The sequence below is a fragment of the Larus michahellis genome, chromosome 4 (genome assembly GCF_964199755.1).
Source record: "Larus michahellis chromosome 4, bLarMic1.1, whole genome shotgun sequence".
NCBI classification, from domain to species: Eukaryota; Metazoa; Chordata; class Aves; order Charadriiformes; family Laridae; genus Larus; species Larus michahellis.
The window spans coordinates 28215922-28288010 of record NC_133899.1 but is presented as its reverse complement, the minus strand read 5'-3'; positions in this window follow the sequence as shown (position 1 = coordinate 28288010).

Sequence of the window (72089 nt, the reverse complement as noted above, 5' to 3'; positions counted from 1 at the left end):
AGGATGAATAATCTGGAAAGTCTGATCCATTTTCAGACTTGTTATATTTTTATTTCTAAATGTTTGATGAGGACACAATTTACATATTCTCCCCACTCCCATTAGCAGCAGATTATGGCAGGGAAGCAGCAGGTTTCATCACATGTAGAGTTAACACTTGGCTTTGGCATCTGTAATGTTGGAGAGCAGTTATTTCCTCCTCGACGCTTTCAGTCTGGCTTCCAGGTCCTTTTGAAGTCAGACGGACTGACTATGTCTGGCTGCATTCTGGGATGGAGCTTCAAACAAAGCTAACACTCACTCCCCCACTGCCCCCCCGCCCCCAAATCATAAGGGTTATGCAAGAAAACAAGCACGGCTGCTCCAAAGAAAGCAGCCCTGATCTAACCCCCAGATGCACCCATACGTGCTATCTGGGGCTCTCATTGGGTCAGGGAAAGATGCAGTGACTTCGGTTGTCATTTGAGATTTCATACAAAATCACAGTGTAACGGTACTGCCACGACACGCACTGCCTGCACCCCACAGTCACCTAGTGGTCTCTGCCTTGCTGAGGTCAGTGGGACGTAGTCATCTGCAAGCCATCCAGTTATCTGGGTGCTTACAGGAGACAGACATGCTTTGGGAAGCTGGACTTGGGTTCCCAACTGAATCCGTGCTTAGACCACCCTCTCCCCTTCACGTGAGCCAATTCCCCCTGCCTTCTGCATCTGAACACCTTCCTGCACATGGGAAATTATTTCTCTTGCAAAAGCCAAAATCAAAGCAGCAGCACTTCTGAAGCCATACAGAAAGTGTTTAAGCGGGGACCTATAATCCTAACTTTGGTCAGCCTCACTGGAAATGACACTGCACAGCACGGAAGGCATCAGAGGAAAAGGCAAAGCTACATCTCTGGCTTCTGAAGTCACCTATGTGCTGTGAAAAAGCGGATTAATTTCACACCGAAACCACAAAAGCCTTGCTTTATGCAGGAAAAAAACTCCTAGCAGAGCCTCCCACCCGGCATCTTCAGACCACCCCACTTCCCTGCCAGCTGAAGCATCCCGGATCCACAGCCAGAAGAGTTTTTATCAGCCTCTTTCCCTGTTTCCCCATCGTTCCTAAAGACTTGCAAATGCTGCGGAAATTCCCAGCATTTCAGTCTCACCACAAACCTTCACTAAAGACACTCTCTCACAGTTTATTATGAATCCATTTTATGAAATGAATGTGATGGTAGTCTACTAATTAATATCTGGCAGGAATTCCATGAGAGAGACTTCTAATGCTGCTGCCTCCCTGGCTGGTCAGTTCTTTCATTCCTCTACGCATCAGTCAAAGCTGAGTTACAGAAATTGCAGCTAGTATTTGACAAAAAGATGCACCAAGCCGAGACCTCGATTTGGATGGCAGGGGAAATGCTGCTTCTCCAGGAAGGAGACATTGAGAAGCCAAATGAGTGACCCTCCGAAAATCTTTACCGCAAGTTTTACTCAGCTGAACATCTGGCGAATGGGGCAAATTACTGTCACACAATACAGCTTTTAAGCTAGCAGAAGAAAAAGTAGATGAGAGAAAGGATAGTTAAATAGCAGCTATTAAAAGAAAAATACTCTTGTATTTTCCATTTTTTCCTACCTCTTTTTTTTCCCCCCCTTCACTGTTTTGGCAGGTGAATTTGATGTGCTAAATCCATCCCTAGTGGTACTATACCAAATCAGCATTTATATGTCAGGAGAAGAGCAAGTTTCAACAGTCAAACCCCAGTTACAGGCCACAATAACATTACATATTTTTCTGTGTTGCTGCAATGTATTAGGTGAAGGCTTGCTCAGAAAAGTGGCTATAGTCTGTGAAATCAGAGAGTCTAAATAAGTATTTACCCAATAGAAATAAGAATGACTTCTCTAAATAACACGCATGTAGTGAAAAAAGCATGTTTTGTCGTTACGATAAAGCAGTGTCAAAACACTCTCTTCAGAACCAATTTTACGCAAAACACCCACTGCGTCTGATTAGATGGGTACACTATTGTGATTTCACCTCCGATCAAATTTTACTTTAATGTCCTGACCTTTTTAATACATGACAATATTCAGTTAAACATAGTTCTGCTTCTAATGGGTACCTGCGAGACTGATTAACCAAAAATAAGAGTGCGCATTAGGACTGAACTAAGTTCGTTTCACATGGAATAGCTTGCAGCGTTAGAGGCCCTGGCCAGGGAACACAGACAACATCATGCGGATGAGGAAGAAGTCAAAGCACTAAGAATGAATTACAGACATGCCACTAGCTGCACAGTTGTGACGGCTATTGCACAGAAGTTGCTCCTTGCATAATTTCAAAGAAAAAATACATCCATAAACCATCTGATGGAGTTAGAGTTGGTTAACAGAATACTGCGCTTACTGGAAAGTCTAAGGTGAAACCTACACAAGCAGAAAAATACTGTACTGGGATACACTGGAAGTTACACTAAAATATCAAACAGTATTTCAGGTACAACACTTCTCCTTCATTACCATATGTTAAAGTGTCAGTGAATATGTTTTTGTAGTGCAATGATTATTTCACCAATAGAGGATCCATTTCCAAATCTCACCACGCACTGAAATTCTGATAGTTTCAACTGACAAAGTCAGAAAAATCCAAATGAAAGGCTGGATCCTGCGTGGTGGTTTCTTTCCTCCAAGGGCGCCGTTGGGTGGATTGTTTTCTTTACACTCCCTCTGTGCTCCCTCTCTTTGGGCCTCCACCATCATATCACATCTCTTGGCTTGCGGGATGCTATTTCTGGAAACACCATCTTGCAGAAAGCCATGGCATGGAAGTTATGATTCATACATTTCATAGGAGCAGAAGTGTTAGTGAATTTGGGCAGGTGGCGGGGTGGCACCGTAAGTGCGAGGTGGCATGACAGATGTCAGCAGCCAGGAAAGTATGCTTCAGAGGTGCAAGACATGAAGAGTTAGAAGCCCCTGGGGAGTTATATCCACTTACATCAGACCTGGGAAACCGGGCATCATAAGCACGCTGACATTTAATGTTTTGCCTGCCAATTTTGCAGCTTATGTCACAAGAAATTACTATGTCCCCGCTGTCTTCTGTGTCTGAAACTTCTCCTTTCTTGGCTTCTGTTTGCCTCCGAACTCTGCCTTTACCACCTCTCCCACTTCTTACTACACCACCACTCAGGCAGGACCAAGACATTACACCATTTCCTCTGCAGCCTTTCTCCTCTCCAACCTTTGCCATCCACTGTGCTTCCCCTCACGCCTGGCACTTTCTCCTCTCTCTCCTGCCAACACAATCACCTTCTGCATCACCTCCTTCCACAGCTCTGTTGCTTTCTCTCCCTGCAGCTCCAGTCATTTTTAACCGATTTGATGTAAAGGTGCTTAACTAGGCAGTCACAGCACAACAGCAGCAAGAAGTGCTTTGCAACACTGCATGGTCCAAAGCATTTAAAATCTGAAATATTTTCTTAAGTGATAAACTCCTCAGCAGCCCTTGCCCAGCCCACATATTGCAAGTTGTTGAGGTTCGTAATAAATCACAGCTTCCACTAAAGCGAGAACATGGCCCAGCCTCAGAAAGGTGTTGGACCAATTCCACAGCTACTTTCCAAAGCATCCATCTTCAACTCACACTTTTCACTGCAAAGAGGGTTTTCAAACCTCTTTCTCAAACTGCTCTAAAAGAACTCCCTTATTCTGAGGAACAGTCTTAATAGCAAACTTTTCTTATGTAGTGGGAAGAACAGATGATCCTCTGTGGGCCAGGGGAGAGAAAATAGCTCCTCTGACAGCAATAACCCCCCGTCCAAGGCTCATGACTGCACAAGGAAAGGGAGCCCAGAGGAATAGGAAGGGGAGCCTAACAGAAATTCAGTGGCGCAAAGAGGGTTAATAAACCTACAAAAAAAAAAAACCTAGCACAGGAGGGAGAGCAGCAACAGCCAGAAAAATTTTTGAACACCTCTCTTAAAAAAAGGGGGCTGCTCTTATGGACCATGGCATCCCATACAAAATGAGGCAGCAGCGAAGGTTGCTAAGCGCTTCTTGGTCCCTCCCTGCTGTGCTAGCAGCTTCACAGCCTGTCCCAGGCACAGTGCGATCAAGAGCCCCAGGGTTTCAAGGGCCAGGACAGCACAAGCCAGCTGGACCCCCTTTTCTGGTGACAATCCACAAATCCTTCCCCTTCACACGTAAAAGCCTATTCATCTCTCCATTCTTCGCAGCGCTGGCCATCTCTCATATAAACACTGCGTAGTGTGTGTGGTTCACTGTAATACTTTAAGGACATTGGAATGCACTTTATCAGCACTTTTAAACACTGCAGCTTTATGAGGGGAGTCTGAAAATCTATTTACAATTCCAGACTGTGCACAGATGTGCTTTTAATATAACATCCTGATGTTTTTCTTCTCATGACCCCTTGCTGTCCAGGCAAGGGCGCTCGCCCTTTCTCGTGCACCAGATGCTCCAGGAATTCCCCCTGGAGCATCAGCCACCAGAGATTTCCCTGACTTGAAGCAGCTCCTTCTCATCTTCTGCTGATGGACTTCTATGGGCACTGTGAGGTTTGCTTTATGGGGAACTTTCCTGACCACCCATGCTTGCCGCACGGCTGTTTCCTAACCGATGTCACCAGCATTTACACCTCTCCAAGGACCTTCCTCCTGGGCACCAACCATGTGTGCAGAGCTGTCGATTGCTCAGTGTGTGGCACAGTAGGTCATGCAGATTGCCACGGAGAGTCAGACAACCTGGGGCTCTTCTGGGCTCCCCCCAGGAGGCTGGAAACTAGAGATATTTGGGACTAAGGGGAAATGCCTTCCAGCTGAAGGAGCATAGAAACCACTCCTGTTGTTTTGAAGTCACCATGTGCTTCAAGGCTCTCAGGAGCATGCTTGGCCCCAGCCTCAGACCTGCAGTAGTGAAAGATAAACAATGAAAAATTCATCTTGGCTATTCTGGTTGTAGTGAATCAAGAAACTCTTCCTAACTGAAGGAAAAAAGGAAAAGACTCTAAAGGGCAAGAAAACACAGGGACACAGAAAGGAAGAAGAACCTGCAGAAAGGACTTCCGTTGGGAAAAGCAAGAAGCACTTAATCCCATTTCCTAATCCAAGCTGCTGCTTTTATAGGTCCATTCGACAGAAGCCATTTCCCAGCTATATTCTCCTATGTTTGTGACATCTCTCTTGAATATTTACTATTTATGTAGAACCTCCCAGGTGTCACACCAAGAGACCTGCCAGGCCTAACAAAGGCAGAAAAGCAAAGGCAAAATCCCCAATCCCTTTCTGGTGCCAGCTCTCAGTGGATCACAGCATGCTGTTCAGAAAAAAACAGTTGTTGCCAACCAGGATCTTCTGCAACACATGGAAAGGCATCACCTCATCCAGAGGTTGGCATCTTACACTAGTGTTAACTATGAGACTACCCTCCCCATTTCTGGAGCAGAGCGCACACACACATCCCCGTGGGTGTTGCAGCTAGTGCCTTGAGAGCTCAGCACCAAGCTGGGGGTGCAGCCACAGCTCAGTTGCTAATGGCTGGATGAGGTCCACGGTGACCACTGTAGCTGATCACAAGCAACACAGAAGCAAGATTTGTTCCTATGTGAAGATCAACCTGAGACTCTGTACGCTATTTAATCCCCGGAGCCGGGGCCAGCTCCCATTTGTGTCAAGTGAAGATTTTCCATTTACTTTAATGGACCTGGAACAGGCCCAAACACAGCTGGATAATAAGCAATGGTTTTACTCAACAGGAGAAATAGCCTTCTCCCTGATTCTCTCGTACTCCTCTGCACCATCTGTGGGTCAGAATCTCCCACTCCTGCTTTTCAAGCTGAGTCTTCTCCTGAGGAGTTGTGTGTTTGAAACAAACCAACAAACCAAAGAGGCATTTTCAGTGGGGAAAGAGATTTTTCTGATTGCCAAGGGCAACAGCTTCAGACAATGAGCTGGACTATGCCTGACTCAAACATCCACTCATTTTCTGAGGAATGCTGTGTTGATTTTTATGCCTATTAGTTTCTAAACTAGGAGCTTCATACCTCTTGGTTACATTTTCCTTTAAAAACATTTCTTATCTTGGAGCAGTAGCAGGAGCCCAGACAAATACACAAGTTGAAAAGACAACAGAAACATTTTCTGCCAAGGAAGGATGGATGTAAGTGAACCTGGCTCTAATAACCATGGAAACAAAACACGCGTCGTATGAAAATGATTCAAACTGTTTTGAGGACTGTTCTGGAAGGCGGTAACTTACTGCTTTGGAGGCAGCACAGCAAAACACTGCAAGCAGAAAGCCAGGAGAGATGGGTCACAGAAGGAGTACAACTTGCCTTTATTCTTCCTAGGACTCATCTCAGACTCCAGCTGCCAGGAGCCTGCGGTAGTGAAACCTCAGGGCATACCACATCATTTTTGCAGCTAACCTGTATGCATGCAGGGGTGCTGCAAGCAGTGGGGCTAAGCTCCTTCCCGTAAAGCTGTATTCGGTCTCCACCAATTGCTAGAAACTGAAGGCTGCAGGTTAAAACCTTGCATGAAGGTCTGCATCACCCTCTGCTTGCTGGGGAAGGGAGGAGGACGGTGGAGCCAGCCACCAGCCAGCACCTCTCCGGGTCTTGACTGCAAGCTTCCCCCAGCTCACCATTCCAGTGAGCTTTATCCCATAGGCAATCCTTTGCCTGACACAGTGCGAAGAACCTCAAGCCTGCAAGCTTTGGCCAAAAGATTATACTTAAAGTAGATATTACAACATGCCCATGTCACTTTCTGCAAGGTTTTCACACAGTGTCTTTCAGCCCGTTGCCCCCTGAGTCTGCTCCCCCTCACACTGTGCACGCGTGGGACCTCCCCCACTCCCCACTTCTCACACTAACTCCTCACCAAATAAAAACCACACCTACCCACCACAGCACACTGTAAAACACCTGAAACACAGTGATAGCACTTAGTGCTCCTGGCAGCACCTTACAGCAGCTTTCAAACTCCAAACAAGCTCTCTACATCACCACTGCATTACTTGTGAAATTATTTATCATGGGCTGGTTTATAGAGTCTTTTATAAGCTTCATATTGGCTAATAATGGCCTGGAGGTTTTACATCCTCTGGCTTGATGGATTCCATGTTTACGAGGCTGGGAGCTTGACCCCTGGAAGAGATTGGCAGTCTAGAGCCATGCTGTCTGCCTGACCATATGCAATGAGCACCATTTATGCAAAAAGAACTGCACCGGGTGAGCGCTGTGCCTCGAACGCAGGGCTAGGCTGGGCGCCCCGCGCCCATGTCCCACGAGAAGAGGGGTCACACAGGGTTCGTCCCCTCGCATCCCATTGGCAGACAAGTATTTCTCACCACGCATAAATCAGAAGTGTGCTTGCATCCAACAGTGCCCCCACATTAAGTGGATGCTGGCAAGGCTTTCGGAGCAGTGTTGTCTTAACTGTGGTATGTCAGCTACAGGGCTACAACCACCCCGTTGAAAATTAGTGGAGACTTTAGGAATTTTCCAGTTGCTATCCACCTTAGGGATCCCATCCCAGGGAGCACCTCTTCTCTCCATCACCCATGAGTGCCTACAGTATACAATCCTTCCTTCAAATCCCCTGGGAGGTGCAGATAAAGCCAGGCCTAAGAAAACGCACAGTTTCTTTATTATAGCAGTCAGTTCACAACAGATATTAATATATGGGAAGCAGCAGAGAATAAAAGTGCTTTTGTTGGGTAACATACTGGTAGCTTTTCACTCAATGACCTAAAATGTAGGTATGTTTATGACATGAGAGTCAATACACTTGGATCTGGGGCTTATAAAGTAATACTCAGCTACAAATTACACAGTAGCTGTAAGATTAAAAGTCCAGAGATTCAGGTAATAGCTTCATCGGGGTGTTTCTGAGTGCATATGTTTGTATAAGCTTACATATAAATGTAAAACAAACACAGTGTGGAACATGAGAAAGTTTTTCTACAATTTCATTTTTTTTGACCATACCAGGGAAGCACCATAAGGGACAAGGTAAAAGCTTTTGTTTTGGAAAATGACTGCCAGCTTCAGAGAGATGTAACTAGTAGGCGCCAGTAAGTGCCAAGTGTATTAAAAATACTCCCTGTTTCCAACTAAGCCTTAAAAATATAAAAAAATAATAAAAGAAGGAAAGAGATACCCACCTTTTTTGGTCTCTTTTTTCTTTCTCTTTTATTATGTTCAGTTTCTCTGGGCAGTAATGAGAAGAGACTAAATTCTTCCTCCCAATTCAGCATCACAACAGCATCCTCCTCAGCCACCAAAACAAACAAGCCATTGAAGAAGGAACTGACCCTTTGATCCCTCAGCTTTCATACTGAGCATGGCAGATAGGATGGAATACCCTATTGGTCAGTTTGGGTTACCCGACCTGTCCACACCTCCCCACAGGTGTGACCCCTCCACAGGGTAAACAACCAACTCAGCTGACCCTGGCCACCACAGCAACAAGTGGGAGCAAGAGCCTCTGTCGCCGAACAGAAAGTTGGCTCTGCTCCACCCCAGACCAGGACAAACCAGTAGGTGAGATGATGACATTTTCTAGGAGACTGGAAAATGCTTGGGGCCATCATCATGCAGCACACAGGGAAGATTCGTTCACGGAGATTTAGGTAGTTTTAAAATACTAGTTGACTTAAATATCTTCTTTCTTGTTTGATAGTGAGAGGCCATTTAAGACTGAACTTTTATAAAGCTGGGAGACCTGGGGGATGCAAAAGATATTCAACTAGGTGAAAGAGCTCTTCATTTTATACGCTTTCTGAGTGCACAGAAGCTTCTCCAGCTGCAGAGCTCTGCCATTAGTTTCCTTCAAACTCAGTATCTAATACTGTCTTTCTTCTGATACCAAGTAGTGTTCAACCCACTTTCCATTACGACAGACAGCCTTTCTCCAAGTTAAAAGTTCTACAAATGTCAGTCCTATGCTCTCATTTTGGAACTGCTGGCCGAGTGCTTAAGGGCAGTGTCCTGGCACTCCCCATAATGGTCGTGGGCAGAGGAAGTAACTAGGACTCAAGTGTCATTGTCATGCATATTTACAGGAAAGTCAGTCCTGAAATAAAATCTCTGTAATATACTAATCCTCCCTTCTGCTTTGTGGGCAGCTCTCTCAACTCTCTCCTTCAACTGCAGGTCGCAAGAGAAATGCTCTTGGCTGCCTTCCCTTTGCCCACCTCTTCAGTGTGGAAGTTAAGCGATGAAGTTTTCTTCCAAAGCTCACAATTTCATGGAGTAACACAGGAGGTCTGAAAAACTGAAATAGGTTATTCGCTACTTATCAGCAAAAATGAGAAAGCAAACTGCGTTTGATGCTCCCAGACTTCCCGGAGCTGGAATTTGCTGGAGGCATTGACAACTCTGAGGTCTGTACATCAGCGGTACTCTGGCAACACAGCACAAACAGCTATTTGCACATAGGCTGTATAATAAGGAGTTTCATGAAGAATTTGATCAGAATCCTTAAACTAATGGCTGGAAAAAGCTAAGTGTGAGATCATCAAGATAAAGTGTGAGATGATCAAGATAAAGTGATGAGGTATTTGTATTTCTGCAGGACCTGCAGAGACTGCTCTGTTCCTTCTCTTGGTAGACAGCCTTTGTTGGCTGCAATTAGTGCAGATGTGCGAGGTATAAAACAGTCATTAGCTTGGGCAGGAAAGGGAGAAGAACAGAAGGAAATCACCAGCGACCATGCATGGAGCAAGCTCACCAAAGCAGGATATCACCGTTGCTCCCAAGCAGCCTGAATTTGCAAAGGGGAATCCAAGAGCTGAAGTTCAGGCCAATGTAGACACAAGACTCATGTTCAAATATTTAGGCATAACAACAGATCGTTGGGGTTTCTGTCTCATATTGGCTGTCCAGAGCTTGGAAACTTACCTGGAAGCCAGCAAGAACTAAACCTTAGAGTCCGTCTTTTTTGCCAGCTTTCCAGGAAACGTTTACTTTTGATTTCACAGTTCCAAGCTCAAGCTGTCGTCAGCATACAGCTCACTATAAAACAAGGATAAGAGTTTCTTACACTATTACCAAGATCTTTTGTGGAATAAGGGGAATGGAAGTCAGGTCTTCTAGTAGATACAGATACTTCAATAGATGAATAATCTTCTTAAAGAGCCTGACAGCGTCTCAGTCTTCTATTTTCCCATCTGTGATGGGAGAAGAATTTGCTCTCTGAGCTCTCTGTCTGCCCTGACACCAGAAGATGCACATCTGCATTTCCCTGGCATGGATGCTGTCAGGAGCACTGATTAGCACCAGGGTAAGGGACACTGGGACAACAGTGAAATAACAACTATGGTTTTGCACCCTAGCAACCTAGGCTTCCATTGCAGACCACATAGACCAGAAGGCATGGAAAGAGGAGCAAAAATCTGCCTTGGTCACTGTTTCATCCTGTCAATTGTGGGCAAGACAACTGGTAAGATAAATGTGTGTTTCTCCAGCTGCAAAATGGAGACAGGGATGTCCATCTGTGCATTTTAGTCAGAACAGAGGTACTAGCCATTTCCTACAGTCTTGCCTTATAAATGTTACACATAGCGGCTTGCAACCCTACAGTCAGGCTGTTCTTTGACTGTACTTATGGGAAACTCATTTGTGGGACAGAAAGACAGCTCATTTCTTGCTGCTCTCCCTGCTATAAGCTGGGATTTATTGAGAGTGCATTTACATTGCCACCACAGCCCAGGGCATGTCAAGTCTTGACCCTGAAGTGAGATGAGCAGTGGGGCTGCAGTGGGCCCTGCGATGGCTAAAATGCTGGTCCCTGAGACAGCTAGGGAAGAGCTGGGTAACACAATGAGAACTTGGCCCTGAGACACACCACAACGAAGGATACCACAAGGGTGGTTTTGCTCCCAGGAGCAATAATCCCCTTGGAGCATCTCTTCCTTTTCCATCTCAGCCCTTCACATGCTGGTGCCTGAAGCATGGGCACAGGCAGAAGCCCCAGCACCATGGTCTTGGGCTGCTTCAGCACAGAAGAAGCAAACACCAGCTAAACGCACAAACAGATTTCAGACACAGTTTCACTGTGGAGATTAAGAGCTAAGAGCAAATCAAGGGGCCGCTGGGCGAGACATTACCATGCAACAGCAGTTCACATGATCCTCATTCCCCACTGATAAGAGAGAAGTGAGGCGGATTACTCTTCTGTCACGAGCTAAAGATATCACACTGAGACTTACTGGAGTTCACCTTCCTGAGAAGGAGAAGAGGGGTTTTTAGTAGTATAATAAATTGTCAGGTAAAACAACAAACTGGAAACGGCAGCAGCTAGAATTTAGATGCAATTCTGATAAAAGAAAAAAAAAAAGAGATGTTTCAAAGAGTAAAGGCAATTAACCATTTGACTGAGCCGCCAAGGAAAGCCATTAATGTCTTGGGAGTCTTCAAGGGAAGAGAGGATTTTTTTCTGGAGGTGGGCAATGGCCAAACACTGGTTTCCAACATGAGCCCACTGACCAGTGGGTAAATTCCACAGTCCCCACCAGGCCAAAATTACACAAGAGGATCCCTCTGTCTGTTACACAAAGAGGTGACACTTGGCCAGACCTTTCCTGGAAGTGTCTGTGGCCATTTTATGCCCCAGCCAGCTGGTGGAAGCACAGAAATGAGAGAATAATTAAGGTTGGAGGTGTCTGTTCCAAGTCCCTGCTCAGGGCAAAGCCAGCTTCGAGCAGGTTGCTCAGGGTGTTTTTCTAGTTGGGTTTTTAATATCTCCAAAGACTGAAATACATGCCTGTTTTGATGCTTGATCACTCTCATGGTGAAAAAATGTTCCTTAATACCCAATCAGCATTATCACTAGCTACTGAAACTAGTGTCCGGAGGAAGCAACTTGAAAGTCTGAGTTAAACCTCGCTATAGCTAGAGATCACTGCAGTGGTGAGGAGTATCGGCACAGCCCCAGCTGGATTTGCACTGCAGTGCGGGGTGACAGAAGGGTCTTGCAGGACGATGCCAGCATCCCTCCCGCTGCTCCCCCAGGGCTTCTCGGCCCTTTCTGCTGACCGTAGCAAGCTGTTGTGTGGTCTGTGCAGGGAGGTTGCAGTCTGCCAACACTTTGCTCTTTTCAGCTGGTTTAATTATTCTCTCATAATAACTCTTCCCCTTTTTCTATGAAGAACAGATGATCAACACGGATTGCATGGTGTTTCAAAAGCTGCTGTGTATATTGAGGGAAGCACTTTCCAGCCACCTTCCCCCTCCTCCCCCTAGATCCATGTGGGCTGAGCTCGCTCGACTGACTCCAGAGTCCTAACTTCAACAATGACAGTGTTGCCAATACTGATATTAAACTAAATGCTTTCCATGTTGGGGCACAAGTAACAATAGTCAATATTTTGGTGAGGCAGAATTACAGGCAGCAGTTGCAACAGCTGCCTTCAGTTTTGGCTCTAACACCCTGATCCCCAGTGAGGTACAACACACCATTTGATGAATTCCACACTCTGTTCTTCAGTTACAGTTTATTAAAAGATGGATTAAAACATTGGCACAACAGCGGCCACAGGAATGCTTTTCCAGCAACATCATCCCAGAAGGCTTTGGAGACACGGAATTGTGTCTATATTGGGACACCATTCATACACGGTTTGAACTGGTGTTCAGAAAGCCAACGCTCACTGTTAAAAGAGTATTTTGTTACAAAAAAAAGATTAAATCTATGTCCTCTGTAAGCTCAATATTGACATACGTCATTACAGATATGGTAAAGTCTGGCAAGCACTTTTGAGCTTTGAAATCAAAGTATAGAGACCAGCAAGACTTGGAAAAACGTTGACTGCAAACAACTGGTAGACATCACATGTGAGCAGCAAGATCTGCTCTGAGTTCAACAAGTTACTCTTCCCACTGCGCTATCTGGATGCAGAATTTAATGCAAGTTGTGCAGGAGCTGAGTGGCCCTTACAGGAGACACACTTCATCTGTCCCACAATGTATGAATCCTGTATCCCATTTTATGAACCCCCAGGTCATGGCTTTTAAAGAAAAAGTGAGACTCTGTGACTGTGATCCAGGCTTTAACATCATGGAAAAATCATTATGAGTAATTGAGTTAGTTCCACAAGTTATAATTCAGGAGGAGACAGGGAAATGGTGGGAGCTGAAGTCAACACAAGCCAAGAGGCAGCAACAAACTCCTGTTTGAGCTGAACCTCTCCTTGTTCACTCTCTCACTTTTCCTGCTGAGCATGCAAAATTGTTCAGATCTTAGCCAAACCATTTGGTGTGAATAAAGACACAGGGCAGAGACTGAGGCTTCGGAGCTGTGGATTTGATCTTTGCTGCACTGGGGAAGCCCAAGTTCAGCTGTCTACTTGCATGAAAGAGGTGAGGACACTCACCAGTTCCGCTCAGCCCAATACTTCCCTGCAGCTGAGATGCTCCATCCTTTGGAGCACTCCAACAGAGGGATGGGAGATGCATTCCTCCATACAGCATTAGCTATCATGGGCTCCTTATCACTCTTTCCTTTTATATGGGAGCTGCACATCTCCGGTGCTGTAAACTGTTCAGCTAGGGTCAAAGACTCAAGGGTTAAACACTAATCCAAGCATATGCCAGATTTCAAATTAACTAGCCAGTGTGAAAAGGAACTTGAACTCCTACATGCGTTTAAAATATTCCCTGTGCAGCTTAACCACCAACGCTGCTGGAGGACTGCACGGAGACGCTGCAATGTGCCGGTCGTTGTGCTGTGGCCAGATCTCCTGGAGAACATTTGCTGTTTCTTTTTTCCTTGGTACAGCTCCCAGTTTCACCCTGAGAAAAAGTGCCTAAAAAGAACATTTCATGGAATTACACTGAGATGTGTTGAAGCTGTGGGGCTGCTGCTTGCTGACAGGCAGAAGGCATGCACTGTGGTCAGTGGCAGGAGCTGTGGGCACTAACGAGGTGCAAGTGGCAATGAGAGCATTCACAAAACACTTTGCGTGCTGCGGGGATGGGAAGGGAAAGGGCACCCCTGGCAGATTTATTTCAGATGTTCCATCTCAGGACTCACTACTTCATCCATGAACTCCCCCAGGGAAGCCTTCACCAAGCCACCCCCTCCACTATGAAGCAAGGAGTTAAGGCATCACCCTGGCACCTCTTGCACTCCCCACTCATACTTTCCATTTTCATCACTAACATATACAGATATCTGCTAACACCCTGTCGTTTGGGGAGCTGGCCTGGATTTTCCAAAGTCTGTCCTCACACCAGAGCGCATCAGAAACCGCTGGCAGATGTGCAGATGAGTGGGAGGGAAGTGGAAACTATTTTGCATTTCATCTGCCTTTGTCCTTTTGCATTTGCTGTAAGGATATGCAAGGTGGGTTCAGTCCCACTGAGATACTTCTTCTTAAAGTGAGATTAAAAAACATTCACACGTAGTTCCACATAGGCTCCCAACCACGTAGGGATTCCAACCTAACAAAACAGCCCTGCTCCTGCATTTCTTTGCAAATGAGCTTGCACGCAAGGGATCTTTATTCTGAAGCCGTGCATGTTGTGTCCCAAAGCTGGATTGACAAAAGGATGCTATCTTCAGAAGTGTGTAAATATTTTCTCCAAATGGGTATCACGGGAGTCCTTTCTGCATTCTCTTCCCCAACTAGACAGATGTGCATACAGCTGCTTTAATAGCTCAGTACCAACCTTCACAAAAGGCAGATTGCTAAGCGCTGCTGTCGAATGCTGAAGACAAGCCAGCTTGAATACAACCAAGAGATAAATGAAGGTAACAGCACTAACAACTTCCAGAAGATTGATCCGATCCTAAACCTCGCGTGGTATCTATCTCTGCTCTGATAACCCTGCTCCTGCCAACGGGCCAGTCCACTGGCAGGCTCAGTTCGCTGAAATCAAAGTCTGCTGAAGCCCAAGCCCCTTCCCTGGGAGCAGCGTGAGGGTACAGATATCCCTCCCACCTGAAAGAACTCCTCTTTCCTACAGATGCACCCAGCCTAGGCTCCCAGATGTGTCTATCATATGGGCTTCCTGTGATGAGAACAAGGGCTTTTCATTACTGTATGAGGAGAGAAATAATTTGCTTTGCTTGCAGCTTCAGCCAAACTGGGCCACACATGCAGAAGTTTGGGGTTTATATTAGCATAACTCCACTTTTGCCAGACCATAACAGATGTCCCCCATGTCTATGGTAGGTTGAGTTCAAGTCGAGCCCCAAAATAGCACAGATCTCTAGCATTCAGAAGACAAAAGTTAAATCTTCCAGTCCGTTTACCATATGTTCTATTTTGGTGTGTAGCATCCTGCAGCAGAAGGAAAAAAAATCTTATATGCTGACATAGGTATTCATTATAAACATTTCAAGTCTGCCAGTCAACCCCCTTTCATCTGACCACTTAAGGGAGCCTTCATCCACACAGAGGACCTCACCTAGAGCTTGACATGAGTGTGTGACCTTTTGTGACAGAACACCTGCAAGTGTCCACACCTTAATGCAACCTCTTAGAAACCAGAGTATTTACTGTTTAAAGGTGGAACCACTGAGAACTACTGCAGGCTTTCCAAAGAGGGGGAAGCTCAAGGAAAGAGCAGTTCCAACCCACAATACAGAAGGGAGTATTTTGTCCTGAAGGCAGGCTACATTTTCTATTGCACTGTCTACATGTCCCTCACGTAGAATCATAGAATCATAGAATGTGTTGGGTTGGAAGGGACCTTTAAAGGTCATCTAGTCCAACTCCCCTGCAGTCAGCAGGGACATCTTTAGCTAGATTAGATTGCTCAGAGCCTCATCAAGACTGGCCTTGAATGTCTCCAGGGATGGGGCTTCCACCACCTCTCTGGGCAACCTGTTCCAGTGTCTCACCACCCTCATTGTAAAGAACTTCTTCCTAATGTCTCATCTAAACCTGCCTTGCTCTAGTTTAAAGCCATTGCCCCTCATCCTATTGCTACATGCTCTTGCAAACAGCCCCTCCCCAGCTTTCTTGTAGGCCCCCTTCAGGTACTGGAAGGCCACTATAAGGTCTCCCTGGAGCCTTCTCTTCTCCAGGCTGAACAGCCCCAGCTCTCTCAGCCTGTCTTCGTAGGAGAGGTGCTCCAGCCCTTTGATCATCTTCGTGGCCCTCCTCTGGACCCACTCCAACAGGTCCATGTCCTTCTTGTGCTGAGGGTTCCAGAGCTGGATGCAGTACTCCAGGTGGGATCTCACGAGAGCAGAGTAGAGGGGCAGAATCACCCCTCTGGAGCTGCTGGCCACGCTTCTTTTGATGCAGCCCAGGATGCCATTGGCCTTCTGGGCTGCAAGTGCACATTGTTGTCTCATGTCCAGCTTTTCATCCACGAGTACCCCCAAGTCTTTTTCCGCAGGGCTGCTCTCTATCACATCATCCCCCAGCCTGTATTGATAACGAGGATTGTCCCAACCCAAGTGTAGGACCTTGCACTTGGCCTTGTTGAACTTTATGAGGTTTGCTTGGGCCCGCCTCTCTAGCTTGTCCAGGTCCCTCTGGATGACATCCCATCCCTCTGGCTTGTCGAATACACCACTCAGCTTAGTGTTGTTGTCAAACTTGCTGAGGGTGCACTTGATCCCACTGCCTAAATCATCGATGAAGATATTGAACAGCACTGGTCCCAGTACAGACCCGTGAGGGACACCACTTGTCACCCCTCCCTATCTGGACATCGAGCCATTGACCACTACCCTCTGGACGTGACCAGTACTGGAGACCAGAGTATTGTTTTCCAGAGGCAGATGTCCTGCCACAGTGTTCTACTGCCCCTATCCAGTCACGGTGACATTTCTCTAGTTTGAAAGTTTCAGAGGTTTTTTCCTTTTAGTCACCCCTAATTTAATCACATAGGAGGCCTGACCTCTGCAGGAATTTGCTTTCATATCAGAAAGCGCATTGGGGCATCCCAGCCCTTAAAAAGCCAGCTCTTTCCTTGTATCTGCAACTTACGGTGCTGACTGCACTACAAAGCAACATTGCTGGAAAATGAAACGGTGAAACTCACATCAGGGAAAGGTGAAGTCCCCAGAAACAGAGGCATCCAAAATCAATAGCAGCACACCCGTTTTATGTGCAGTAGATTTCCTATGGGCAGGCAACAAGTGAACGACAGACGTTTTCATTTCTCAGATCTATCCAGCCTATCCAGTCTTAAGCCTCAGCTTCACAAATCACTACACAGCAGTAGAGCAGAGCCCAGAAGCATCCCTTTATCTGGCAGTGATACTGGGAAAGACACATCCCTTTACGTTGGCATAAATCTCAGATCATCACAGCTTGTGCTTGCCACACACCAGGGGAGCATGCATAGGCAGCTGCCACAGCTCACCTACGGCTTAGCAAACTACGTTTTTTTCTCCATAGGCCTTTCACAGGCACACAGTTTTCAAATGCAGTCAAAATTCAGAAAGGTTGTGCAAACCCAGAGGAAGCAGCCTTGATCCAGCAGAAGCTGTCACGAGTGTCCTGCCTCCGACTCAAACAGCTGCTGCAGACAAAAAGCTTAGAAATTAAAGATTAGCTGGGAAATAAATAATTAAAAAATACTTCACTTAATAAAGAAGCTCCTTCCTCACTTAATAGCTGTTATCTTACCTCCAAAAAGCTTGGTGATTTATGGCTTGTGTATCACAAAGTCAAATAAGTCCTTTCTCTCACTTTTTACCATTTCTATTTTAACCACTCTTAGCATTGGCCTCCGTGACAGCGCCTGGCACAATGGACAGATATTGCCTTACGTCTGCAGTGATGCCAAGCTCCCTGAGGCAATGACGGGATCATCGTGCGAGGCCAGGAGAGGTGCACACCACGCAGCAGACACACATCACCTTCAGCAACCTATGGTCCTTCTCCACCAGCCCCTCTCTCCCACCATTCTCCTTACTCCACCGCAGCTCTCCCACTTGCTAGCAGCGAGACAACCTCAGTCACCAGCCAGGCTCCCCCACAGCAGCCATTTCCCTTACACTACCAAATTTGACTCTCTCCATCAGCATTTCTGGCCACTCACAGTCACAGATCTCCAATGCTTCCACTAACAAACCCCTCTTTTCAGGAGCAAGGGACACTCATGTGCTTTGCTGCAGACTGCATCCTTCAACTGCAGTCCCCGTGCAGGCAGCCCTGTGCGCTGCCAAGGACTGGGACCAGCACAAAGTCTGCTGACCATATGCTGAACACATCACACGAGACCCAAAACCCACTCGCTCCTCTGAGCCATCTGCCTGTTACGGGAACAGCAACCATCATCCCAGAAGAGCTTCTCCTCATTTAGGGGTGTTGTACCTTGCCCAAAAAGGGTCATTCTCACCAAATAGGAGGTGACAAACAAAATTGGGAAAAAGTGAAGCGTTTTCTCTGGCAAGAGGCGAGCTGTGTAAGTGAGCAGGAGTCCTCCACTGTGCCTGCCCCAGCACACATGGCTGCACTGATTGCAGTCACAACAAAGAGGGAGACAGGCTGTAATGAGTATCCTCCAGTGAGATAAGGTAAACTTATGCCACGGTCTTCCAACTGAATAGCTGCAAATACAATCAGGGCTGGATTTCAGCCAAGGCCGTGTTCAGATGATAATAATTTGCGATTAGAAATGAAGCACAGTTTTGTTTTAAACGGTAGGACTGCATCCCCAGGGCTGTAGGGGATTTTCCATCAGTGGCATTATTTAAACTGGGATTGGATGTCATACCAGATGATAGAAATTATGTTGGATTAGTCGATTACTTTTTGCCTATATAAACCACTACCTCAGATATTAAAGGCTCATGGAAAGGACTCTCTGTGATAAGAGCAGAATCTTATTTAAGAGCACCTTTCTAGTCCACATAACTAACACCAGAAGAGCCTAGATAGCAAGTTGTGTAAGTGACTCATCAACCCTCTGGCTTGCCAAGAGATTTCAGTTGTGGCACACATCCCAGTGCAGTGCTAATGCTGCCATCGTGGCTTTGGGCTCACCTGCGATTTTGACCCAGACCAGTGGGACTCTGGGTAGTGGCGAAACCCATAGTGGAGAAAGCAGAGAGCTTTACACACCCGCATCAATAGGCCCTGGCTGCTCCCATGTCTTCTTCATGAGGGATCTTGTGCTACTTGCAGGAGAAAGGAGCACCCACCACTATGGGTAAGGGATGGGTCAGGACTACTAAGAGATCATGGGGATGGACCAGATACTATGTCCCAAAGGTCCAGATTGGGGTTTATAGCAAGGGGAGAAGAGGGAGAGAGGAGCAGGGTAATCCACATAGCCCCCCTAGGTCCAAAGTGCTTGTGTTTGTCTCCACCAAGCTATTAATTTTGGCTTGCAATCACAAGTGAGTCTAATAAAAAAAAAGCAAACAAATAATTACTCATTTGCATCTATAAATCCTACAGTCTCCTCTGGAAACATGCACACAATTAGTTACACGCTAGTCATCGACGTCTTCTGCTGTAGCCACCAATTGCCCCAACCTTGCAAAGCTCGCACAGATATCAGCACCCCTTCACACCGGGGCCAAGTCCTAGCCAGCAGCCCACTGGTTCCCAGGGTGCGCAGAGCCTCCTGCATCGCTGGCATTTCAGGCTGGGACCTGGCCATGCCGGGGACAGTGTTGAGGGTGTTGGAGGTAGAGCACGTCCTCATCTCTCCTTCCTTGGGGCTCAGCAAGGACCAAAGCCAGTGATGCTGGAGGAGGCAGGGGCCCCAGCTTGGCCCTGGTCCCAGCTGAAGACATGATGTAGCAACCACATATCTATCAAGAAGAGGTCAGTCAAGTGCCTCCCACTTAATATTTAAAAGCTGTTTCTCTTTTCAGCCCTGGGTCTCTGGAGTCCTCATGGCTCACAGCATAACAGACCACATTCACATTGTTAAGATGTGCATAAATGTTAAAAATAACCCGCTGGGTTTCTCTTCAAACAGGGATGAGATCAAGCCTCTGAACAGCCCACTGCGACTCCATGTCAATTTGCAGTTCTCCTTGGGGGAAAAGGGAATGGCAGGGGGAAGAGGGAAAGCTATTTCGTAATGGAAAAAGTGAGGAAACCACCTGTCCCCCTTGCCGCTTGGTGCATCGCTGCAAGATCTCCTCGCCATCTGAAGAGCTGTGTTGCAGGAACAGGTCCGTAAAAGACTCAAGGAAATTACCATCATTGCTGAGCAAGGGTGGCTGGTCACAAGAGGCAGAGGAAGGACTGCTTGTGCCAAAAATATCTGCATGCTGACATGGGGACACACACAGATACACAGATGCAGGATCTGTGCTGCATTAGGCCAAGTGCTTTTGGGCCGGTGTCCTGTTTCCGGTGGGGATAGGGTTAATTCTCCCCAGGCTCCGGCAGGGACACAGGTATCCCATCCCATGTGAGCCATACCCAGTCTGGAGCCGGGAGCTGCTGGGGAGGGGGTGGGAAGTCAGCGTTTGGAAGCTGGTGGGGTGTCCCGGCTGGGGTCCCGGGTGGGATCGGTGAGCGGTGGTACCTGCTACCGTCATCATCATCGTGTTTGTACATTCCTCTGTTATTGTTGTTGTTGTTTTCCTGTTCCCTTTGCTGTTCTGTTAAACTGCCTTTGTCTCAACCCATGAGTTTTGCCTTTTTCTTTGGATTCTTCCCGGGGCAGAGCCGGGGGGAGATGGGGGCGAAGTTTGAGAGAGTGGCCACGTGGTTCTTTGTTGCCATCTGTCACTAAGCCATGACAGCAGGGGACTCCTTGCGATAGGTCGGTAGGTCCCACTGATGGGGCCAAGCAGTTGCTGCTCTGCAGTCCCTTGTGTGATGGAGGGACTGGCTGGGACACTTTTCTGCCACCTCTCATGCTTGCACAGATAGCAGCTGTAGAAGTGGGAGCAGGGCTTTGGCTGATTTCTGTGTGGCAAGTTTACAGGGACAGCTAGAGACGGTCACAACATCACCTCTCTCCTGGCATCTGAAAAGACATGCCATCCTCTTTCCCACCCAAACTATCAGCAGCAAAAGGACCAGATGGGACCTTCCAGCTCAGCACATTTCTATGGGCTAGCAATGAGCTACGGGAGCCCCAACGTACACATGCAGCACCTAGTTTTCCAAGCATCCTCCTGTTTAAGCGCTAGGGACTGTGTGGCTTCAAGGTCATAGAGGGTCAGATGCATCAAACCCTTTGCGACTGGTTAAAATTTCGTCCTATCTTGCTGTCTCCTAGTCCTGGATCCTAGAGCTCTGACACTGCCTCTGCACCCATTTCCTCTGCCTCAGACCTCACTGAGGTGTGGGTGCCAGGTTCTTCATCTCCTTCCCTTTGTGCTCCATCCTGCATCTCTTCTTGCCTGTTCAGCTGTCACCTCTTTTTTATCTCTCACCTGATCTCCCACTACAATCACTGCCAGAGACCCTGTCCTCAAATTTCTACCCTAGATTCACTCCAGTCCAGCTCCCGCTCTGCAGTCTCCATCTCCAGGGCCGATTCCCTGTCATGACAATTTTCAGGACCAGTTTTCCAGCTGCGTCCTCCCAGTCACTTTGAAATAGCCAGCTATGCTCTTCATTTTCAAGTCTTTCCTCCCTTTGCCTCAGGACTCGGTTCTCTCCTTTTTTTTTTTTTTTTTTCCCCCAACTTCTTAGTGATTCCTTATGCTCCAGAGAATTACACTGTAAGCATTGTCAGTTCGCTTCTGAGACTGTCCCTTTCCAAGATGCCTACAGAAAGGCGTGAATAAGGCTAGTCATGTGCTAAGACCTCTGGCCGTTCAATACTTTCTCATTATTTCATTGCAGTCCTCACTCTGTCATCATCTGAGGGCTCTTGTCTTCAGCTGTGATGGGGCTGCTTTATGTCACACAAATATCCTTTCATTTGGAGCAGCCCGTGACGGGGTCTCTTCAGCATGAGAAAAATTGAACATAAATAGCGCACAATCCACCTCACCCTTGTGAACACTCCAGGGACACAATTAATGAATAAGCCCATGCCACATAAAGGTGCATTCAGATCGTGGATATCACAAGCATTTAAAAAAATATTCTGTGTTACGTTAGCACCATAGGCATGACTGGTGGAATTTACTTTCTCGTACTCTTTCCAACAGCGCTGTCCCTGGCCCTCCAAACATCCATCAGCCTGTTATGAAGCTCTTGGTTGCTATTAAAAAGGAAAATTTGGATTCATCAGTGGATTCAGCGGTGCTTTTTATGGATGTGGAACAATGAAAGTTGCTGATAAGAATCAGATACAGAAAAAAAGGTCAAGATACATCAACTCTTCCTCACCCCAGTGACAGCGCATTGGCATTTGTTTCCCCTTCCCTGTGGCCATGTATAGAGGAGGCAGAATAGACCCTCTTTCCTAAAGCCAGCTGAAGCACCATGTGCAAGACTTATCAGAGTCAGACTCAGAGCAAGCGCAAATTATTGCACATTGAAAAATATTTAACATTTTATTGTAGGGAGACGGGTGAGCCTCCCATTGCTTGACGGACTATCAAGTACATCCTGCCAGCAGCTGGAGAGCTAATTACAGCCCCACGCCTACCCCACAGGACCTCAATCCTTTTTCCCAGAAATGGGGAGGGGTCCCTGTTCATACCATTCTCCCCATGTAGGAACTGGGCTTGGTTTGTTTTTGTGTTCTACATATACAGAAACAGAGAGCTAAGACCTGTGAGTCCATCTGCAAAAAAAAAATTTGAAATGGTCAATGTGCATAAACTCCACTAAACTTTCGGTAGAAGTTTGTTCTACCTCTTTGTTAGCCTCTTTCCAATTTTGTTTTTAATGGATTTTCTCCCTATTTTAAAAATCGTGTTCTCTAGTACAAAGTGAAGGAGAGAGGAACCCCAGTCACACAGGGTTAATGTGCTCAGGAGCACATTACTTATCAGGTGCTGGAGACACAGGCAAGAGGAAGAAGTAGGTTTTAGAGAAAAAAGGTTTGAGATTTGAGGGTGGAGGGGAATTTGTGAACCCTTTTTGAGGGATCTGAAAAAGGTAGCTTAGGAAGCCAGCAAATGATGCGCGTAGGGTTCCTTCAGAGGTCCTCACCTTGACAAAAATGTAGGAGGTTTCTACGGAGTAACTGCTGTCCGTTTTCAGCCCTCACGACCTCTCAGGACCCCTCAAGTGCTGCCTCCTGGCAATATGCCATGTCATAAGCTCACACATCCCAGATCATAAACTCTCCACTGTGAAGTTTCACCACTCTGCCATACAAACACCTTGGCAGCAGGCTACAGTGTGCAGGGACCCACATATATCAGCATTGCAGATGAAAGAAAATGTGCTGCCCAGATATGCAAGTATCCTAATTCCTGCAGTATGGCTCACTGACTCTGATCCCAGTGACTCAGCGCAAGGGATTTGACTGTCAAACAGGGCAGATCCTATCACCCTGAAGGGCAACCAGAGGCAGAGGTAGAGGTAGTAACGGGGTTTGCAGTATGGCAGAAAAAATACAGCCGCCTTCTCCCTGAGAATGAGCCAAGGGCTCTGCTCCCCTTCTTAGATACCATTTGTGGATGGTAATCGGAGACCACGTTTCTTCCCACTGAGTCCTGCTCCAGGGAGGTGGAGGCGGTGGCTCCAGGGAGAGGCCATAACACTGCTGCAGACCAGTGAGTCCAACACAGTCATTGCCTCTTCATCACCACCACCACCAAAGAGCTCACCATGCAACCTGCAGAGCAGAATGGGTCTTTCGAGGGGAGAGGGGATCTTCTCTGAGCCCTAGTGTGCACGGAACAAGTGATCCCACCTCCCAGTAAGGTCCCGACATTGCTGTTTTCTTTGTTGCGCTCAGTGCAAAGACTAGAGCTCCTGGGATTTCAGGTGGGGATCAGCAAAGTGCTGTTTAGTATAACCACTCTTCAATACCATCTCCCTGAAATACTGGTGGACTGCATCAGCAAAGTTTTGTTTGTATCGGATGACTGACCCTGAGCCCACCACACAGTAGGGTTTTTAGTGTTCTGCCTCAACAACGTCACATTGAATTTCTGCATCCCTGTTTCTCTAAATGTTGCCCATTGTCAGATGCAGAGAGGCCTCTTCCCTTGTGCGTTATGCACACTTGCAGCCTACAATGGGTGCGATCATAACAGGTTAAAAGCAACCCCAGCCTTGCTTCACCAAGCCTGTGCTTTAGGAATTGGAAATCATTTACTGTTGGCGATAATGACTATTTCACACCAACACCAGAAGCTCAGATAGAAGTTATTGATAAAATATTCTGTTAGCACTATGGGGAGCTTGCTTTGATGGACCAGCTGTGAGAACATTTTGCAAATGTTATACATTGCATGCCTATTAGAAATAGATGCGTTTGCTGAATTTTCAAAAAGCTGGCTTAACAATATGGGTATTACATGGAGAGATGCCAGTGTGACACAATTAGTGCATCGTTATTTAAGATTTTGAACCCATCAGGTTAAAAGCATAAGCACTGTTCATCCAAGCGTATGAAGGTGATGAAATCCTATTCACATCACCCATTCCAAGAGCCTAATCCAGGATATTGTGGGATCACCTGGAGGCATTTGACTCTTGCATTTCCTCCTGTTCTCACACTGAGCCCAATCCTTTGTGTTTGCCAGGAAAACAGGCTTCAAGAGAACAAGAATCCACCATTTCCTTGGCTGTTCATTCCAGTTGCTAATCACTCTGCTGTGATAAATATGCAGCTTAATTCTGACTTGTGCCTGTCTGCTGTCAGACACAGATCTTTGCTCTGTCCTTCCTGTGAGGTACACAGAGATTTCTCTTCAGGCAGATGCTGCTAGAAGATAACCAGGTCACCACACCATCTCCTTTCTGTGAAGAAAACGGTTAGAGCTCTCTAAGCCTCATGGTGCAAATCATCTTCTCCAGTCCTCAAGTCACTTCTGGGTCTCCTTTCTCCAAGGACCAATGGCCTAAGCTGGCTTCACAGGGGAATGGAAAAAGAGATGTGGTTTCTGCTCTAGAGCCTGGTCCAGCCCTTCTGTGCTGCAAAGCAATCTCACCATCCCCAAATCCTGGAGCATGACCACAGTGTCTTCAGAAGGTGACAGCCCATCCAGCACGAGTGACCTCTGCTTCTCTCTGAATCTGGAACAAGGTGTTCAAATGCACGCTGCATGAACAGGCCTGGTATATCAAGGAACCCAGGTCACTGTTATTATCTTAGCTACCTCTTGTCTAATCCCACACTTGTTTCTCAAACCAAAAAGATGCTTTGAATGTCACAGACCAGATGGATTAAGGCATCGGGGTTACAGCTTTTAAAATACGTCCAGAAGAGTTTCCCATGCCATACACTTCTTCCTTCTGTCTCCCCTTGCCACTGCCATTCATCATCTCTCTTTCTCTCACAGCCTCAGATCTTTCCTGCAGGAAAAGAATAAGAAGTGGTGAAGGGTGAGAAATGCTTGGGAAGCACATCATCCACCCGCGTGGTAGATCTGCTGAGATCCAGGTATGTCCCTGCTGCTAGCTATAGGGTCTAAAATTTTAAAGGCAATACATACCTCACAGCCCCTAACTCCAGTAGAAATTGAGTCTGTGTAGCAAGGCAGGAGGTAGCTGATGGCTGGCCAATGGATCCTTTGAATCAGCTCCTGTGGGTATCCATGCCTCCATGATGGATGACCGTCCTTCCATGTTTGATGGATATCCTCCTCTCCATCCATCCATGGTGGATGTCCACAACGGATGCAGATGACGTACACACAGTAGCACAGAAAGACCTGGGACAACACGTAGTCACACTCAACCTGGGTGCTGGGAGACAGTGGGCCAGTGCGACCACGGCCAAGCAGCTGCCTGTGGCCACGCTGCTACATCTCTCCTGCCTTGTTCCTCCATGCACACAGGCACGCTCTGTTGGAGGTGCGAGAGAGAGTGCCCTTTCAGCCCTTCTGCTTCAAAGTGGAGGGATGTTTTTCTGCAAGACTGCCATGGCGATTTTTAAACAGGCTTCCCATTCATACGGAGGTCAATTAACATAGGCACCTTCGGTGGTATTTTCAGAAGACCCCAGATACCAGATGTCTTTGAAACGCTGCCTGTAATCACAGAGCTGTGCTCTGTGAATACCTGGACCCACACAGCAGCACTGAATGCCAACTAGCCTCAGGTTTTGACAGACACTCATTTTGCTCTACTCTGTACCACCATCCCACAAGAAAGAAGGGCTGGTGTAATTAGGGTTGCCTAATTTGCTGGTTGCTGTATTATCTATATGCAGAAGTTCCTGGCTGTTTTCTTCTCACAGCTATAGCAATGAAAGAGCAACACTGTGCAAGAGAGCGGTGGTGGCTGGAGAGACAAGGAGACACTCTGATGTTAAAACTATTTTTTTCTCACAGCCTAACCCCGTTCCTCTGTCCTTTGAAACATCCCTGCTATCAGTGCCAAAGAGAAAGCATCAGAAAAAATAACTGTCACTTGAATCTCCCAGAGAAAAAGGCCAAACCTTCTGTGCCCTCCGTAGAGTTTACATAGTATGGGGGAGAAAGAAACCCAAAACATCACTTGATTTGGCAGGTCTGCTCCCAGGAAGGATGTTTGACCTTCTCCAGACAACCACAGCAGTCACCCTGCACTTCCAGAGAAAACCTCCACGGTTCTGGGAATTTCAGGGAGAGATTCAGAGGAGGCACCAAGCTCTCTCAACCAGGAAGAGGAGGACAAACTGCAAAACTGTTCCCTCCAGAGAAGCCTGTATGGGGAGAAATGAAAAAAAAATATTTTTCCCACACTGAGACTAACCCCAGCTATGGGCATTTCTGGACAACAGGTTTTCTGGGCAATGCACTTGGTGGGGCTTTGTCAGGAAAACAAGGAAGAGGAGCTGAAACATTGACACTTCCCTCTCTAAGAAGCCAATCAGAGAGTCCCTAGCACAGACAAGAGCTGTGTTTCCTCTTGCAGTGCTGAGCCCTTGGAAAATATTCCCTATGCAGATTTGGTACCAGCCATCAGGGTGCTGAATGAAAGGGACATTTAGAGCAAGCTCAGACATGGAATAAATGATGCTAATGATAAATCCATCCCCTGACTCTGGATGGACGTGGATGTCCACAGCTAAAATAAACAAATGGTCTAGGCAAGCTGACAGGCTTGTTTAGATTCTGCCTGGGGTAAATCACAGTGCCCTTTGATCCTGTGATGGTTTTGGCGCCTGTGTTGCTGTCTAGCAGCAGGGTACATTTTTCTATCCCAAGGAGCAAGTGGATGCAGCTGCCTATAGCTGATTTGTAGTCGGAAGTGATTCACAGGAAATCAAAGCTTCTCACACAGTAAAAATTGCTGTCTTTTCACCTCCACCATTAGTGCAATGATTAGAGCTCTGGGGACTTTGGTTGCGAAGATCAGCAAAGTGTTTGGTGCTTAGCACAAATCACTTTCTGCCGTGACTCACAAAGGATGCTCACAGCGGGCTGCACCTGTCTGTACATCCTGATGCACAGGCGCTGACAGCATTTGCATTCAGTTCTGTTCCAGGGATATGAAATTCACATTTCTGCGCTCTCTGCAGCAACGCAGAGCGGATTCTGGATTTTTATTTCCTCTATTAATCGTGTCATTGCTTGGGATTTGGGTCTCCTGCACAACTTGCAGCTCAGAATGGGTGTGAGTGCTGTGGGGGGACTGTACCTGGCCATATACCCCCACGAGCTATATCGGGCAAGACTGTCTTTTGTCAAATGTCTGAAGCATGTAGCAAAATGAGGGCTACGTTCAGGAATACAATACCCTACCAAAGTATGCTTATCACTAATAATGGCTCTGGATTACCAGACGTGATTTAGGAGCTGGTTACTGCTTGCAGTTTTTGATAACTACTCACATCAGTTTCAGAAGCCAACAAAGCACTCGTTTATTACTGCAAAAACTTGAGACCCTGCGGGACATCCAGCAAATATCTCTGCACTTCTAAGAGAAGATTTGGCTCCTGTTGCATCCACTCTGAGTGCAAAGCTGAGTCAAATGAGGAGGATTTGACACCAGCATAATCAGAAACATGGTGAAAGGGAAGGATGGGATTAAGACTTGTCTGCTGGCAAGCATATGTCACTTCAATTAATTGTGCAGAAATTTCTATGTTCAAGATAGTGATAAAAAATCAAATAAAAAAAGTGTGAAAACTCAGCTCTGTAGCACATACCTGGCTAGGTAAATACAGAGGGGTGTGTACAGAAACACACAAGTCCATGCTGAATGTTTAGTAATGTTTATTAATAAAAATAAAGGTCCTAGTCTTAGTTAGTGAGCATCAGGACTCCCACTCAAAACATTAGAAAAGCCAGCTATAGCCCCCCGGCTCCTCCTTGCCTCCCCAAGATCAAACTCCCAGGGTGAGTTTTCAGCCAGTCTGACACCTCCATGGGCAGTATTTCTCTCTATTAACCCATGACCTTACACAGCTCATCTCTCCCCGGCATCCCCTATGCACACCAGCAGAGGGGTAGGTCTACTTTTCTCAAATCTTTCTGGGCTTTTCCCCCTGTTTTGTCCCACAGGCACAGGCTGCCCTGGGGGTGTAGCTAAAACCTGGGAAAAAGCCCTGTTTTGAGGGGCATTCCTTAAAAATGCCTTCTAAGTAGAGTGCTGAAGCCCTAGACTAGTTTGGGCCCCTAGGAGACACCAAAGGAGGGACTAGGAGGAGCTGTGAGAAAGCAATACTCTCTTACCATGAAGAGAAAGGCAGGGTAGGGAACAAGCGTGTCACTTGCAAATGAACCCTTATGGGAATGGCACCACATGCAGAGGCATCACCCCGATTTATAGGAGCACTTATAACTACATCCCTGGCATGACCTTGATACCACTGAGATGTAGAAACTTACCCAGCTGGTGAAGCCGCCCCACAGATTTAATTTTGCTGTTCAAGCTTAGGCAAAATCCCAGCCAGCATGAGCTAGAGAAAGACCATACCAGTTACAAAACAGCAAACACGGTTCAGTGACACCAGTTGCATTGACAGACCAGGACATCCATCACCATTAGTGCAGACCCCAAAAGGCACCCTGGAGATTTGGCGAAATCCAGTGGTTTCCAAACAGAAGTGGTTTGTTTGGTCTTTTTGCAGAGAAGGACGCACCAGGAAGTACAATGTGCTCCATCTTTCCTCTAAGCACTTAGTAGTTTGCTGTAATCAAAGCAGCAAGTCTCTTTCTCTTTTTTTTTGCAAACCACTTTCTTTGTAGTGGATATTTGGTCTGGGGAAACTTTTTTGTAATCATTGCAGTAAGTTACATTTATTGGCAGCACTATGAAAGATTCAAAACAACTCAACAAACCAGGATTATTTCTCCAGCACAATAATGACAGGGATTTGAGAAACCTTGCCCCTATGCTTTGTCTTTCATCAACACAAGACTAAAGGTCTTTCAGCCTGGGATAATTCCAGAAGAGAAAAATTGCAGCAGAAAGCCTTTTTCACGTCTTGCAAGAATTGTCTGTGAAAAGATGTGCTTACCCTTTTCCACTGGGAAGCCTTCCTATTCAAGATGGTTAGCCTTAGGTCTTTTCTCTAGAAAGACTGCTTGGTCTTTTTCTCCCTGATCCTTTCTGCTCTTGCTGACAATATTGTCTTTCAAAACATACAGTAGGTTTATTTGATCTTCCTTTATTTTTAGCTGGAGATTTTATTTCTTTCCTGATTGGGTGGGATGCATTTAATTAACAACAACAAAAAAAACCCATCCTCATTCATCCTCATGATTTTGTAAACAATGCTGTAGTGGTAGGTAGATACAGGCATCCTGTTTTTCCCTCTCCATATGTGATTAGGCCAAAGAAGCAGGAGGATAATGATGTCGTTACGGTAGAAAAATAAAATATGGATTTTTTTTGCTAGACTAACACATTTTCTCCTCTGAAATATATGGTAACGTTGCCAGCATGAGGCTAGGATGGGGACAGGAAATGAACAATCAGCCACTCTTCCAGGACTCTTCTGGCCTTGTTCTGATCGATAGCTCCAGGTCTCTTTAGCCTCTTCAGCACAGCTCCGAAATTAAAGAGACCAGAACAACTGCAAAACGTAGCCCTGAGAGTCCATCCAGTTGTTGCGAACACACACAAATACATGTATTTACTGAGCAACAATTCAAATACTCTAATTGTATTTTATCGCTCTCTTCCACACCATTCCTGAAGCAAACATACAGACAGCACTTAGCCTTTACAGGGAGACCTCTCTAGAACCTTCTCAAGACACAATAGGCAGGATGTCATCTGAGATAAGGTGAACTAAATTTAGGTGTCTATATGTGAGCTAGGTGTCTAAACTCCTGTTATCACATCTTAAATATTAAAAAAACCCCAACCACATGGATTTGTTGTAGACCAACATATATTAAGATATAAGGTAACATTGCCAAGTGAGACAAGAATGAGGACAGCAAATCAGCAATCAGCATCTCCAAACGGTGAAAGAGCGTCAAAACAGACATCAAGAATTAAAACCAATTCAAGAGAGCATAACTGGAGACTGTTGAGCCAAAAAGATTTTATCTACTGTTTTGAGAGGTTTTAATTCACATTGCAAAAAACCCCCTCCAACATTTGGGATATTGTGAGACCTTGTATTCCAGACATAAATCCTTCTGCTGTACTTAAGAGACACAACTCTTGAAGACGTTAAGTTCTTGGTAAGTAAAGTTCTTAGCAAGCAATCTTTTCCCACTGAGTTGGCTTCTTCAAGTTTCTATTTCTGCTGCTAATGAGGTTCCCACAATCTCCAGGAAGCTGGTCTGAGTTCTAATTAAACGAGACCTGAGGAATTATTCTGCCAAAGTAAGCACTGGATCTGCCCACCCCATTGACTGAGTCATGCAGCCTGGACACATGCAGGCTGGAAATGCAAATCATATATTGACATGGAGAGTTATACTCTCCAGTGAAGGGGATTTCTACAGCTGCAGCATTTATTAAACCTTTGCCATCATCCAAAACCAACACCCATAACTTGAACAGTCCCCAAGGCTAGAGAGTCTTCCAGGACTCTTCTGTCCATGTTCTGATCAGGAGATCTGGGTTCCTCTGCCCTCTTGAACATGGTCCCAGGTGTTAAGAAACAGGACCATGGAAACTACAGCTCTGTGACTTCATACAGTCCTTTACATAAAATATGCATGCACATACATTTACTGGTATTAGAATATCCCCATGGAGCTGCAGTATTTCAGAAACAGCCATGGCATAGACATGAGGACTACAAATGCCAGCTTGGCCTTAGGCTCAACATGTCTCTGTGGACTTTCCAATTCTTTTTAATATTTATTATATGTATTTACTTATTATCTAAACCATTTTAATTGGTCCAAAATGCTTTCACGCACTCCAAATCAAAATGCCAAGCTATCCATTCAATGGAAGTCACAACCATGTCCTCCCCATGACTGTCACTGTAAGAAAACACGCTGATTGAAAAACACAAAACCAGGTTCTGCTCCACTCCCGTAAGAAACAGTTTTTCATAATATTTTATGCCAGGTCCTGATGAGGGCCAGCAGAGAGCTGAGAGTGAAGTAACTCTCCAAGGAGACATGTAGCAGAGACAAGATTACCATCTGCTCATGTCAGGCTGATACACACCATCCAATCTGTGAGCATTCAGGAATGTGACAATGTCTACAGACTCTAACCAGACAATGAAGGTTTTCCAGCCAGTTCTGTGAGAGAATCCCATAGTCCCCAGCCTCTCCATCCAGACTGAGGAGGAGCAATCTTCACACAGCCTTCACGACATAAAGGAAACAGCCTGTGCATCTATATTAAAGGGAGATGTTTTTACTCAGGCCAACCAAAACAAGTGATGGTGGAAAATACGTTCAGTTTCCTAATTACACCCTTCATGGAGGGAACCACTTGGCCATGCTCATGTTATGTGGCTGGAAACATGTTCATCAGCTGGGGCTGACACAGGGGAGCAAAGGAGAAGGCTCATGTTATCTCTTCTTTCCTCTATACTAAACTCATAAAGTCAGTGCCTGGCCCAGGCCTCTAGCAAAGATAAGTCAAGGCTGTGGAGGTGGTGCCTTCCACACATTTACGGTTGCAGTGTCTCTCCAGCCTGCACACCTGGGCACTGGGACATGGGAGGAGGAAGCATCTGGTGCACACACTGAGGTCTCAACCCCACATGGAAAGAAGCTGATATAAGCACCTAAGAGCAAGGACTCCCTGCCAGGCCTGAGCAGAGATGCTGAGCCACCCCTCATTGTCAGAACAGGCTTCATGTTCAAACAGAGTCTTCATGCCTGTAGATCTGACTTGGTCTTCCTATGCCATTATGTGCAATGGGTAACACGGGACAATACTTCCCAATGAAGATGGGGTACCAGATGGCCTCTGCTCGTGTAGGACTCTCTGAGCTGATTGTAGAGCAGGTCCCGCAGGATCAAACCATTAGGGGCTATATATACCGCAAAAAAAACTGTAGAAATGTTCCTTTCCGCAGCAAAATATTTAAAGGCTTTTTGTTGATAAAGCAATGTTATCATGGGAGCTGGTGCCTTAGAGGAAATATTTACAGTATATATGGTCAGATAAGCAGGAAGGCATGAGTGAGGAGCTGCTGAACTACATGGCTCACTGCTTGCTCCTCTGGACATCAAAGCAGCTGCATGGAGAGGGACCAGGGAAAGAAATGTAAGGAACTGGTGGCAAGTGTTAGCGAGATTCAGCTCTGGAAATATCCTGCCTGCTAATGGCAGCAACTGGGGACCCAAGAGGCACAACGCTGAGCATGAAGAAAGGCAGGCTGTTCAACCCAGTTGCTCCACAGCCTTCATAGTCCCAATCAAGGACCTGCTGGCATCGGTGGATGGATTCCTATCAACCTGGCTGGGGTTTGAATTGGGCCCTTTAGGAACTGAGACAAAAGACCAAGTGTCTGACTGTAATTGATGACCCATCCATCACCACAGCCCAAACTCCTCTTGACAAGTAGAGGGAAAACCCCACAAATTAAGTGACCATCGCCTGCGTTCTCCTTTCTTGCCGATTGTAAAGGAGAACTTTTGACCTTTCTGCCTCATACATCATGGTTTGGCAGGAGCTGGTTGCTCACCCCAGCTGAACTGTGCCATGTATGCATCCCCATACAAGAGGTGCCTTTCACGTGCTAAATGATCCTTCCCCCTCTCCTACTTTGCTCTACTACAACAATATAGAGAGGGACAATGGCACAGCTCCATGGCAGAAGGGGGAGGCTCTCATTAGGAGCCTCTCGTTAGGGATGAAAAACTGGCTGGATCATCCCACTGTCATTTCTGTGTCATACTGATTTCTGGAAGAGGCTGCTGGGAAGCACAAGTCTTATCCTGAAGGTCTCGTTCCCTCCAAGCAAGCTCACCAGCAGCAAATTCACTTGCATAGGACATGGTTAGGATGCTGGCAGTGGGGCTTGAGGACAATAAAAGGCTGCATGGGACTGGGCATTGCCTGGAGAGCCAGCAGCGCCCTGCAGACAGGACGGAAATTCGGAGAGCTCTTCGAGGACTTGAAGCAGGCTTTGAAACCCTTAAGCTTGCCCTGCATTAGCAGGGTCAATTGCAAGCAGAGTGGCTAGGATAAGCCTCCTGCAAAGCCCCCCAGTGGCAGTAATGCCTGTGTAATGGTGTTTGGTCTGCAGGCCACTGCATGCCTTTGAGATGAATACGTGGAGGCAGGGCTTCTTGGCACAAAAATGGGCTCTTCCTACAGAAGTGCCCATGTCTAAGATGACACCACTCTGTCATTAACTGAAGAAGGCGGCACAAGTGCTTTGAAAGCCACTGAAACAGATATCACGACACAAGGAGCTGTCAAGGGAAGCCTACCAGGGAAGGAAAAAACATGCAGACAGCTGACTGCAAAGTAAGGCATTTGCTGTGAAATCCTTCCTAGAGCCCTGTGCCAAAATATTGTCCAAAGGCAGCAATTCTTGTACCAGCCACATGCCCCATTGCCCCACCAGCAGCAGAAAAAATGTTGGGACAGAGGTCACCGGTCATGTGTAGTTATTGTGCAGAGAAAGCTTTGCCTGGTTTGAATGCAGGGATGAACTGCTGGAGGAACAAACCCCATATTAATATACACAGATTGACACAGAACCACACAGAATCACAGAATGGCAGGGGTTGGAAAGGACCTCTGGAGATCATCTAGTTCGACCCCCCTGCCAAAGCAGGTTCATCTAGAGCAAGATACACAAGATCATGTCCAGGTGGGTTTTGATTATCTCCACAGAAGGAGACTCCACAACCTCTCTGCGCAGCCTGTTCTAGTGCTCTGTTACCCCCAAAGCAGAGAAGTTTTTCCTTATGTTCAGACAGAATTTCCTATGTTCCAGTTTGTGCCCGTTGCCCCTTGTCCTGTTGCTGGGCACCACAGAAAATAGTCTGGCCCCATCCTCTTGACACCCCCCCTTTAGATATTTATAAGCATTGATGAGATCCCCTCTCAGTCTTCTCCAGGCTAAACAGACCCAGGTCTCTCAGCCTTTCCTCATAAGAGAGATGCCCCATTCCCTTGATCATCTTCATAGCCCTCCGCTGGAATCTCTCCAGTAGTTCCTTGTCTTTCTTGACCTGGGGAGCCCAGAACTGGACACAGTACTCCAGATGTGGCCTCACCAGGGCAGAATAGAGGGGGAGGATAACTTCCTTCGACCTGCTGGTCACGCTCTTTTTAATGCGCCCCAGGATACCATTGGCCTTTTAGGCCACAAGGGCACATTGCTGGCTCATGGTCAACTTGGTGTCCACCAGGACTCGCGAGCTGTCCTCCAGCAGATCAACCCCTAACCTGTACTGGTGCATGGGGTTACACAACCATGTAGTTACCACTACATCATCATGGTACCTTGGTGTGGTTCTGAGACTGTCTCTCAGACAAGGAGACAAATATGACAGAAGAAAAAGGTGCCAGTGATGCTGAAAAGGCATTTTAAGCTTCACTACAGGGTGCATGTTGCAGCTCTCAAAGAGACACCAGCACGCTGGGCCACACTCCCACCTTGGAGTCTGGAGCTCCTGACAGGTCCTTGCTCTCAAAAAGGTCACAGCTGATCATCTCTGACCAACCTAGTGGCTTTCTGCAATGGAGTGACTGCATCAGTGGACAAGGGGAGAGCTACGGATATCATCTATCTGGACTTCTACAAGGCCTTTGACACGGTCAATATCCTTCTCTCTAAGTTGGAGAGATATGGATTTGATGGGTGGACTGTTCGGTGGATAAGGAACTGTCTGGATGGTCGCATCCAGAGGGTGGTGGTCAATGGCTCGATGTCCAGATAGGGAGGGGTGACAAGTGGTGTCCCTCACGGGTCTGTACTGGGACCAGTGCTGTTCAACATCTTCATCGATGATTTAGGCAGTGGGATCAAGTGCACCCTCGGCAAGTTTGACAACAACACTAAGCTGAGTGGTGCATTCGACAAGCCAGAGGGATGGGATGTCATCCAGAGGGACCTGGACAAGCTAGAGAGGTGGGCCCAAGCAAACCTCATAAAGTTCAACAAGGCCAAGTGCAAGGTCCTACACTTGGGTTGGGACAATCCTCATTATCAATACAGGCTGGGGGATGATGTGATAGAGAGCAGCCCTGCGGAAAAGGACTTGAGGGTACTCGTGGGTGAAAAGCTGGACATGAGACAACAATGTGCACTTGCAGCCCAGAAGGCCAATGGCATCCTGGGCTGCATCAAAAGAAGCGTGGCCAGCAGCTCCAGAGGGGTGATTCTGCCCCTCTACTCTGCTCTCGTGAGATCCCACCTGGAGTACTGTGTCCAGCTCTGGAACCCTCAGCACAAGAAGGACATGGACCTGTTTGCAAGGGCATGTAGCAATTGGACGAGGGGCAATGGCTTTAAACTAGAACAGGGCGGGTTTAGATGAGACATTAGGAAGAAGTTCTTTACAATGAGGGTGGTGAGACACTGGAACAGGTTGCCCAGAGAAGTGGTGGAGGCCCCATCCCTGGAGACATTCAAGGCCAGTCTTGATGAGGCTCCGAGCAATCTAATCTAGTTAAAGATGTCCCTGCTGACTGCAGAGGGGTTGGACTAGATGACCTTTAAAGGTCCCTTCCAACCGAACACATTCTATGATCTCTCCTGCAAGAAAAATAATCCACCACCAAAGGTTGCATGTGAGCAGAAACCCTGGGCTATTTTCTCCCCACAGGCCATTTCCCCAACTGGGAGGCACTATATTATGTTGCAAGCATGGGGTTTCAGCTCCCCAAGTGAAAGTCCCTGTCAGATTTGTTCATGCATTTATTTGGTGGTTTGAGTCAAATCCCCCTATCAGTGCCCAGTTCCTCACGCTTCCTGAAGACAACAGCCTTACCATGCCCTGGGAGTCCTTGGGAGGCATTTCACCTCTGCTACAAGGGCTGTGATGATAGTGCTGGGATGATTATCTCAGATCATCTCCAAATTGATCTTCACCCCCTGAGCTAGTTTTTTACTGTTGCAACTGAAAGCAAATGTTCCTTAAAAGACAGTGTTTGTTGCACTACAGACCAATTAAACAGTGCCAAAATTTAATCCACTTGCTCGGTCTTTTTCCTTGAAATTATTCTGCCTGTACCTCGGCTTGCTCTGTACCTATAAATTTGGGAACCAAAGCCTGAAAACCCAAAGAAGGCAAAATAAAGGGATCAGCTGCAGAGCTTCATGTGCAAGCAAACGCCCTGCTCCTGCCAGCTCACCTCAGCCCCACTCAGCCAGTCCTGCAGGAGCACATGACATGGTTGCTGCTTCCTAATCCCGCTCCACCAGCAAAAGCCAGCCTTGCTTTTAAGCTGTGGTATTCGTTTAACATGCCTTCACCTTCCCAGGAATACACATGTGTCTTTGCAGCCTCCTCAGAGGTCTTCGCAGCCCATGGAGGGAGGAAGCAGGCTGCTACATGGAAAGGGTGTAATCCCTGTTTTTATGACCTTCCCTGCATCTGCAGACAGTTGCTTGTGTGCTTTATGCCCCATGCTCTCCCAAAACAAGCACTTCAGGCACCAATTTGGGCTAAATGCAGTGGGGAAGGGAAAAGCATCCCTGAGCAGAGTGAGGAAATTCAATATTGCCAGATTTCCTCTGCAGCTTCACCTGAATAAAGAGGCAGCATGCTCCGAGCAGGAGCCCATCCGACGCTTCCAACCTAAAGCGGCTGGGATGGGAGATGCAGTATCACAGCAGGGAAAGGGAGGGAGCTGCTGGGAGGGTGAGCCCACAGGCACCCCGACCCCTCTCTGGGGGAGGCTACTGCTCTTACAACCACCTATGTCCATAAAAGAGCTTTGCTGTTCTTCATTTTCTAATTAGCGGAGTTTGGCTTCTGTCTGCAGAAGTCAAAAAAGTCTGGCAGTGTCACAGCACCCGAGCCAGGCCCTATCCTATAGCACAGGACAAGGGACTGCTTCCACCAGGGCTCTACATGTCCCTGCAAGAGGTCTGAACGCCTCCACCAAGGCACTAACCCATGTAGGCTAAATTATTGTAAAACAGTTTTCAACAAGATGCAGATGACTCCAAATGCATCTCCGAGGCCACTTCTTTCAGTACCTCTGTCCTCTTAGCCCTCTTCCTCAGACAAGTGTTTTGAAACCAAACAGGTCTCCAGCCAAAAGCCGTCCTGCTCAACAGGCAACTGCTAAACACCATGGCCAAATCCTGCACCTTCCCCATCCAGACCTGCTGGGTTAACCCACAGCTCCGCGTTTCTAAAGCCAGCCCAGACCTCAGCACCCATCAGCGTGCTTCATGGCCAGGTGGGAAGCACTGGCCGTACTGCTGTCTCCTGCGGGGTAAACAACAGTCCTTAAACTGTGAGTGACCGACGCAGCTCTCCTTGTATAGAGAAAGAGCATTAAGCAGAGAAATGGCTGATAGGATCCCCTAAGCTTCATGCACATAATTGTTCCCACGGTCTTCTAGCAAGGGATCCGGAGGTGTGAGAGGAAGACAAACAGTGGTAACGCTGGGGCTGATGTGCAGGAACGGTGGAGCTCTTTCCACTGTGGGGAGTTCAGCCCTCAGTTCATATAAGGGGGAGAGAATCACTGGTTTTATGGGCTCAGAAAAAGAATTGCTTGAGGAGTTCTGCCCAGTACCTCCCTGTCTATGGATGTGTCATTTCTGCAGGAAAACAAGAATAATTAAAAACTTAAAAATAAAATCCTGGATTAGTGTGTTCAGGTCCCTCTTTTGGAGCATTGCCACAGGTTAGGTGTTCCCAGCAGCTCACTGTCGTGATCAAGAGAAACAGATTCCAGCATTGATTTTTGAAAGCCTGAAAGGTTTTTGATACCTTGTCCGACACTCCCCACCCACCCCCCCCAAGCTCCTACGCTCCTTGAAAGAGAAACATCTGTTCACCCGGGACTTTCACTCCATGTCATATGGCCACTGCTAAGTGCCTGTCCCAAGGCACAGCAAGGGACCCGCCGCAGATAAAAAGGAGAAGGGGTCTGGGAGCCCAGCTGGGGGCAGAGAGCCCTCCTGACCACGGGGGACGGAGGCAAGATGAAAGGCATGTGTATTTTCCCAGGTGATCCCAATAGCATCTCAGAGCCCTGGCTTTCTCACTCTGGCTTTAGCCCCAAAACAAACAAACTTGTGCCAGTTTGAATATGCCGGGGCCTGACTGATGTGAGCCTCTTATGTTTTCAGTCAGCAGACAAGTGGAATTCAAATGAGAAGGAAAAAGAAAATAATAATAGCAGATTGATAAGATTCCCCAAACCTTTCTGGGAACCACGGGGCTTAAGTCCCAGCCAGGTTGTGCAAAAAGCAGGGACAGAGAAGCCAGGGCTGTTCCAGCACGAGAATATCAAAGCAGAAACCAAGGGGAGTAGTCCCAGCAGGGATCAGCGAGATAGCAGCTCACTTTCTATTTACTCCTGCTGCACCAGATAAGGGCAGATTTTGGGGACATTTAGACCCCCGGGGCTGAAGCATCATCCAGCAACCCACCAAAGCCAGCAGCACAGCTTCCAGGGCTCTACAACAAGCCTCAAACATTTCAGGTCAGGAGGATTTTCCCCTGGGAGTGTGTTGGTACCTGTGTATCTGTGCCGGTATTTCTTCTGCTTGCTCGGAGGGTGCTGGATTCTTTCAGGCTTATAAATACTGCTGGAGAAAAGTGACATGGGGACACTCCCTCTGCCATTCCCAGCTACAGAGGTGGAACACCGCGTCTGTATACTCCAGGAGCTGCTTCCCACACAGCTCGCAGCCCCAATCTTTTCCCATCATGTGAAATGAAATCCAGCAGCCTCTCCAACCTGCTACACAGCTCAGAGATTAGTGCTTCTGCTTCAGACCTAGGGAAAGGCTTATGTGCTCAAAAACTTCCCTCCTCCCCATCACCACCCCACAGTTATTCAATCTGAGCCAAATAAAGGCTTCTCTGGCAAAACTCTTTTCAATCACAACCTTCAGGAGTAGGAGCAAAGTAGGATTAAGCAGGAGAGAGTGACCGCACGCTGCGCAGCAGGTCTGCGTGCAGGGCAAGGTACTCGGAGGCAGCACCACTCTGACACCCGCAGATGGCTCCCAGAGAGGAGAGGAGACCGCTGGGGTCACCGGAGACAGACAGACAGGAAAGGGACAAGGAGCTCAGGAGTAAAGAGACAAGCTGGTAGGCAGTTAACAAGGAGGGGAAGGAAGACTTCATGAGCAAGAAGCAAAGGACCGAGTCTTCTCACCAATCAGAAATGCCTGGCAGGCGGGAGGGGAAGGGTGCAGGAACAAAGACAGGCTGGCAAGACGAGAATATAATTAACAGGGTATCAATTCCCCTAATAAAAGCATGCTGGGATAGCAGCACATTGGCTCCTTGCTGACCTGGAGAAGTTTCATGGGCTCTTTGAAGTCAGCTGCCAGCCGGGGCACAACACTAACACGCTCGCTGCATGTCCCATCCTGGCGGTGGGACACGTCGTGCTGCCTGCAGAGCTGAGGGGATTACGAAGCATTATGATTAGGCCCTGGGAATCCCTGCGTGTGTTTTGGATGATGGCAGCCACTCTAATAAACTGTAACGGGGACCCGCTGGGCAAATGCGCTCTTACCGTCTCCTGCCTCGGCAGCATCTCTGAGGCTGGGAATTTCTGCTTGTGTCATTGCCAGTCACTGTCTTGCCTTGTCAGACCCAGTTTTTGCAGGGAAAGGGATTCAGTACATATCTTAAATCTCTGAATCTTGGAGTTACCGGAGTTGTTAAGAGAAGCACATTGTTGGAAAGAAAATCAGAAAACCTGAACCAAATCTACCTCAGAGGTCTAAAAACAAAGGGGAATAAAAAGGTCCCATGTTTACCGGAAGTCTTGAGTGACTCTTAAGCTCACCTTTGTTTTCATGGGATGCTGCAGAACTGCAATCGCATCCGCTGGACTGATACTGCAGGGGTCCACATAGCTGTGCAGCCTCTCGCCATTCGGACTGTGGCTGTGTACAGCTCCACCGGACACAACCTGTCTGCAAATCTGAGCCCTGGAGACCTACGAGCTGTTTACAGGGATGGATGAGAATCACCCAGCTCTGCTATAAATAGAAAGGAAAAAAGGGCATTGAATCTGTGGTCTCATATGTGGTGGCAGGGCTGCTTCAGCTGAATTCCCCTATCCCCTGCCTACCAGCTCTGCCCACTGCAGCGCATCTGGTCATGCAGGTCTGCTCAGGGAATGGATGTGGTTTGGGGGAAAGGCCTCATTTGGGAGGAAAAAAAGACAAGAAGAGTGGTTTTTTCACCTGGATGATTTCCACAGTCCACTAGCATGACAAAAAAGGCAGAAGTGAGCAGCTGGGAAGACAGTCTTTAAGAGAACGTTAATATAGTTGTGAAACCACAGCCTAAGGGGACGTGTCCCTTCATAGCAATTCATTGACCATCAAGAACAAGGGACATTTCTCCAGCTCAGCACTAGTGACATTTCTGACATGTCCTTACAAGGCAGCCTGTCCCCAGACCATCCGCCACATCAGCCTGCACAGAGACAGTCGGGGACCAGGGACGCATGCCACCCACAGCAAAGAAGCATGTTTCAGATCATGCCCTATTAAAACATGAGCAGTACAACGTGGAAAACAATTAAAAAATGACAATGACGGATGAGTTCATTCCATCCTGTCTGGAAATGCTGCTCACTCTTCCCAGGGCCAACCTCTGCCCTGGGGACCTGGTCTCCAGCTTGCAGTCCGCTTCCAGGGGGGAGCCCCCCTCCTGCCACCGGAGTCCTATTGTGCTCCCTTGTACATCCTACAAACCCTGTTTGGGCTTTCGAGTCTGTGTTTGCGAGTCACTGGCCCAGGCTTTCAGCACAGGGCAGAATTGCTTTGACTTAATTCAAAGAGAACACAAATATGGTCTGCAAATGTAGCCATCTAGGAAGGGAGCTACTTTTGTTTCCTAAAAATTAGAATCCTCGAGCATCCAGTTTAATAGCAAGCGTTATTCTGCATTTTGAGCCAGCCCAGATCTAATCATTTACAACAAAATAATTACTCTTCCTTACCCTGCCCAGTAACTACTCCCAATATGTCATTTCAGTGTCAAACTTCCCAGAGTCATTACCCTCCGCAGAATCAGACTCCACGGCGACGTGCAGGGTAGCCTGAGCCAGAGGCTCCTGCCACAGTCAGCAAATGAGCGTGTTTTACATTAGCCACATTAAGAGGAACAGTCCTATTGCAAGGAATATTAAATTAAAGGAAAACAGCAAGGAGAAGGATTCAACCCTGATTATACACAGAGGAACACAGGACCAATCCTAGATTTAAAGCATGTGAAAACACATTGTAATTTCCTCGGTGTATTTGAACTGTCTAAAGTTACAGACACAGTTGTGGTTGTGTTTCATAATTCCAGGGACAGATGGCAAATTCATTCTTATGCTATCTCCTCTGCTTGTCGGGACAGTCATGTTATTCCATAAAGTCCTTTACCCCATGACTCTAAAAAGGGAAATCCTCTGTGGTCCTACACTAGAGGTCAAATGAGCAGCACGGCCTTGCCGAAGAGGGGTGGGTGTGTGGGCGTGTGTGGGTGTGGGTGTGTGTGTATATGAGCGTGGATTTGTGTGTGTAGGCGCTATCTGGCACATCTGCCAGTGTAGGAGCCCAGGGCTGTGAGGTTTCTTGCCTATGGCACAGTACCAGTGTTGCAAACCTTGCGCTCAGACCCCAATAAATCAGCAAACCTGTCCTGTCTCCTCACCTGGGCAGACTCCAGCTGCATCACAGCCACTCGCCTTCCCCAGCTATTCCCCCCGAGTTCCTTGCAGACGTTTCACAACGAGGCACACACGTTTTTTTCCTTCCCTCCAGGCCTTTCCCACCTCCTGTCAGCCTGAAGTACTTGGTAAAAATATGAGATTCTACATCCAGGATTTGCTAATACCAATACAAAATGCAAAAATACCTGCACTTCTGCAACATTGTCTTCCCACATGCTCAGCCACAAGCAACGCTCAGGGCTTGTGAAGAATATCTCACGGTGTGTGGGAGGCAAGACCCCTCACAGCAGCAAAGCAAACTAAAAAGCTGAAAGTAACACCAGGGAAAAAGGGGAGAGAAAGATTTTCAGGGTTTTGGAAAACTCGGTCCATGGAAAGAGTGGAGACACCAGGAGAAAAACCTGCATGAGAGATGCCATTTGTCATATCTGGTGTGTGGATTTCCACGTGAAAACTTCCATGCATTGTTCCCAGGGCTCATGGTATATACAAACTGTTGGGGATAAAGTGGGCAGCACTTGAATCCTCCAAGGGCAGAGTTAGGGTGAGCTCTGCTGTCTCAGCAGGAACCACCTCAGAAGATACTGCCCTGTGGCTGAGCACTGGTAGTGATGACACACTCTTAGTGCTCCCTGCCTGCAAAGTAAAATGAATTCATGACAGCAGCTTAAATATAGGTGTTTTACTTGTATGTGAGACAGGTGAAACAGGCATTTACCATCGTTCAGCTGAAGGGTGGTAACTGCTGAAGCTATAGCAATATATCAGCATCTGACCAGGTGGCCTACACGCAGCATCTCCCAAAATAGATGCTAACATTGCTGGAGCCGTTCTGCTGGCTTATATCTTTGTATGGACATTTTGCACCACATTCGTTCTGTAAACGTAATCCAGGTCTATACCCGAGGCCACACAGTTGTCTGTTTAATCCAAGGTGGCTCAACACAGCCTACAGAAGCTAAGGTCTGGGAAAGACCTGCACAACTGCTGTGTGTTGCATATTCACAGAGCAGCAAGAGATCAGAACGACTCATCTGAAATAGTTAGGGAACTGTTGAAAGGCTCAGCAACACTGGACAGAGTGGTTTGGCTCCTTGTAAAGATAGAGGCCAGAAGAAAATTTCAGATCCTCATCCAGATCCAGATTTTTCCAAAACTCAAGTGTCTTAGATCTGAAGGTCTGGCTTAGCCTTTTCTCTGCTGCTAACAGCATTCAGTGTGAAATGTACAGCATGCCAGAGAGCCCTAATGCCTTGCAGACCTGGCTTGTGTCATTCCCCAGTGTTATTTGTACAAAACTATTTAAAAACACAGGGTAAAACTTGCAGCAGTGTCTATGTGGAAGGTTCATTTTATCTAATTTTATGCACCTACAAGCTGCATGCCTTACATTTGACACTTAACTTAGAGATGACTGAAGTCTTCAAGGCTCCTTTGTAATCAAAGGGCAGAGACAAGCCTCTCTAGCAGGTAATGTGTCTATCCTAACCTGGACACCCATCCTGGGAAGAGAAAAATCACCCTGTGTCCCTCTCCACCAGCCACACAGTCAGCTCTGACAAGTTGCTTCAGTGAAACGCTGGCTCTTAGCTGAGTAGATTAGGTAAAATGAATCTTGTTGGTGCACTAAATAATCTAATTCCCATTTTCAGTAGTGACTTAAGCACCCCTAGCCAGGTTGTTAGATTCACCAGGGACCTAAAAATACCAATAGTGATCTGCAGGCTGTTACAGTAAGGGATACCAGGCTGTTCAGCAGAATTTAGGTTCACTAGTCATGTAGCTGCCTGCACACTTTCGAAGAAGCTTCTTCCCTCTTTGGTGTCGCACGTCTAAAAGGTCTTGCACACAAGCCTGCGCACAGCTCCCCTATCCAAGGCAAGTTCTAGGCTCTTTGGGGCAGAGCCGTTGGTCTAATTTGCTTGACTAACGCAGGACACACCATCCGTCTCCCAGGTCTGGACTTTGAACAGTGCCGTAATACCAAGAACGGGAAAGAAAGAACAAGCCTGGCAGCTGCCAATGAAGATCTCAGGGCTGTGTGTTCATCACTCCCTTTTCAGTCACATCTTCCCTTCTCTGTACACATCTGAGGACCTTCAGGCTTGGCTGGGAGCAGGCTAGACCTGTCTCTTGTTCTTCATGTCTACTCCCACATGAGTGCAGGAGATATTCCTCTCTCTACCTTGTGCCCTTCTAAGGAGGAGGAATTGGGCTAAATTCAAACAAGTCATAGGGAAAGATGATATGAAGCTTTCAGTGAAGTTCCTCACCCTCTGCAGGATGGATAGTGGTGTCCTTGGCAGAAATAAGCCAAAAATTGCAGAGAAGGCAGCAAACTAGGCAGTCACCGCAGAGGTGCCTCACGCTGCACAACAGCTCCTAATACCTGGCCTTGTTAGCATCAAACACCGCACGCTCTGAGGCAGGCCATCTGCCTTTTTTTAGGTACGGGATTATGGAGTGTTTCATTAGATCTCCAGTGCTGCCAGACAAACGCGGCCGACCTGCTCAGTGCAGCAGCAAAAGTGTCCTCTCCATCCGTATTACTGTTGCACGAGCCAGTGCAGCTGTATGAAATCCAAGGTGGCCTGACAGTAGTTTCCTCTGTCAGCAAAATTCCAAGAAAAAAAAAAAAGAAGAAAAAAAGGAAAAAGAAAATAAGAAAAAAGCTGCAGGGGGAGCAAGCATAGCAACAAGCTGGATAATCAGCTGCAATTCAAAGCAGGGAGGATATTTGTTTATTCCCCTGATTTACCCACTGCATCTCAGAGCTTTCTGCTTTGCAATTCCCATCCCGATGCTCAGCAAGTAAATAAATACTCCCAGAAACGAACTGCAAAAATTGGTCACCGCTAAACATTCTAGTTTTCTGTGAGCATTTTTCAATCACCCCAGCAAAGCCGGAATTATCTTGATTAAGATAATTGCCTCACTGTGGACAGTTTAGTCTGTCATCTGCAAAATGAAAAATGACCACAGGAGCTGAATCTGCCCCATGCCACATGCCTGTGCCAAGGTGAGAGCCCGACCCACTCGCTGCATGCCGAGAGCAAGCCCTCCCTGCTGCGTGGCTGCCCAAAAAGGCTGACGACGTCCTTTCAGAAGCTGCTTCCAGCACTCCGCTGCTCCTCCCTTTCCACAGTCCTTCAGCCCCAAAGGAAATACCGTGTAAAATATTACAAACCAAAGAAAATCTCACTTTAAAGGCAACACGTTCAGGAAAAGGAATAAAAATAATAATCGAGGTGCACAGCTAGGAAGACGGCTTTGAAGGGCTGGGGCGTGCTTGTTAATACCAAACATTTCTACCTCTCCATCGGAGCAGGGAGGGACAGAGCAGCCGGAAGGTCAGCGCTGAGTTGAGGAGTAAGACTTTGTACTCAAAACAAGGCTTGGCAAAACTTTGGGAAATCAAGATTTTTGTCAGACTTTGCAAACTATTTTTGTCACTGTTGTTGCTGGGCGTTTGGAGACAAAATAATAGAGGCTGGTGGGAGAGGCACTGCTGTAATTTAACCCAAGGAGCTATGTCCTCTCTGAGGGTCAGAGGAATGGATGACCTGCAGATATTGTTTGTTGGCTTGTACACTGTATAACATACCGTCCACTGCTTCCCATTTCCTCTCTGCCTTTTGTTTGTTTTGGGTTTTAGACAGGCTCCCTAGGCTGTGTTTTTGCTCTTTTTCCCCTATTTCATAGATTTTTACTCTGTTGGATCTTTTCTTTCTGCTCTGAAGAGCTGTATTATACTGAGAAGGAGCCAAACGAACACAAGCTGACTGTGATATCTGAAGCAAACTGGAAATCCTCCTATCTAGACTTGCCATCTTCATGTGCCCACTCCTCAGACCCGCTCCCAGGCACTGGCTTATTCTGCATCTATCATGTGGGCAGAGAAGTTTGTGCCATTATCACGAAACCCACTTCAGCTGCAACAAGGCAGGGTAGTTTAAATAGTTTGAAGATCTGGTGTTTGCCACCCTGACAGCCTAAGAGAAAGTGGGTACCAAGTGGCTATGCGCAGCATGAGCTTGGTGTCTTCTCCAATTGCTTCAGCTGAAGTTGCACAAGGGCTGTAGGCAGTGGCATTGTTCAAAAAAATCATATGTTTCATGCTTCTTGCAGATCAACAGCTTCTTGCTTGCATCCTCTGCAAGGATGAGGTGGGAATGGGTTCACATGGTGGCATTGGTCCTTTCTTCTGCCTTTATGCCTGAGAACACAGATTAGTGCCAGGCAGTGCCAGACAGGGAGGTGCTGAGCTTCTGCGGACTCTGGGTTAAAAATAAGGCAAACAAAGAGACCTTGCTGCAATGTGCATCTACTGCTTCCAGAGCATCTCCTCGCTGGCTCAGTGCTCCCTGCAGGAACTGCTCATCATTAAACACAAATGAATAACTAGTCCTTTTTTTTCTTTCTTTCTTTTTTAATCCATTGCACAACCACAGTCTGGAGAACATCTTCTGCAGCTGCCTGTGTGTCAACCACCTATTTTCTTGGGGTCCTGAAAACAATGGGGCCTGGTGTTTGCTGTCGGAGGTCAGGGCTCAGCTCTGCCACGCCATCTGTTTGGGGTGGTGGGACAGTCACGCTCTCCTCCACCCACCTGGCACTCGTGTGGTGGCTCCGAAAGCGTTAGCCAGACAAGGGAGCCACAAGCATCCTGCAGTGGGCAGGGGTGTGAGAACTCCTTCCAGGACCCTCACAAGGGGGAGGGTAACCCACGGGAACCTCCTGCCTCTTGGGAAGCTGTGGTAGATGACTTCGTGTTGGCTCAATGACACCCACCGGAAGTTAGTCTCTAAGGTTCAGACAGTTGACACAAATGATTTGTCAGGGAGCTACTAAAATAATCGTTGCTGGGGAGAACGCCCTCAAGTAATTAATAACTGGGGTCCTCCAGGTAACAGCTGGCGCTGACAAGTAATAATCGTCTGGCCAAGAGAAAATTACCACAGTGCAGATCACTGTCAAAAACGTCTGCTGCATGTGATAGATATCACTGGTGTGTCTCCCTCCATCTCCTCCTTCACCAACAGGGAGTGAATCCACTCTATTGGAAACCCTCCGCCTGCTCCCCAATTACATCTACTCCAACTAGATAATTTTAGAGATTGCTCCCCAGCCACTACCTACCCTGAGCTTTGCAAACAAAAGTAATGATCACTGCTCCTTGTTTTATTACAGGTCTGCTGAGCTCAGAGACCTCAAAATGCCACCTTGCAAATATTAATTCATGATGCTTCACATTTGCCTCTGGTGTCAAGGAAACGTTCGCAACCATTTTCAGCTAGTGATAAAACCAGAGGCTGTTCCTCACTATCGTTCTCATAAAAAGTGCTCAGAAAAAGTTGACTAAGTCATGTGCTCCATTCATTGTAAACATTGTCTTTAATTTATCTTTAAAAAGCATAACCACTCACATATTTTTGTGCCCACTATAAATCAGCTCTGTTTGAAATCTAGACAAAGAACATCACATTGGTTTAGCCTCTGGGCTTTTCTTTTGTTTATCCACAGGTCTAGATAAACCATCGACTGCAGCAAAGGTTAAACACAACAAACCAGAGCAAAGTCGTTCACCTGTTTAAATTAATTTACTCATGAATTCTGTTTGTGGCTCCCACAGCTGCAGGGCACTCCTGCACAGTAACATTCACTCTGTATGCTGCACCTGCCCCTATATCAACACCTTGGGCATCCCTGACCCCAGCAATTTAACCCAAATTCAGAGGGCAAAGGGGCAATTTCACCTTCAGTTGAAACATCTGGAATGCATCAAGCTGCCAGCAGTCCCCCTGCACTCTTAGCCCAAAGTGCTACATGTGGTCATGTAGTTAGGGCCCAGCACCTAAACCTGAGCCTAATTTTAAGTTACCTTTGTGCCAAGTAGGGATGGGTGCTTGCATGGCCTGCTAATGGACAGAGGAGCCTGTGACTTGATTTTTCTAGCCCTTTGTCAATCATGCGTTTCCCTTTCTGCAAATTCCCCAGTGACAAACCCAGCACCCAAAACACACTTGTCCTCCACAGTCGCTTATTTATGGTGCTAAGGCTCTAAATTGGTACTTGGTAAATCTCCTTTGCAAGGGAGCTGGGTCAGCACTGCCAATATTATAATACAGCCTAATCATTTATCAATTCTCCCCTTCACACCATTATTCCTCGTCTAACAGCTCCAGCATTTGGTGCTGAATACTAATGCCAATGGCTCATCAGTATGCTGGGAGGCTGCGCGTGCATCTCAGCCACGCACACTGATAGCATGAAATCCATGGAGGGCATAATGAAAATTCACACGCAGCTCCATAATACCATCAGCATACTTCAGAGCCTCTTACCTATCACTCACATAAAGAGCTGGCCCCAGATGTTGTGTGGATTTGGCCCTGCCATATTCATCATCACACACATAGACAAGTGTCCTTTGTGAAATGCAAGTGAGCTGCCCAGGAAAAAAAAAAAAGTCCTTTCCAGGCTGGCTCTACCTTTCCCATTTTTTATGCAAACCTTTCATTTACACAGCTTCTCCTGCTGTCGCACTGAAAGCATGACCTTGAGCAAAAATGCTTTGCTTTTCTTAAGGGACCTAGCAAGCTCCTGAAAGCACAGAAAGCCACACAGGGAATCGCATATCAGAAGCCCTTTAGGCTGTGGGATGGGATACAAAGCAAGGCAGCAACACCTTGTCTGAACCAGTAGGGTCCACCACTTGCTCCTCCAAGAATGGCATTTGTCTGAATTTCATATTTTTATTACTGTATTTCCATTCCTTGTGGTATCTCCCTGGCCAGACAGAAGGGCCATGCTGTGGTTGGGGCAGAAGCCCTGCAAGCGTCACCTCCACCCAGGAGCAATGAAGCTAGTGGGCTCCTTCCCTCTGCTGCATTTCTGGGTTTGTTTTATGGTACTGAGTACTGACACAGCATCTCTGATGCAAATAGCAAGCTGATGTCTGCCAGATCCTTTCAGAGGGGTAGATCCTCACCACATGGAGAAGCTAGTAAATCTAACCCAACCGGCCCATTCTTCACCAGTAAGCAGCGGACCTGGCTTGGGGCGGAGAGGCAGCCTCACATCTGTAAGGAAGGACACCTGTGAGTTCCATCCTGTTTCTCTTTAGGCAGATGCACGAGTCTTAACCCCATCCACCCCTCTGATTCATGTGCTTGCATGAATCAGGACTCTCATAATGATTCTATTACAGAAATAACGGAGAGGAGACCAAAACCCCATGATCCCAGGCACTGAGTAACCACAGAGGGACAGATGATCCCTGCCCCAAAGCACTTTTGGTATGGCTGGGCAAGAGACAAAAGCTAGGATGGAAACAAAGAGGGAAAGATGTACCTAAAATCACCCAGCAAGGCAGCAGCAACGCTGAGAACAGATCCAGTTCCCATCCCTGGTCTCGGCACCCTACTGACCTGCACATGTCACCTCTCATTTCAGGGGCATTCAGAAAAGAAACCAAATGTAACACAGAAATAATCCACATGAGGCTAGTTACCCATCTCCTTATTATATCTCTCTGTACTAAGTGTCTGCTCTAGCGTCAGGGCTCTCTCTTTTCATCCATACATACAATATACCCACTGTTATCCCCTCTGACTCCGAAGTCGCATGACCCAACGATGAAAAAATGGTTCTGATTCATTAACAGTAAAGATGTGGATATTTTAAGGAGCATAGAAGACCTCGTCTCGTGATTGTTAAATGTCCACAGTGAAGCACACAGAGCATAAGCCACTGGGTCATGAAATGTAGCATTTCTTTCATTCTTATCTCCTTTCCTCAGCTTGCCAGAGCACTGCAAGCCATCATAATGATACATAGGCAGCAAAATCTCCCTCACAGAATGAGAAAAAAAAAGTGCCTTAAAAAACATTGACTTTTGGAAGTGAAAGACACAGCTACAACTGCAGGAAACATGACACAGTTTATTACAAATATTAAATATGAGCAACCAAAGGATAACAAGAAAGTGCAGCCACGAGCATAGTCTCGATAATTTGCAGCAAGCTGGATGGTGCCACAGGGAAGCGGACATAGTTGACACACGGATGCACAGATATGAGTTTTCCAGGCAAGCCGAATTTAAATCAAATAGGATGGAGAAAACAGGTTTCTCTGCAACCAGGCTTCAGATTCAGTTCCTCAATTAGCTTTCTGATGAAGCACTGCCTTTACTTTGAACCCACTCCTGGGGGAACCAGCATAGAGCTGACGTATCCTATGTGCAGACCACTCTCGCGTGCTGGAAATACCTATCTACAAGCAAGGCAGATCAGAGGAAGAAAACTATGGTCTCAGCCTCCCACACCCAGCCCTGCCAGCTCTCCTCTGCCTCCTGCTCACTGTGCAAAGCCCCTGTCCTCACTTTTCTTGCACCATGCCTGAGCAGTCAGCAAAGGCTTCACTGCCACAAGTGTTGTCTAGGTCAAGGGATCACTTCCCTCAGACCCACACACACCCCCCACAGACCTTGGAGAAAGCAGGCATCTGGTCTTGAAAGTCAATGATAGGCACTAAAAAGACATTCAGGAGGTGTGTCCGGCTGGCAGCAGAACTGCAGGCTGCAGAAGGCACAGCAAATCACAGCAGTGGAAGGATCTGTCCCCAGGCTGGGACATAAGGGACCTTGGGGACCCATTATTGAGACCTAATAATATAACATGCATGCACAGAGCGATCATTCATGTGGTCAGCCAGCCACCACGCACTGCAGCCTATCTTTATAAATTAGCCTCTATTTCCCCTTTAGGAAGGGAAGAGGAGGAGGAGGAGAGACTCTAGCCCATTCCCACATCTTAGAGAAGAAATCCTATATTATTGATATGGTCATCCATCATGCTGCCTGCTCTGTAAGGAATGCATTCCTTTTAACACAGAAATAAATCCTTTCCTATGAAAAGGAAACAAATGTAATCACTACTAAGTATCGCTAGTCCTTCTTGGCTTTTGTATCTGGGGCCCTGAACATCTTGATGTTCTTGGTGGATTTTCAGTGCTGACCAAAAGCTGAACTCACTGCAAGTGACGTTTCTGGAGGAAGCTGGGAGTGTCCCATCTGAAAGCTATAAAGAACTCCATGAAAAACAACAGAAAACGCTTATACTTCTGCAATGGATTTATTTGTTGGATTAAGGAAGTCTTCCCTGAAATTGCATTTTATGTCCCAAAAAGCATCCCCAATCAGGATATCACTCAAACACATGATTAAGTTTAAAGCAGACATGCCAAACACACGGTCTGTTGGCCAGCTCCAACCTGCACAGTACATTCACCATGCACTTTGCGTCACATTCTCCAGAACTAGATTTCCATTCTGTAAATTATTTTTCTTGCATTCCTGCAAAGACCAGCAACCTGGTGCAACCAGCACAGCAGCATTTGTCTGTCTGTGAGGGCAACCAGCAGCAGCGATGCTAAGGGGCAAATACCATAGACCTCCTCCTTTCAGATGGAAGTCGGAAGTCGTCCTTCCCATCCCACACCGTGAATCTAGGTCAGTACTCCCAAATTCCTCCTTTGTCCCCCCACGGCATAGTTCCTCTAGATTTAAAGGGGGAACTCACTCCCACTGACCTCTCTAGGCTCATCAGGGAGTGTTCTGCTCACTGTGAGCACCCCAGTCGATGTGGTGTGCTCACAGGGAAATTTGGCTGCAAATCTTCCGTCTGCAGCATAGGTCAAATGTCTTTCCTGAATGAAGACCCCCCCAAAAAGAAGAATTTGACCAGCTATCTAAAGAAAGAAAGAAGGAACACAGAGAATGAATCCACCAACATCAAAACCCAAGAAGCTGCCTTTTAGCCACCAAGACAATCTCGCTGATAGACTTGCTTTTTCTCACCCCAGCCATCAGCCCAGACAGGAGTAATGTTTTCTTTCCTTCCCCCGTGCCCCCCCCGCCCCGATTTGCTCATTCTACATAGTTGGGTTTTTTTTAAAAAAAAAAAAAAAAAAAAAAAAGCAAAAAAGACAACAGACATTCGTGGCTCCTAGCTGTCAAAAGCCACAAAATGCCTGAGGCTGTCTGTCTCCTTTCAAACGCTGAAGCCATTTTCCTGTAGTGCATGTTCTCATTAATCAAGTTTCAGACTCGACTCAGTCTATATCATTGCCTATAGGCCAAGAGAGACACTTCAGGGTCACTGCTGTAACACAGCATCACCAAAGCTACCATGGCTTTGTCGGACACAAATGTGCCAGCTGGGCTCTTCTCCCACTGAAGTCAATAGGAGGTTTTTATTTTAATGTGGCTCAATTCAAAGTCAGGATCAATGGCTGAGGAGCAGAGGTAATATCTAGATTGGAGGACTGTTTCTTTGAACATTATCACCAGAAAAATGCATAGGCCCAGACCCATCAAAATTAAATAGTTGTGGCGGGTTGACTTAACTCCATCCCAGCAAGACCTAATACAGTTAGTGTTTAATTTCTACTGAACCACTACACTTGGGCCTGGCTGGTGACTTATGGTGTCTCCCAAACTCCTGTTCCAGAGAGCAAACAGGGTCCTGGGACATGGATATGTGCGGGGTGCCAAGAGGGAGAACAGCCCGTTCACTGTTTGCTGCTGGAAAAAACATATCCACGCCTGGGGTTGTCACTTCAAAAAGACAGTTGAAAAGCTGCAAATGCTTCAGGGAAGAGCTCTAATAAAGGGGGAAAGATGGTTTTGAGTTGGAAGTTAGAAATTCAATCTGCTCAGCTAATGCAACAGAAAGTTCAAAGGTGCCGATATTGAGGCCCGTAAGTACTGCAAGAAGAGACATTTTCCAGTACCAGAGCCTCTCCTGACCAGCAGAGGCAGAAAGATGCCACGCAGCTGCAGGTTTGGGCTGAAGATATTCAAACTGGAAACCCAGAGCTACAGAAATTGAACAGTGGCAATCATGAAGAAGCAGAACAGACTCACTGGGGCTGGGCAGAGGCAGTGCAGCTCTGGCACACGCCATGCCCACAAAACTCTCTCATCTTGCTTGCAGCCATGGGAATTGAACAAGTTAAAACTGAGGTCAGCAAAAAGCAAGCAGTGACATGACCTGGTCCTCACTGACAGCTCAGCAACATCACCCACGGGCCCAATCTGGTCAACGCGGACTGGAACAATTGGACATAATGTCAATGAACAGCTGGAGTCCATGGAGCTCCACCTGGGGATGGATGAAGACACAACGGAGAGCTTATGGGTCAAGATTAAAGGGAATGAAGGGGCAGGGAACATTACAGTAGGGGTCTGCTACAGGCCACCTGGCCAGGATGACAGAGCAGATGAGGCCCTCCATAGACAGATAGGAGCAGAATCGCATTCACAGACCCTGGTCATCATGGGGGACTTCAACCACCCCAATATCTGTTGGAAGGACAACACAGCAGGGCACAAGAAATCCACGAAGTTCTTGGAAGTTGTCGATGACAACTTTCTTCTTCAAATGGTAGAGGAGCCAAGGAGGAGAGGAACTATGCTGGACCTTCTCCTTACCAACCAGGACTGGTGGCAAGTGTCAAGCTCAAGGGTAGCCTCAGCTGCAGTGATCGTGAAATGGTGGAATTCAAGATCCTTTGGGCAGCGTGGAGAGCATGCAGCAAGCTCACTACCCTGAACTTCAATAGAACAGACTTTGGCCTCTTGAGGGACCTGCGTGGCAGGGTAACATGGGAAAAAGTACTGGAGGGAAGAGGGGCCCAAGAGAGCTGGTTAGTATTCAAGGATCACCTCCTCCAAGCTCAGGAGCGGTGCATCCCAAGAATGAAGAAGTCAGGCAAAAATGCCTGGAGGCCTGCGTGGATTAACAAAGAGCTCCTGGACAAGCTCAAAAGCAAAAAGGAGGCCTACAGAGGGTGGAAGCAAGGACGGGTTGACTGGGTGGAATGCAGAGAGATTGTCCAAGCGACCAGGAACCAGATTAGGCAAGCTAAAGCCCAGATAGAATTAAATCTGGCTAGGGGCATCAAGGATAACAAGAAAAACTTCTATAAGTACGTCAGGGGTAAAGGCAAGACTAGGGAAGACGTGGGCCCTCTCAGGAAGGAGACAGGAGACCTGGTCACTCAGGATATGGAGAAGGCTGAGGTGCTGAATGACTTTTTTGCCTCGGTCTTCGCTGGCAAGGGCTCCAACCACACCATCCAAGTTGCAGAATGCAAAGGCAGGGTCTATGAGAATGAAGAACCACCCACTGTAGGAGAAGATCGGGTTCGGGACCATCTGAGGAACCTGAAGGTGCATAGTCCATGGCACCAGATGAAATCCATCCACGGGTCCTGAGGGAGCTGGCAGATGAAGTTGCCAAGACGCTTTCCATTATATTTGAAAAGTCGTGGCAGACTGGTGAAGTTCGTGCTGATTGGAAAAGGGGAAACATAACCCCCATATTGAAAAAGGGAAAAAAGGATGACCCAGGGAACTACAGACCGGTCAGACTCACCTCTGTGGCTGGCAAGATCATGGAGCAGATCCTCCTGGAAACTCTGCTAAGGCACATGGAAAATAAGGAGGTGATTGGTGATAGCCAACATGGCTTCACCAAAGACAAATCATGCCTGACAAATTTGGTGGCCTTCTATGATATTGCCACAGCATTGGTAGATAAGGGGAGAGCAACTGACATCATCTACCTGGAGTTATGCAAAGCGTTTGATACTGTCACACACTACATCCTGGTCTCTAAATTGGAAAAGCATGGATTTGATGGATGGACCACTCAGTGGATAAGGAACTGGCTGGATGGCCACACTCAAAGAGTTGCAGTCAATGGCTCATTGTCCACATTGAAACCGGTGACGAGTGGCATTCCACAGGGGTCAGTACTGGGACCAGTGCTGTTTAACATCTTTGTCAGTGACATGGACAGTGGGATTGAGTGCACACTCAGAAAATTTGCTGATGACACCAAGCTGTGTGGCACGGTCGACACACTGGAGGGAAGGGGTGCCATCCAGAGGGACCTGGACAGGCTTGAGAGTTGGGCCTGTGTGAACCTCATGAAGTTCAACAAGGCCAAGTGCGAGGCCCTACATGTGAGTTGGGGCAATCCCAGGCACAAATACAGACTGGGCAGAGAATGGCTTGAGGACAGCCCTGAGAAGGACTTGGGGGTGTTGGTGGACGAGAAGCTCAACATGAGCAGGCAATGCGCACTTGCGGCCCAGAAGGCCAATGGCATCCTGGGCTGCATCAAAAGAAGCGTGGCCAGCAGCTCCAGAGGGGTGATTCTGCCCCTCTACTCTGCTCTCATGAGACCCCACCTGGAGTACTGTGTCCAGCTCTGGAACCCTCAGCACAAGAAGGACATGGATCTGTTGGAAGGGGTCCAGCAGAGGGCCACAAAGGTGATCAAAGGGCTGGAGCACGTATGCTATGAGGACAGGCTGAGAGAGTTGGGGCTGTTCAGCCTGGAGAAGAGAAGGCTCCAGGGAGACCTTATAGCAGCCTTCCAGTACCTGAAGGGGGCCAACAGGAAGGATGGGGACAGACTCTTTATCAGTGAGTGTTATGATAGGACACAGGGTAACGGCCTCAAACTGAAAGAGGGTAGATTTAGGTTGGATATCAGGAAGAAAATCTTTATGGTAAGGATGGTGAGGCACTGGAACAGATTGCCCAGGGAAGTTGTCAATGCCCTATCCCTGGAAGTGTTCAAGGCAAGGGTGGATGAGACTTTGAGCAGCCTGGTCTAGTGGGAGGTGTCCCTGCCCAGGGCAGGGGGGTTGGAACTAGATGATCTTTAAGGTCCCTTCCAGCCCAAACCATTCTGTGATTCTGTAACTGCCCCTTCTTGACATTCTCACCTCCAGAGAAGCCACAAAAGGGCCTCTCATGTCGCCGGCAGCTGTTCAGGACCTGCCCCTCACATGGGAACCTGGCAGGCTGCTTTCAAGGGTCCTCTCAGCCAATGTGAATGATTACCTTCACTCTGGTAATGAGATATTTCATATCTCACACTTCTCTCCTTTAAGACAGATGAAGGGTCAAGGCAGGACGGCTCCACCATGAAGTATTTGTCACATGTCAATATTCAATTAATGGCTGTGAAAGTGTTCATCAGGAGTCCAGTGGCAGCCAAGAGACATGAGGGTCACCACAGGGAGACAAGCGACAGCACAGGGAAGAAGCATGAAATATGAGCAGAGTCCTGCACATGCTCCTGGGAGAAAAACAAGACCTTTCTCCATCTCATTTAATTCACAAAGATGCTTTTGCTTAAAAGGTTTGCATCTTATCTCATCATTCAGGTCATCTTTTAATTGCTGATAATTTTAATTTCAGCAGGCAGTTAATGTGCTAATCAAAACTGATAGCTCTCAGCAGGATGGAAAATCCCAAGCATGGACATGATTATTGGTCTTCTAAAGAAAAACATTGGCATTTAAAGGAAAAAAAAAAAGCAACCAAACACATTTTTGCATAGTGATTATTTACTGCTTCCTTCACTCCACATGCTGATTCACCCACATGGGTCTCTTTTATACCCAGGGTTATCCAGGCACATGTTACTTCATCTGCTGCATCCCAGAGCAACAGGGGGGACGTAGCACGGTGCAAACAGTAATGGGAGTTCCCTATTTCTTGTACCGTTAACCACAGCTCTTCTGCTTCTCCGAAGTTGATAACCAGGCCAAAAATCCCACAATAGGTGCAACCCCAATAGGTGCTCACAAGGACTGCACAACTATTCCTTTCAGGAGCAGGGTTTGATGCTGGGCGAGGGTGCAGATGTGGCCCAGAGGTTCATGACAGTGCAGGCACCTCGGGCATAAATTTCCTTTCCTCAGATTCCCATGCCAGCTCTGGCGATGGGGACCCATCTAAGAAGGTGCCTTCAGCATGGGATCCAGTTCCTCTACGCCTGCATTGCTGTGGCCTCCTGTGGGTGGGCTCACAACTAAGGAGAAGAGAAATTTCTCCTCCCTCCCCCTGACTCAGGCCTGTAAAATACAGCCTCTTGGAGAGACCAGCATGGTAATAAATCCTAATCTGCCTGGTTGACACATGGTTGCATGATATGATCAGTCCTGGAGGGAGGCAATCACTGCCTGACAAAATTAAACTGATGGACTGCAGTGGGTGGGCAGGATGGGAAACTTCCAAGCATTGGTCTAATCCTCCAACCCCTTCGCTCACAGTGGTGCCCCCCGAGCAGGCCAGTGTCTGACAGAGGAGGAGGCTGCAGGAAAGACTGCAACCAACTCACCCAAAGCAAAGCAGCCTCTTCTCCAGCCAGGAGCAGACTTCAGACTTTCAGGACTGATCCTAAGACCAAGGGCGGCATCTTTGCTGCCTCATAGCCTGGACCTGCAGCATTCCCTGATCAGCAAAGTCTGGACTCCCGGAACTGCTCCATGACCACCCAGATAAGAGAGGCATGGGATAAAAGTAGTACAGTTTTTCCCAGATCCCAAAATAGCTCTTGCAGCTATGATGTCTCTGCACTGCTTGCTTCCCCAGTATCACCAGTCCCTGTTGATAGCAAGACCACCGTGCCAAGGCAACTCACACCTGAAAGCCACACAGCCTCAAGGCGCTCAGGAGAACAAGCATCCCAAAACCAGGCAGCAGAACAAGACACCCCAAAGCCAGTTCCACTCCAAACCACCCATAATCCCAAGAGACCCCATGCAAACGCCATGCTGGAAGTGGCTCAGAAGATCCATGGGCAGTGTGGAGCCCAGGGCATGCTTCTATACAAGGTCAAGGACTGGAGCAGCACAGCTTGAGCAGCCAGGTCTGACGGTCCAGGACATGGTAACACAGAGCAGACAGCATTAATCTCAGTGGCATTGACCTGAATTGTTGTCTTGCAAGTAGCACCAAGTCCAGCAGCACTGACCAGCTCGTTACAATGGCAATCACATAAAGGTATGAATCTGTCCCTACAGCCAACCCTTGACACACAGAGTATGGCATACCTGCCTGCTCATGCTCAGCCTCAGGTCTCCTGTGCAGTTGTCCTTGGGAGTGTCCACCAGCCCCCTCTGAGTTAGTTTTCATGGAGACATGCAGAGAAAAATGGACACTTCTGCAGCCTTTTCTTCTTCTCTGCCAACAGCAAAATGGGAACTCAGTGCTCATGCAGCAGTGCACAAGGGCATCTATGGTATAAGTGAGTTTGAGGTGCTCAGCTGGCAACCTCTTTGTGGCAATACTACAACTCTTATCAGCCTGGGTCCTCTCGTGAATCCAATTAACCAATCTCAGAGAAACCAAATTAACCTGTTTCCCTTTGTACTTAGTACTTCTAATGCCAAAGAGCATCACCTGTAAGACCTTTTAGAGGCACAATAAATGCCATGGCAACTGTAAAGATATTTCCAAGAAATCCTAGCTGCCGCCTTTGGACTGCAATTCCAGGAGATATTTCCCACATCGTAATTTCTCTCTTTGAGTATCATCAGTTTCTGGGGAAGTATTGACCAAGCGTTAAGCCACCAGACTGAATTCCTGATTCAACCTGTTGAAAGAGCAGGAAACCATCATTTCATTTTATCTGGAAATGCTTGTGCAGAAATGCTGATCACTGTGTCACATCTGCAAGAGCATACTTTCAGGGAAAAAGTAGACTCAGTTCTACATGGGTTATTTATGACTCAAGCTGCTCCAGCCCTTAAAATCATCCGAATATCTGCTTTCCCCACCGCAGTTTGAACAAGCAGATTAGTCCCTGAGATCTGTGTTTTCCACCTCAGTACAGCTCATCGAAAAAGAAAGGCCTTGCCTCAATAAAAAGCACTGTTAGGGGCACTCCTACTGGAACGAGTCTTCCCTAGTAATGCTTCGACTCCGGAAAGAGCCTGTTCCGAGCACTAAAGAAATCCATCAGAAGTAACCTTGGAATTTGTATGTTTATATCGGCGTAGCTGTGGAAACACTGTGGGAGAAGGTTGTTTTTTGTTTTGCAAAGCAAATAGAAAATCTGTTATATTCTTTGATATTCCAAGGCTTCCTTCCCCTCCTGTTTCAAGCAAGGAGCTCTCACCCAAGCTGTGGTTTTTTTATAAATGCCTCCCCTGCCCTAGCACAGAGCAATCCAGAGTTGAGCACATTCCTTTGTGTCCTCACCCCTAATTGCTCTCAGGCTGTTGCAACACTTCTCCAGTTCCCAGCTGGATGCAGTGACCCAAGGGTTGATTTGGCTTTGGAGGAGGCTGGGCTGACCCCTGGTCTTGCGGCACCCAGACTCCTGGTGGGATGTCTGGGAGACACACAAGGAGCGTGGTTGAGAGATGAATCACCTGTTGCTTTGGATGAAATAGATTTTCGTCTCTTCAGTTTGCAGGAGATATTGCTGAGATGGCTGCAGCCAGCAGGGAGGCTCACGAGCGCAGTGCAAAGCATCTGCTGAGGCATGTCTCTGGTTGGAACCTTACACAAACAAGGGCCCCAAGACCAGCCACAGGAATAACTTAGCTTATCTTTTTCGGTTTTGCTACTTCCTTCTTTTCTCCTCACTGCTCCTGCTCTTGTCCCTGCTTCCTTTGCACCACTGCTTGGAAGGCTCCCTGCTGCCTCCTCCTACTTGATTTCCTTTTGAACCTGCTGCCCAGCCTCAAAGGGGTGAAGACTGAGATGCACTGACTGAGCTCTTCTGCCCAACAAGTCACCACACTGCCCCACCACAAAAAAGATCTCTTCCCAGCAGAGCAAGTCCCCTTCGCATCTCTGCCTTCTCCCTCCTTCCCAGCACACCGAGGAGAGTCAGGACCCCTGCAATGGGAGCAGACAGAGACTCCGTCCTGCTGACAACTCAAGCACTTGTTGGCATTTGAGTAACCTCCTCCCTGGCACAGAAAAACCTCAAGCCAAACCTCTGTAGGGCAGTGATCAGCTCACAGAGACCCATGCCACAAACCCCTCACAGAACCCCATTACAAACTACCTACTGCTTTGATCACATCAAAATTTCTTTCCCAAGTACCTGCGTGGCACCAAGCATGCCAATGCCAGCCAGAGCCTTGAGCGCCACTGTAATGTTAATAATACACACAACCTATTAGTGCGACCCAGCTATTGCATATTGCTGCACACACAAGCTTGCCTTTAATGATGTCTGCGTGCACAAGGTGTTATTCCCTGCAGCAACTCCAGTGAACAAAGCAACCCGGGGCCGTAAAACATGCTAGTCTAAGGTAGGGTTAAGCAGCTGATGATAAACTATCACCACCATAATCGAAACCCACGCACACAGCACCAGATGTGTTCAGCATCCTGCAAACAAAGGCTCCACGCCAGGACTTAGTGACATGCAAGCCAAAGCATAAGGCTTGGGAAGGGAACTGCTCCTTGTGGCAGGATTGCCCTCTGAGCAAGTGCATGGGACGCCACAAGAAAAGGGGCATGGGACTGGCATTTTCCTCCATCGGTAGTGCAGGAGCAAGGGCTCCCTGCTGCAAAAACACCCAAGCTGTGGGGAGGAGAGGTTGCTCCATCAAAGGGGATTTTCTAGACCGTCTGTTGTAGCCACACTGTTGACCTCACCCATGAAGGAGGCATGCCTCAAGGCTGGAAGCTTCCCGCTGCTGTTGTGTTGTTAAGCGGTGATTAGTGATCAACCGGGAGGCAAGGGGCTGCCCGGAGAGGCTTTCCTGCAATGCAGGAGTGCAGCCACACTGGGGGCTCTGGATTCCTGCCATTGCCACTTTGCATGAGTCCCTTTGTGGTCAGACGCCAGACCCTGGTGCTCACCAAGAGCCCTTACAGCCACAGTTTTGCAGATGGCTTCTGCCCCTGGTTGCAGCACAGGAGAGGAAATGAATAACCCTGGGAGCAGGGACCTTCAGACGCCTTGCACAGTTCAAGGCCAGCAGCATTTTCTTGAAGCATAACAAATCGATTAATTCTTGCCATAAGTAGAGATAATATGCTGTTAATGTCCTTAGGTATGGGTACCTTCATGAACATTTAACATACACCCTCCTTTCTGCATTAAAAAACAAAACCAAAATACTTACAGAAAATCTCTTGCAGAGCCGTAAGATCAGCTCCCTAAACACTGCATCCCTTTGCAATCATGCATTTCCTCCCTCTTCCCAGCTCCGGTTTGTAAACTATTTGAATGCTGATGGTTTTTAAATAGCTCCTGGTGAGGATTTTACATACAGGGAATGTCACAGAAAAAAAAATAAATCTGTGGGATGGAGATTTATGTAAACACTAATTCCTTGCAACAGCAAGTTCCTCGCTGCATGTCGCTCCTTTTACACAAACACACCATCAGATAAAGGAATGTACGTGATTCATTCGCTGCCCTCTGATGTGGTGGAGCTCTTGAATGAAACGTTTAAACAATCTTGCTTTACTATGTTGCTTAAAATCAGACTTACAGGACTTACAGGCTGAGGTGGCATGGTAGAATGCAGGCTGAGTTTCTAGCAGACATGGGCTTGTGCAAAACGGATTGCTCTGTGGGCGCTGAAAACTCTCATATGGGCTAGAAAAGAGATTTTTGTTCAGCTGTGCTGAGCAGTTGGTGTATGGAAACTAGGAAGTCATATTTATGCCTGCTGGGCTGCTCTGGAAGCTGTTACAGGCTCGACATTCATTGCCAGTGGATGCTTTATCTTTCCTTGCTTGTGCTAGAAATATTGTGGGACCACAATGATGGTAGACTGCTAGATAGTACAGTCATTATTAGACCAAAATAGATGGGTCCTGCCATTCAACAGTGCTGCCGAGGCTGCTCTAAGTTTTCAGTCACATTTGCTGCTTCTTTCCAGGAAATGAGCCACAGCTGGTAAAACTGCTAAGCATTTCAAGAGTGGGCACACATGCGTCATGGAGAGCTGGGGTAAGCCCACACGGCTCTCTCAGACCTGAAATAAAAAGCAGTTTGGTGGTGGAGATCCAGGACTCTCTGCAGTGAATTCCAGTAGCCCTATTCCTCAGAGGGGAAACTCAAAGCCTGGTGGAGTTGCTCCCAGTCCCATAGGAGACTTACAGTGGGGCTTCAGCCCTGTCTGCAGATACCAACCAACCAATCCCACTGGCTGTAATGCGCCAAGGATTGCATTCTGAACTAAAAAGAAGAATGTGACCTCCAGACCCCCAGCCTCTCTCCCCTTGCCAGTCTGCCTTGCCACAGTGGTTGCTCATATGACACAAGGAGGGTTTCAGACTGGAGCCCAGAAACCTGTTTTATCCCCTAAACCTATGCAGGAAATGTGGGCAAATGCCCAGTTCCTCCTTCACAACACCAGCAGCCCCACTACGGGCGCACCAGGGAGCTCTTCTCACATCAAGAGAACTCACTCTCCATGAGTTCTCCAAATTATCTCAGAATCACAGAATGGTTTGGGTTGGAAGGGACCTTTAAAGGCCATCTAATCCAACTCCCCTGCAATGAGCAGGGGCATCTTCAACTAGATCAGGTTGCTTAGAGCCCAGTCCAACCTGACCTTGAATGTTTTTGGGGATGGGGCATAATCTACCCTGTTTTATTTTAAAATCATTACCCTTTGTCCTATCACAACAAGCCCTGCTAAAAAGTTTGTCCCCACCTTCCTTATAAGCCCCCTTTAAGTACTGAAAGGCTGCAATAAGGTGTCCCTGGAGCCTTCTCTTCTCCAGGCTGAACACCCCGAGCTCTCTCAGCCTGTCCTCATAGGAGAGATATTCCATCCCTCTGATCATTTTTGTGGCCCTCTTCTGGACCTGCTCCAACAGGTCCATGTTTTTCCTGTACTGAGGGCTCCAGAACTGGACACAGTACTCCAGGTGGAGTCTCACCAGAGTGGAGTAGAGGAGTAGAATCACCTCCCTCAACCTGCTGGCCACACTTCTTTTGGTGCAGCCTCTGGGTTGCATATGGTTGGCCTTCTGGTTTCACAAGCGCCTGTTGTTGGCTTATGTTCAGCTTTTCATCCACCAGTACCCCCAGGTCCTTCACGGCAGGGCTTGCTCTCCATCCCTTCATCCCACAGCCTTTACTGATGCTGGGGGTTGCCCCAGTCCAGGTGCAAGACCCTGCATTTGGCCTCGTTGAACCTCATGATGTTCACACAAACCCACTTCTCAAGCTTGTCCAGGTCCCTCTGGATGGCATCCCATCCCTCAGGCATGTCAACTGCACCACTCAGCTTGGTGTCGTGAGCAAACTTGCTGAGGGTGCACTCAATCCCACTGTCTGTTTCACTGAAGAAGATATTGAACACCACGGGTCCCAATACAAACCCCTAAGGGAGACCACTTGTCACCAATCTCCATCTGGACATTAAGCCATTGACCACTACATAAAATACCAGAGTAGGACTTGCGCAGAGAAAGGAAACCCTGGCCCCTGGTCTCTCCTCTCTCCCCTTCTTCCTTCTCCACAAAACCTAGCCCAGCTTTTCTGGCCACAGAGATCCTTGGGCACCAACTGAGCACCCCTCTCTGCCTGTATTTCGGACATCTTGAGCGAAGGCAACATCCAAGCACAGGCCTGAGGATTTTTAGTGGGGTTGGTGGGCAGGTCTGCTATGGAGAGCAGGCTGAGATCGAGGCACAGGGCAGATGAACCTTCCTCTGAGCTTGGAGGATTATTCCCCTTGACAATAGGCAGCGCATCCTTGGTCAACTCTCCAAGCAACGACAGGGAGAGGGTTGGTAACAGAGCAAAACTGTGCTCTTCAGCAGCCACCACAAGCACTGGAAGGGAGCTGAAAACCAGACACTTCAGAAGAAAACTTAAAAGTTTTTAGACGGTCCTGAGCCCTGGCACTGCCTCCACAGGCCGTCTGCTGAAAGCTACCTCTCCTTTCCTGTGGGACGTGTTATTCCCAGCTACTCCCAAAGGACCAGAGAGGAAATTCCCCTGTTTGAACACAACAGTCCCTGCCTTGCGTAGGGTGTTCCACAACCTCCGAGTTTACCTACAGAACCCTGCCCCCATTTTGCTCCTGACCACAAAGCATTTGCTTTGCATTTAGCAGGAACAACCAGTTTAGTGTTTGAATGAATGATCGGTGTTAATTAGTAGCATTCAAAATTAAAATAAAGGTCAAAAGACGGTAGGCATTATCAAAGAGCCTTGTTTGCTGAAAGGAAACATTAATGACACTTGTTCAGTGCTTCAAGATAAACTTGTTCAGGCACCAAGTTAATGAAGAAATAAATCCTTCTCTCCGCGGAACGTCACTAGGTGTAGTGACTCAAACACAAACCACACGTCTTTCATCTCAAGGTGCGCCCTGCCCTATCTCTGATCTCTCCTTGCTGTTTTATTTCTCCACACTCTGGAGATGCCAGCTCCCCTCCCTGAGTGGCTTCAAGAGGGTCCCACTACCAGTCATTGGACTTGGACTGACAGCTTCCCACTGCAGAGGTGTCACCCCAGAGCCTTCTGTGAAGGCCTGTCTTGCAACTTTCCTTTGCTGTGAAGCAACGGACAAGAGAGTATTACAGGGCTTGGGATCATGGGGCAGGTGGTTTCAGGACCTCAGTCTTCTCCAGCTGGTCCAGACAAGCCTGAGTTCCTCTGCTTCTACCCTAGCCTGACCTGATGCTCTTGGTTTTGTGCCTGTCTGGGTAGATGCACCACCAGATCACAAGCTCCCTTGGGCCAGGGCCACCTTCCTGCCCTGTGTCTGTGCAGCACCTGGCGCAGCAGGGCTTGGCCAAAGCTCCTGGCCATGCAGGACGTGTGGGTCCAGACCCTTCCCAGCTCCCTACATGTGCTTTGCTGGCGTGGAATAAGCCAGAAGCAAATTAACAAAACCACTCACCTGAGAGCTGGGTCACCTTCTGCAGGTGCTTCACTCCACTGACAACAGAGGGAGCCTAAGGATGTCTATGCTTCAGAGTCAGGCACCTCAGGCAAACTTAGGGTGGGATGAATCCAGGGCTAAACAAATATTAATACATTCAGAAGCCAGCAGCAACGTTCAAATACATTTATATATACACAGAGAGAAAGAGGGAGGGAAAGTGCATGCGCACCCTTTGGCTTCTCCATGACCCCCAAAATGCCGTAAATCACTTTCAGCAGGAGAGCAAGATGCAGCAAGATTTGTGTCCTGCCCAAGCTTCCACACTGCCAGAATTACGGCAAACCCCACCCTGCCATTGGCAGCGCAGCGAGGAGGCTGCGAAGCCGGCGGGAGGAAACCAGGGTGCAGGAGCCAGGGGCTTTCAGGCTGCGCTGTGGCTCCTGCGCCAACAGCACAGCACTCCAGCTTCTGCGAAAACCACTGAAGGTCGAGGGAGATGATATTTCCGTCTTTTCGAAAATAAATACTGGGAACGTACCTACACAGTTTTTGTCATAATCTCATGAATTCAGTTAGAAATCAAGAACAGGCAGAGGTCAAACTTTTCCTGGCTTAATAGAAACGCTATCAAAGCTTAACCTCTTCCCTGCTGGCAGCACACTGATCTCCCGTTCCCAGCAAAGACAGCGCCGCAGCACTCACATGCATGATGAACGTGTGCTTGCCTTTGCAGCAGGGTCATTTTTCCTCACCCTTTCCCTGCGCGCACAGGCGATGCAGACAGCAACATTTCCAACACCAGCAAGGATGAGCAGATTCGGTTGCATGACAGCCATCTGTGGAGAGATAACAATCCTGCACCCTGCATCCCATTGGGCTGCAGACACCTGCCAGAGTTGCTCTGCTGTGCCACGAACACACACACACCAACCTCACACTGCTTCACCCTATCTCACACACTAGAGGAGAAGAGACACGAAAGACGGCCTTACAGGGGACCAGATGGGCACCTGTCAGCAGGTGCCCATACATCAAGAGATCAGTGCTTTGGATAGTGCCTTACAAAAAAAAAAAAAAATAGAGAAAGAAAAAAAGAAGAAAACCACCTTCTGCAAGATTTTCAAACACAGGATTCTCAGATGCTGTGTGAAAAAACAAATTGGCAGCTCTTCCCCCTTTTTCTGAGTGAGCAGGAGTGAAACAGCATGGTGTCCCACATTTATTGTAGCATCCCTCACCATTTTGGAAAAGAAGCAGAGAGGGCCCCATTTCTCTGAGTTATTTCCCTGACATTTCAGAGGAGCAGTGAGCAGCTGCAGACATGTGGCCAACCTGGGAAGCAGGAGCAGCAAAGTGGTGAAAAGTTGAACTCTGCAGCTCAACACTGTCACTTCCCAAAAGGTCAGGAGTTAATTCTGATCGACAGGTCGGTGGTCATAAGGATCCCAAGTCCTAGAAATTGATAGTGGACTCCAAATGTGACATCTTAGACAGTGATGGGCAAAGATGCTCAAGTAACTTTATCCTGCCTAGCAGATCTCTGTGTCAAGGCTGCTTGCTCCAGCCGAGCTGCCTCTGAGCTCAGGAGCCATATGACTGGTAGGACTTCAGAGAGGGGAATTTGGAGGCTGCAAAGCACGTGGTTCTTTGCTTTCCATGTCTCTGGTCAACTTTTGGCCTCCTACTTTCGTAATGAATTTCTCAGAGGTTCTCAGCATTGCTTGCTCGTTTGTAGACTGCACTTCCAGCTACAAAAATAGCACAGACACTAAAACGACCATCAGGAATCAGACAACAGGTCCTCCCAGGAGGAAGTAAAATATTTCTTTCTTCTCTTTTCTTTTTTTTTTTCTCTGTGTTTAAGAAGGCTGATGTGTTACAATTACAGATTGTGATTTCCATCCCAAAGTGCTTTGCAAGAGCTTTGCCAGCACCTCTGCGCAGAGCTGGCAGCAGGCACTGCTGGGATGAGCTGTGCAGCCTCCCAGAGGAGCCCGGCCTGCCCGGGCTGCTCGCACAAACTGTCCAAATAACTGCACAGCATAACTGCAATAGGCCTTCTGGTGTAGAAATAGCCAAAGACAACAGACAATGCTCTTTTCTGACATTACTTCCTCCTAAAATGCAGCTCAGCGAGGAAAATGAATAGGTAAAAGCTCTATCACATCACAGGTTTCTGTGGTCTTGGACAAGTCATTTTTTCTGCTGAGTTTTGCCAAGGAAAGCCGTAGGGAGCCTCCCACATCTCCCCAAGTTTCCAGTTGGCCACGCCACTCCCCCTTTTTCTGGGTTTGATGCTTACCAGACTCTTCCCCAAGCCACCTCAGCTCATTAAGTCGGGACGAGTGCCTGGGCCCTTCTTGGGTTGGTGTTCTCTCATCCTTGTGAGTTATATCAGTTCTTGCGAGTTCATCAGTGAGTTATATCAGGGTGAGATAAGCCCTGGGAAAAGGAGGATGGGAGAGGGGAGAGAGGTGTGGGACTTCTACCAGTCCTTCTCCCCACTCGCCGCTTTTCATGGAAATGCTTTAAAACCTTTTTCTTCTCTAAAATGAGCGCTTTATAACTCCCTTATCTGCGTATAGTTACTGATAAGTTCTCTATGTCCAGCCACACCGTGAAGTCCCTGCCCCTTTCTTTTATGTGTATGCACAGAAACAGATACCCACCAGCCAAAAAAAAGAGTCTTTAAATGCTACATAAACACAACTAAATAAATACAAAACAGCAAATGGGGCCGTAAGGGACCTCAAGTGGTCTCCTAGTTCATCCCCCAACGCAGGGTCAAATTACAGTTTATTGCCCAACCCAGTGCTAAAAATATTCATTGGCTGCAATTCCAGTCTTCCTGGGCAACTGATTCCTGCAACTCTCTCCTTTTCACTCTTCGAAGCTTTGCCTGGACTTAGATATCCCTCACCGCAGTTTAAACCCAGGCACTTTCCCGTACCTGGCAGACACAGGGAACAGTTCATTCCCACCCGCTCGCAGCGCACATCTGGAGATAGTTATGTCTCCCACTCGGACTCTGCTACGTCTGCGTCTCTTTTCTAGACAAACAGTGGCAGTTTGTTCAGGAAAAAAAACAAAGAGTCAGTGGTTGGCCATAGCGCACAAAGCAGAGCCGGTGACAGTGCTGGAAGGAGCGGATGATATGGTTTATTTGATGGTGAACTGGTGGTAGCAAGAAAATAGGGCAGGTCTCAGCAGGGGCACCAGGGACAGGCACTATGAGACCCCAGCGACATTTTGCAGCGTGACTTGTCTGCTGCTAACAGCCCCAGCATCCCATTCACACCTCCAGGCTTGCACACATTTGCAAGACTGTGTTTTGCAACATTTTTCCATTTTTAATGCTCTTTCAAAGATTTTCCTTGCAGGAGGTCAGAAAGAGAGACGTAGTTATAAAAACAGACTGAGCATATACTGGACCAAAACCACATGCTCCAGAATCATCCTGAAGATATAACTGGTCTGAACGTGGCTTTGATTCATCATTTGTTGTGGTCCTTACTCAATACTCCCCCTCCAACGTGAAGCACGGCCTCTGCATACGACAGCACCTTGCAACATGACTCACCTCCATGAAGCAAAACACGTTTTCCACCCACATAGCTGCAGCCCTTCTGCCGGAGGTCACCACCACAGCTCCAGACGGGAGCACGCGGCCACTCCGCTGCTGCTGCACCCACCGCACAAATGTGCCCCACCAGTGGTTTACGCTGGCACACCGACACCGTGCGTGGGAGCCCCTGATGGGAGGGCTCATGCTCCCATCCCTCACTGCGTCTCCTCTCACAGAGCCCTTAAAATGCAAGGGAAGAACAAAAGCATGCAAGAGATTGTGTAGCAGGAATAGCAGAAGACAAAATAGGCTGCATAAGTTCCTGGACATAGCACACCGATACCCTCTTTTCCCTTTAACAGCAGCAAAGACTCATTGAGCCATAGCTGTAAAGCTGCCACCACCAACATGCGAGAATTTTTTCAATCCTAACTGAAAGGGAAAATACCATCTACTGCAAAAAAGTTTAGCCTGCCTATCCTTTAGAGAAACTCCACTTGAGTTTCACTCAGCCAAGAGCTGATGAAATCCCACTGAAGGTGTCAGGGCCTCGGGACAGTCTAAACACTCTTCTGGGAGCATCTTGGGTCCTCTTCTTTCCCCCAGCCTCTGAGACGCTGCTCCACATTTTTGCCTTATTGTTTTTCTTGTCAGCTGCTTTCTTTCAAGTCAAGCTATGGCTGTGTTGCTTTTAGGTACTTAAATTCATACTTTTGATTCATTTCTTCCCTAGTCACTTGGTATACTGCATTTTACATAAAGGGAGCATAATTAATCTTCCAGGTTTGTGCACATGTGATGAAAAAGATGTGATCTGTGACACTTTAATGCCCTAGGTAGCTGCTAGACAATGGAACATTCTGAGTTATACCCAAAAACGCCACACCCAGGCTCACAAGACTGCAGCAGCTGACAAGCATCTTTTTAAACAGGAACATTTTTTTAGGGTTTTTTCGCTGTTGTTGTTGTTTTGGGTTTAAACTTGGCCTCAAAAATTAGTTGCAAAAGAGCAAAGCTGGCAACTTATGCAGCGGCTCGATGAGTTCCAGAAGCTGTCGGATTTCTCACAATGTTATCAGCGATCTGGGAGACCCACTGAGGCACATTTCGTATGGTGATTGCTGTTAACATGCTCCCGCTCCCCAGTCAGCATGGGACAGTCGGAATTGCTCACGGACAGCTCTATCCCATCTCAATCACTCTCTTAGATGTTAACAACCGTGCAATGGCCAAGGTAGGTATTGGCTGCCCATAACAAAGCTATTAGAGTGACATTTTTGTAGGAAATGGTGGGAATGCTGCTGTAATCAGACAGAGTTACAAAAGGTTAATAAAGATGAAAGGACAGAAAATACAGAGGAAAAGTCCAGTCAGCCAGAGAGATTTTGGCAAGATTTGCTAAACTGCTGCCTAGCCACACACTAATACATTTCCTGCATTTCCCAATCCATCTTGTCATTCCCAGTAGCCTCAGCAAATCTGTATTGCTGTGAGAAATGCTGAGCTACTGTGTGGCTGGTAGCATTCATAGCGACTCTTGCCCATTATTGAGCAAAATGGTCAAGTTTCCAAAAGGAGTTTAGGCAGAAAGTTCCTTTCATCTAGACGTTGTGGCCCTGGGGAGGCTAAAGTCATGAGGGCTCCAGGTAGCCAGGACACACATAACTGAAGCATTATTGATATGGCGCTCATCTAGAGGAGATCTCTTTCCAAGTCACTTCAGTATTTTTGGAAGGAAGAATTTTCACTTGATGTTCAGAGAGCTGCCAAGAGCAAGCAATCCTCTGGTACTGCTGGGTAGGACAATAGGGTGCAAGGCACTCCTTCACGGCAGGGGAGGAAACTTCTTCATTTCTTTCCATCCTTATCATGGGACAATTCCTGAGAGTACACTTGTACTGTAGTAACCAGATTTCACACTATGGGACCTCAGTCGTTCCCTTTTGAAAGTTATTTAATGGCTTAATAGATGTCCTCATCACACTTTTCTTTTTTTTTACCACACCATTGTTTTCTTCATTGTCTCTCTCACCACCTAAAATATCCCTTCTTCCTCACCAGCACTTCAGGCTTTCAAATGACTGCAGGCTCTTGCCTAATCTTTCTCCTATTCTTCATCCGATGTCGAGACCGGTGCTTAGCTAAGCTATGCACATAGCTCGCTGTCAGCATCACCACATAAATCAGCCTCTCTAGCTCCAGCACTTTGCCGGTTCTATCCTCTGAATTCCTGCCACTCGTCACCACGTCTCTGTAGGCGGGTGCCAAGAAGGGGACATGGACCTCTGGGTGGGATCAGATGAGCTCAGCAGAGAAGGACTTGCAGTTCATGTTCTCCTCAGCACAAAGCATCTGCATATAGAGCCTAGCTCACCACCCAGCAGTTTTGCTGCCATCTCCTAGAATTCATCCTTCATAGAATCTTCCACCAAAATTTCTCCATGCTTTTTCCAACTTCCCTATCTCACTAAAGAGGTTATTTTTAGCCATGTTATTTAGCTTAAATATTTCCAAAGCAAGACTTGATCTCCTCTGTTGCTCATTTCACTCTGTTCCTCCCAGTTCCACAGTGACTGCCGGTTTGACTACTCTGGCTTTAGCACTGAGATCATTTATGAACGCACCATGTTCAGACAGATTTACCACCAGTACCATCTGCAACCCAGGAGACACCTCTTTCATCCCAGCCACGTCCCCCTCTAATTATGGCTTTCAATACTGATATTAAGGGTGTGTGTAGGCAAACAGTTTACTCACTTCTAACTCGGTCTCGATACAGCTTGGTCTTTGGGGTTCTGGGGCAATTGTTGCTGTGTTCCCCAGGACAGCACAGACTTTTATGTTTCATCAGTGGTGTGACCATGGTCATGATGCACAACACTGGACACCCCGGTTGCAACGTTGGCCATCGCAGACACTGCCCAGCCTGGGCAGCAGAGACCCAGCGCATAGCAATACCCATGACTGACAGCAGCATCAGCCTCTCCAGTCTCGGGATTTTTGTGGCCATGACAAACTTTGAGCTGGCTTTCTATTTATGTGAGTTGCTGTATCCATGCTGCTTTGAACTGCCTGGGCGAGTAAACCACCCTGACAAGCTAGAGTTCATGGGGATTGCAGTCAGTCATATTACAGCCCATGACAGATTTAATTGCAGATTAAAATTCCATTACGGGAGACTTGAAATACTAATTGTTTCCTAAGTAAGGTAGGAGCTTGATTTTATTTTTAAACTCCCAAGTGTTGACAGCCAATATTTTGGTGTGAAAAAGCTAAAGAAGAAACTGCTGCCTCACAGTGAACAGGTAACAACTTCCAGAGTTTAATCTTACACCTTAATTTGTTCTTAATATTCGGATCGTGGCAGCAGCCAGGAGGCATTATCAAGCTAAGTGCTCCTTTGTGTCAATACACAGCAGCAGAAAAATTCCCCATCCAAGTGAGCTGTGATTGTTGTATCTGTTGGCAGAAAGCCATGCTCTCTCTTGTGCCATACTAATGCACATTTGGAGGCAGAACTGATTAGGATTCCCGGTTTGGATTTGCTCAGATCTAGCTTAGTTGGTTTTTTAATCTTTGGGATAAGCTGTGGATAGAGAATTAGCCGTTTAGATATAAGTGCATCACTGGGAAACAGTTTGCCAGCACCCGCC